This window comes from Dasypus novemcinctus, chromosome 18, assembly GCF_030445035.2.
Source record: "Dasypus novemcinctus isolate mDasNov1 chromosome 18, mDasNov1.1.hap2, whole genome shotgun sequence".
Taxonomy (NCBI): domain Eukaryota; kingdom Metazoa; phylum Chordata; class Mammalia; order Cingulata; family Dasypodidae; genus Dasypus; species Dasypus novemcinctus.
In genome coordinates, this window is record NC_080690.1 from 3,517,849 (window position 1) to 3,585,996 (window position 68,148).

General features: G+C 58.4%; 3 protein-coding genes across 4 annotated transcripts; 1 reads left to right on the top strand and 2 right to left on the bottom strand.

The window, feature by feature from the left end:
- Positions 1-6,594: 6,594 nt before the first annotated feature.
- Positions 6,595-8,627, bottom strand: FOXC2 (forkhead box C2). The gene has a single exon (XM_004450230.3). It carries the CDS (start codon positions 8,603-8,605, stop codon positions 7,103-7,105), a length of 1,503 nt encoding a protein of 500 aa, XP_004450287.3. The 5' UTR covers positions 8,606-8,627; the 3' UTR covers positions 6,595-7,102.
- A 9,837-nt stretch (positions 8,628-18,464) lies between these two features.
- Positions 18,465-42,523, top strand: MTHFSD (methenyltetrahydrofolate synthetase domain containing). 2 transcript variants are annotated; one of them, XM_004471093.4, is made up of 8 exons: positions 18,465-18,520; positions 23,228-23,331; positions 24,618-24,731; positions 26,837-26,950; positions 30,325-30,415; positions 33,269-33,381; positions 33,670-33,795; positions 40,663-42,523. In XM_004471093.4, the coding sequence occupies exons 1-8, from the start codon at positions 18,505-18,507 to the stop codon at positions 40,993-40,995; spliced, it is 1,011 nt and encodes a 336-aa protein (XP_004471150.4). In that variant the 5' UTR covers positions 18,465-18,504; the 3' UTR covers positions 40,996-42,523. The 2 variants fall into 2 exon arrangements, with proteins under 2 accessions (XP_004471150.4, XP_071065140.1); XM_071209039.1 differs by having other exon boundaries at positions 33,269-33,425; positions 40,663-40,825.
- Positions 42,524-55,872: 13,349 nt separating this feature from the next.
- Positions 55,873-59,859, bottom strand: FOXF1 (forkhead box F1). Its single transcript, XM_058279611.2, has 2 exons — positions 58,681-59,859; positions 55,873-57,286 (listed from the first exon to the last, which is right to left on the bottom strand). The coding sequence occupies exons 1-2, from the start codon at positions 59,801-59,803 to the stop codon at positions 57,126-57,128; spliced, it is 1,284 nt and encodes a 427-aa protein (XP_058135594.1). The 5' UTR covers positions 59,804-59,859; the 3' UTR covers positions 55,873-57,125.
- Between the last annotated feature and the right edge of the window lie 8,289 nt (positions 59,860-68,148).

A 68,148-nucleotide genomic window follows, 5' to 3' on the forward strand; every position in this document is an offset into this window, starting at 1 on the left:
GCCCAGCGCGCACAGCCGTGCCTCTCCCCGCACGCGCGCCGCCCGGGCGCGTCTTCCAAACTCGCAAGCAAATCCGAGCTTGAATTCGTACAATAATAAACACCGCCCAAGTTGGGCATGGGCCGGGACGCGGGCGGGGACGAGGGCCGCCGAAGACGGGGTGGGCGGGGCGCGGGTAGGAAAGGGGAAAACAGCTCCGAGTTGGATATGGAGAGGCACACCCAGCACCGCGCGCTGGCCGATTCTCAACGTCTCCGTAGAGGTCCCGCGTTGCGCCCCAGCCGGGCTTCTGGCGCGGGACTTATCCTGGGCTCCTGCGGGAGTACTGTAACTTGATCCCAGGAAGGGGCCTCGGTGGGAAGGACCCGCGCGCTGGGGCTCATGTTCCGGGGAGCGCGTGGCCCAAGCCCCCACCGTGGGAGCACGGTTGCGCCCTCGTGCGGAAGCTCTGCTGGGAGAAGACAGACCCCAGGCCCGGCGGGGAGCCTGGGAGGCAACGGGGGTCCCCGACGGCCAGCGGGGCACATTCTGAAGGTGCCCTGCGGACGCACAAGCCATCGGGTCCCAGAAATGCGTCCACCCTAGGATCCATTGGCGGGAACGCCTCTCCCGGCCTGCCGGAAAGCGCGGGGGCCTTGGGCCTGCTCCGAGGCTCCGTGAACCACCGCGGCGGCTCCAGAGCCAGGGCCCCAGCGGAAATCGCGTCCAACGTGAGAGTAGGACGCGCTGCGCCATTCCGAGCCAGGATGCCGTGCCCCCCCCCCGGATGTCGTGCTCCCCGGGGCGGTGGGAGGGACTCCAGGGGCCGGGGGGGTCGAAGGGAGCCCTCGAGGCAACACCTGCGGAGAGGAGAGGACCCTGCCCCCAGTCCCCGCTCCCCTATCCCTGAGCCACCTGTCGAAATGTCGGCATCACTTTTCCAAGTAGGAAAAACAGTGAACAGACACCTATATGTAAACTTCCATAGAACAGAGAGAATTCTAACATTCTCCCCCAGGGCCACTGCGTGGGAGAAACAGGGGGTGGGAAGAAGGGGACCGCCCGCTGGGAGGCTCCTGTAGCCATTGTGCTGCTATTACCCCTGGGCACTGGGCTGGCACCCGCCGCCAGCGAGGTGCTTTGCTCCATTAAGCCACTCCAGGTCATGGCCACCTACCAAGCAGAAACTGTTTGCAGGCCAGGAAACTGAGGACCGGCAGGTGAGTTCGAGCGAGGCCGCCCCGGGGGACCGAGCCCTGGAGACAGGAAGGCGACAGTCTTGTCACAGCTGCCACATAGCACGAGCACGCTGGGGCAACCAAGGGAGGTGGGGGCGGTGAGTCTCCCCATTTTACAGATGAACACCCCAAGACCCCAGGGGCAGAGGAGCCTTGGAGGCCACCCTGCCTCCCGGGGAGGGAGCTCCTGAGGCTGCGTGCTCGGGTGTCCCCAGGGGCTCGGGGAGAGCGGCCAGAGGGAAAGTGGTTTGTGCCCAGGGTGGCAGGAGCACCGGAGAGGAGAAGCCCCCAGCGGCCCCAGAACGCCAAAATCTGGGACAGGTATAAGCAGGAAACCGCAGAGACGTCACCTAGGGTCCCACCAAACCCGGAAGCCCCGTCCTGTCCAGGGAGGTTTGCGCAGGGAGCAGGGCTGCTCACGGGGAGGCGCCTGGGGTCCCGACCCTAACACAGAATCCAGCAGGAGTCTTCAAACTGCTGAGTTGTTACAGGTCGCCTTATTCCCAGAAATGAGTTAAAGGGTCTGAACTGGGGGGGCGGGGTGTCTTAACCAGGGGTCCACGGGCCCAAAGACTTCAGGGGTCTGTGAGCTTGAGTTGAAAAAAAAATAACTTACTGTATTTTCTCTGACCTCTACCCGAAATCCCAGCGTTTCCTTCACTTCTGAATGGATGCGATAAATAAACGAGTGTGCTCTTTTCACCTGGCTGGCGAAGGTCCGTGGAACAGAAAAGGCCAAGAAGCCCCGGGCCTAAACGGGTGCTGGGGGCGCCCACCCTGCCCTCTGCCCCCAGGCGCCTTAGGCTGGTTTCTGCAGCCGAGCCCCTCCCTCGTGGAGGTGACCCCCGCAGCTAGCCTGTAAGCCCTGCTGAGGGCCGGCTCCCCGACCCTCACCACCACCCCGCGGGTGACCCCACCACTCCTCAGGGAGAAAGGCGCCCAGATTGCTCTGAGGTGCCCGGGCTCCCGCGCCCCCCGCTGGCTCGCTGGCGGGGGCCGGAGTCGGGGTGTGTGCGCAGATTCCGCCTTAGAGGAGAGGCGCCTGGGGGCGCGCTGTGAAAACAAGCCGGGTGAGGAAGGGCCAGGGGGCTGCTGGGAGAGGCGCAGCCCCAGGGCCCGGGCCCACCCAGACGCTGGGTCAGGGCAGCCCCGGGCAGTCCCCCCAGAAAGCCGCACCCCAGGAGATGGGAGGGCTAGCAGCCTGCTCAAGGGTCCTCGACCCCAGAAACCAGCGCCCTTGTCACCCTGCCACATCACCCACCTAAAGCCCCCCCACACTCACGGCCCAGGATAAGACCCCGCGAGCCTGACCCTGTAAAAACCACGGCACCGGGGAGGAGAGGCCCAGTAATCAACCTCCAGCGTGCTGGCAAAGCAAGGCAGGGGCTTGCGAAGGTGAAGGAGGCGGCGTCTCCCCAGCACGGCGGCTGTCCCCACGGCGGCTGCCCAGCCTAGCCAACGCCCCCGAAATGTGCCCCCTCCTTACATGCCTGTGTCAAAAAGCAAACATTTCAAATGCCTTGGCAAGCTGGGGCCCTGCGACAGAGAGGGGGAGAGAGAAAGAGAGCCAGAGAGGGAGAGAGCGAGGGAAAGGGAGAGGGGGCAGAGAGGGAGAGAGAGGGAGGAAAAGGAGGGAGAGGGGGGGAGAGAGAGAGAGAGAGGAAGGGGGAGGCGGGCAGGGAATGCTTCTCAAAGTTTGGGAAAGCATTTCAAGTATGCGGGGCAGGAAGAAGGCGCTGGCTGGGAGGTGGGGGTAGGGGGTCTCAGGGTGGCTCCCACCCAGTGGGTCCTTACCTGGAGCTGAGGCACCAACCCCCGCTCCCCAGCCCTCCCTCCCCAGGCCGCCTGGAAGGACGGAGGCCTCAGGCGCTCCTTGCCTGTCGCCATCACACCCGAGGGACCGACGGGAGCCAACCGAGCCCCCCGAATCAATGGGGCGCACGGCCCTTTCCCAAGGAGCTCATTTGGGCTCCTTAATCAGTGGGGGCTTTTCTTGCCGGCTCTTCCCTCACCCGTGTCAAGCTCACGATTAACAGTAGGTTCCCATCAGCCAGTCTTGCCCAACACCTCCGACCCCTTCTTTCGAATCGGGAGCTGGAGAAGGATGAGAAGTCAAGCGCAGCCACCCCTCCGTTTCAAGGGGGCAGCCGCGGACTGTGCTCTCTGTGCTTTCAGCGCAGCTCACGCACCCCTCCCAGCCCGTGGCGAGACCCCAAGCAGGCCCGGGGCGAAGGGGAGGAGATGGACCCCAAGAGATTTCCGAGCCCTGAGGTTCCCAGGACCCTGCATCGACTTCTCCCTTTTGGGCTTCTGTTTTTTTTTTTTGCCGAAGCGGAGAGGACAGTGGGAGAAAAGAGGGAGCATTTCAGAAGCCCTGGGTGGGGGGGCAGGTGCCCAGCAGCCCTGCAGCGCCTGCGCTGACCTGGTCATTTCACAGATGAGAAGACCAAGGCCAGGGCGGGGCAGTGGCGTGTCCCCTGTCCACGCGGCTGGAGGAGGCCCTCTAATTCCTTGTCTTACACTCACACAACGCGGGTGCAAATCACGCCCGAATCTGGCACCTACAGGGACAGGCGTTTGCGCAGGGGCAGTGAGGGCCCCAGACACAGGCGCCAGGACTGGGCCCAGCTCCACGGCTTTTCCCGGAAAGGGGTGAGCCTGGAGCGTTGCCTTCGAATCTTGCAAGAGGGCGCGGAAGCTCGTCCAGCCTCCCGGGGGCTGGGAACGGGATGCTGAGGCCCCGGCGGCCACCCACTGTGGTCCCTATCTGCGGACCCGGTTAGAGTCCGCGTCCACCGGCCAAAGGCCAGCCGGCGGCTGCAGGTTGAGCTCTACGGTGAGCGGAGGGCCCCTGCCGAGGATGTGAATGGCTTTCATTTTATTTGCGATCTATTTGCAACTTGCCACGTCCTTGCTTCTTTCTGGGTCCAAGAAGAGCACATCAGGCGGCGCGGATCACCCAAACGGCGTTTTCGGGGACGGCGGAGCCTCCCCGCAGTCCGGCAGCCTGCGGCCGGCACCCTGGCCCTTCCATTCCCGCGCCTGAGAGGGCCTCCGAGGACGGGGCCGCCCGGGCAAGGAGCCGCGAGCAGGCTTCTAGCACGGAGAGCCCGCAGGGCCCGCGCGGGGCAGCCGGTGGGCTCGGTGGCTCCCGCTGCCGGCCCGTCCCAGCCCGCTGGGGGTCACCAGATACCGTGGCCGCTAGGCCCTGGGTCCGAGGTTGGCGCGCCCAGGAGGACACCTCCTGCCGCCGAGCTCTGGGCGCAGCGCTGGGACCGGCCTCCTGGCACCGGCCCGCACCTCCCCTAGCTCCACAACCTCCGAACGAGGACGTTTTGGGGGGAGGATGTCGGGGCGCGGCGGGAAGGCCTGGCTGAATGAAGCCCCAAATGCAAGGCCCTAGTTGCCCGCGTTCCCTGGGGAGAGGGGGAGTTTCTCCATCTGCGCCCTCCGGGTGACGGGCCTGAGCGCAGGAGGAGTTCAGACTTCTTTAAGAGTCTCCCCAAAGGCACAAAGGCCCAGCGGGGTTTCCAGAGCCGTGGGAGTCTCTCGGCCCACCCCGAAACCACTTCTCTCACCCCTTCGCTTCCAGGCGTCTCCAGGCCTCAGCACAGAAACGCACCCCAAGGCCCGCATTTTAAGCGGACGTCAAGCTTTCAGGAAGGCATCTTTGGAACAACGGGGGAAGGAGAAAGCCTGGAAGAGGCGCCCGCGCCACCGGCTTAAAGAGAGCGGGAACAAAATGAAAGCGAGCGGCCGCGGCAGCCAGGCGCTGGGAGGGCACCTCGCCCCCGTGCGTCCCTCCAGCTTCCTCCACCGGCTCCCGAAACCCAGCGCCCGGCCTGGGCGCTGCTCACAGCCGGGCTCCGGGCTCCCACGTCCCGGGACCCAGAAGGAAGCACAGCCGGGCCTGCACAGCCTGACCACTCACCTCCTTTGGTCCCACGGAGGGAATCAGTGATTGCCCACAGGGGCTGGCGGGGAAGCAGGAAGCCTGGACATTTTCCCCAATTCTGCTCCAGTGTAGCACACCGATAACCAGCCGTGCTTCCAGCACCGTCCATGCCCAGCTGACGGCCAGCCCACGCCACTGCGCCATGCAAATTCAGCTGTCGCAAAGCCATCGACTCCCGAGGAACCTGACCGAGGGCGAACGTGGCCCACCTGCTGGGTCAGGACGGGGAAGCTCTGTCCCCAAAATTCACACGCATGGGCCAGCAGGACAGTGGTGGGTTTCGGCCAGTAAACAGAGTCAAGCCACTTCCCCCCAGCTACAAGTCACAAAGATGAGGTTGCTATTTTTAAAAAGTCATCAAAAGTGAAAAAAAAGTCTCCTGATTGTTTAAAGTCTAAATCGAGGAATTCAGAATTCAAAAGGCACTGTTAATTACTTCTGAAGGGCAATGAGGCTTTTTAAAATTTTGCCTGAGAGGCAGGGAAATATTCACAAATCAAATTCAGAAGCGCCTCCGGTCTGTACCTCTGACCCGGGCACAGGCAGAACGGGACTGAAACTCTACGGAATCCTCTTGGAAGCCTCCCTGGCCCAGCTCAAGCTCTTTTCTGGAAGACTACTAAGTGGGCATTTCGGGAAAGCAAGGGGAAGCAGATGCCGCTCGGCTGTGTGAGCAAATGGGGAATGTTTGTGTGACGCGCTTCTTTGCCCCTGAGTTGGAGATGGCTGGGAATGGAGATGAAGTGGCATCGTTTGTTTCAAGAACTTGTGTGTTTATCTGCCTTTAAAAAAAATCCATTCATTCCAGCAAATGACCTGCCCTCAGTCCTTTGCTCTGCCCCCATCCACCTGGGACAGTGCCTCTGATTTTCCTAGCCAGAGCCAGATTTGTAAAATTAATCAAATGCCTTTTCCGTCGGTATTAAAAGCACAGAGGAGTGCCCCCTCTTTTGTGGCCATCTGCATATGGCTGCACGTATACCCACCTGTATAATAAAAATAATCAAAACAGGTGGGTTTGCAAACACACCTTGTTTTTTTTAAAAATGCGAGAACACAAACACACTGTTGGGAGCTTTGGGCAGAAAAACAACACGGGTTTATTTTAAGGTTAAGTACATCAATTAAGACAAACACAGGTGAAGTTAAGTTTTAAATTTTTTTTTCTTTTAGGAATGCTGAGGCTGGAATCTACTATACAATACCTGATATCACACTTTGTAAATAAAAAGTATCAGATACTTGACTTCTTTATCCACCAACAAAAAAAATAATAAATTATTTTCTTGTTTGGAAAAGACCTACAACTGGGGGGGGGGAAATGATATTGCATAATTGTACAAGGAGAAAAACACATAGGTTTCTTGAATTCAATGTGGCAGTTAGAAATGGTTGGGCAAGATGAAAAATTATCCAGTGAACTCAACTTTAAATATTATATTAATGGCTCTGAACAACAACAACAAAAATAGCCTGATTACAAATCCACACATTTGTACAGCAAGGTTAGCGAAATTAAAAATTTACGCACAGCACATTGTTATGCATCAGAGCCCACACACCCTAGGTGGGTCTCCACCAGAGTCGCTACTGGGTGGCTATGGGATTTGGTCCATAACTTAACTGGAGAAACCCCGAGTCAAGCAGCGCACAGCCATCCTGCTCCCGCCTAGGAGAGGGGCATTTAAAAATCAATATTCATTGCGGTGGGCAGCGTCCCTTCAGAGGGCCCTTCTGGGACCTCAGACACGGGGCGGCGAAGGGAGTTACCTGCTCGCTTCTCAGCGGGCTGAGGGCTCTGGCGCGCTCGCTCTCCGCTCCGGGTCTGAGAAAACGTTGGTGGGCAGGTTTTGTTTCTTTCTGCGTCTCTGCAGCCTTAGCTCTGCAGCTGTAACTGAGCAGGCCGGGGACTGGGCTGCGCCGGGGGGCGTCAGAATTTGGAACAGTCGTAGGAATAGGGGGCTGCGTGGCGGTAGAGCGACGGCGATGACCTGTAGGGCAGCTGACAGCTCGCGTTGCCGCCCCCCTGGTGCTCCCCGAGGGCCGAGTTCTCGATCCCCAGCCGGTGGGAGGTGAACATCTCGCGCACGTTCGGGAAAGTCTGCTGCTGGGCCGCGAACGTGTGGCCGGGGACGGGGTTCAGGTCCCCGCTGTGGCTGAGATACCAGGAGGCCGCCTGGGCCGCGGCGGCCCCGGGCTGCGGCGCCGGCTGCGGCGGGGGAGCCGGCGGGGGCGGCGGCGCCTGCGCGTGGTGGTGGCCGTGGTGCTGCGGGTGGTGGCCCGCGGCCGCCAGCGCGCCCTCCTGGCCGCCGGCGAGGTGGAGGGCGCTCAGGGGCGACGCGGGGCCGTTCGGGTGGTCCGAGAGGGCCTCGTCCAGGGCGGGCGGGCCGCACACGTGCGCGGGCCGCTCGGCGCCCGTGTACAGGCTCATGGCGCGCATGCTGCACTGGTAGCCGCCGCCGCCCGCGGCCTCCAGGCCCTGCGCGCACGGCTGCCCGTAGGCGGCGGGCGGCGCGGCGGCGTAGGGCAGCGCCAGCGGCGGCACCACCAGGCCCGCGCGCCCGGCCGCGGGGCCCAGCTCGGCGGGCGGCGACGTTCGCAGCGTCATGATGCTCTCCACGCTGAAGCCGGGCAGCCCGTTGGGCGCGCCGGCGTGGGGCTCGGGCAGCGAGGCGGCGGGGGAGCCGGCGGGCGTGGAGGCGGCGCTGCGCGGGCTGCCCCGCAGCGCGCCCTCGGGGCTCAGCGTCTCCACCTTGGTGATCACCGGCAGCGCGGGCGACGCGGCCTCGCTCTTGATCACCACCTTCCTGTCGGCCTCCTTGGGGGCATCGGCGAGGGCGGGCCCGGCCGGGGCGCCCTTGGACGCGGCCGGGGGCGGCTCCTTGAGGTGGGCGCGCTCCTCCTTCTCCTTGGGCACGTCTTTCTTCTTGAAGCGCCGCCGGCGCCGCAGGAAGCTGCCGTTCTCGAACATGTTGTAGGAGTCGGGGTCGAGCGTCCAGTAGCTGCCCTTGCCGGGCTTCTTGTCGTCGCGCGGCACCTTGACGAAGCACTCGTTGAGCGACAGGTTGTGGCGGATGCTGTTCTGCCAGCCCTGCTTGTTGTCGCGGTAGAAGGGGAAGCGCTCCATGATGAACTGGTAGATGCCGTTGAGCGTGATCTTCTTCTCGGGCGCGTTCTGGATGGCCATGGTGATGAGCGCGATGTAGCTGTAGGGCGGCTTCACCAGGTCCTTGGGCGCCGCGGGCTGGTGCTGGTGGTAGGGCGCGTAGGGGCGGCCCGTGCCCGCGCCGTACTGCTCGGGGTGCCCGGGGTAGACGCCCACGGGGCTGCCCATGCCGCCGTAGCCGCCCGCCGCGCGGTAGTAGTTCTGCTCGCTCAAGTAGGGCACCACTCCCAGGGCGTTGGGGTCGGGCACGGAGTAGCGCGCCTGCATGCTGCTGGCCGGGCCGGGGGCCGCCGCCTGCGCGCACGCACCGCGGCCGGGGCCGGCGGGCAGGGCCCGCGAGCGCGGGGCGGAGGCGACGAGGGCGGCCGGCGGCGCGGGCCCGGGCGCGGGGGGCGCCGCGGGGCGGAGCGGGGCGCCGGCGTCAGCGGCCCGGGCGCAGCGGCATCCCGAGGGCGCGCCCCGGGGCGCGGCGCCGGCCACTGCTCGCCCGCTCGGCCGCGGCGGGGGCGGCGGGGCGCCGCGCAGGCGGGCGGCCGGAGGCTCCCGGGGCGCCCCGGCCGGCCGCGGCCCCGAGGGTCGGCGAGCCGCTGTCGGAGCGGGGCCCCGCCGAGCCCGGCGCAGGCCGCGTCCCTCCCCGGGGCTGGACGGCTTTCCGCAGGCTCCGGGCCGCCGGCGAGTTTTTACCGTCCTCGGGCCACGCCTCCGCCCGGCACTCTGGGCCAATCCCGGGGCGGCGGCGGGGAGCCGGCGCCAATCGGCGCGAGGGGCGCCGCAATCCTTCGGCTCTAAGACCCGGCCGCGCCGAGCCAGGCTTCCCTGCGGCTCCGGCTGGAGTTACCGCTTATTAAAACTTATTTTAGTATCACGTTTTGTTTAATGGGCCCACGTTGCCCAGATCAAAGACAAAAGCACCGGTCCTGGGCAAAAAGTTTGAAATGTGAAATCGAATCGATTCGTGCAGTCAAATATCTTGCAAGGAGCGTTCCAGGGACTCTCTTGCCCGTGAGTGAGCGATGAGGCGAATAATCACATTTCCTAGTTACCAGGACCCGGGATCCGTGGGTTCAGAGCAGACCTGCTGGAATCGAGGGGAGAGCGTCCCCGCGGTGTAGCCAAGTGGCGGTGGCTAAACGCACGGGCGGGCTCCAGCCGGGCTCAGGGCCGTCGAGAGCGCCCCGCGAAGACCCGAGAGGCCCGTTCCAGGGCCTGGGTCCCCTTCTCCCCACCCCGAGGGTCGGGCCGCGGCGCCTACACGGGAAGGTGGGGCCGGGAGCCGGCAGGACCTGACCCCGCAAGCCTCGCGGGAGGCGGCGGAGGCGCTGACCCACCCGCGTCCTCGGCAGCAGTTTTCGCGGGGCGCGGGGAACACGGGGGTCCACCCCTCTCATCCGCGCGGTTCCCTCCACCGCGTCGACGCCAGCGGCCCGCCGCCTCCAGCCTCGCGGCGCCCTCTCCGCAGCCCCCAGGCCCCGCCGGCGAGCGGGCTCCCCGCGCTCGGCGCCGCACCCCGCGGGCCCCGGCCGCGCCCCCCGCGGGAAGGAGCCCGAGCCGGCTTCGCGCCCCGGCTGCGCCCGAGGACCCCGCGCTGCGCGCAGCGGGCGAGGCGCTCCGCGGGCCCCGCGCGTGGAAGCCGCTGCGGGCCGAGGAGGCCGGCTCCGGCCGCGACACCCGCCCCAGGGCCGAGACCCTACCTCCCACTCCCGGCCAGCCGGCTTTCTGTCTTTTATTCTGTTGGTGGTGGGTTCGTTGGGTTTTGCTAAGGTGAGTCGGGGAGCGGGCTCCGGGGGGGCACCGGGCCAGCGATTCCAACCCACCGGCTCAAGAACCCTCGGCCACCGAAACACTCGGGCGCCGGCTCGGAGGTCCTCGCCCGTCCCATATTCGGCTTTCTCCTTCCCTGCTGGAAGCCCGGGCCGTTTGTTTATTTGTGAACTGATTTATTTATTCCTTCAACACCTCGGCTAATCGGATCCCCTTCGCTCGCTTCCCGTGGAGGAGGGTGGACACTCCTCGAGAAGGGCCAGTGCCGGCCCGAATCCTCCTGGGAGTTGTTTGTCCGGTTGGGTGGGTGGGTGGGTGGGTAGGATTTCAGATAAAATATTTGTATTTCAGGTTTTCTTCTCCCCTCCCAACCCTTCCATCAATTGCTTACTAGAGTCCCCAGCAAAAGGTGTGCGGGGCTCCTGGATGTAGGGAGGTTAGTGGAAGACCAGAAGGGCGCCTTGGCATTCAAGAAAAGAACAAAGGAAGCAATGTGTGCTCATTATCTGTGAATGGTAGCTCCTGATAACTTCACATTAAAAGAGAAAGTACAAACCTGGTATCTCCTTGAACATTCTACTTCTAAAAGGCTCCGCTCTTTTTTTACGGGTGCTGTGAGGTCCTTCTCTAACTCGGTGCCATTTTTAAAAAATTGTCTCTCATTCATTCGATGAGAATGAACGTTCGAGGAGAAACGTTTGCGCTTTCTTTCCCCAAAGTCCCACCACCACCTATTTTTTAAAAAAATAGCTTTAATATTTTCACATCAATCTTTTAAAATGGGGGGGGGGGAGGCTCTGGAAAAAAATAAGTGCTTTTCTCCTGGAATGTAGGATAGGCACCCTGAATTCTTCTCACCTTTTTACTGAAAATGCAAACTATTGATTTAAAAACTCTCCTCCGTCTGTCTTCCTGGAGATATATTATTTACTCTGCTTTTACAAGGTGTTTTTTAAAAAAATAACTATCACAGCACAGGGCAAAAACCAAAATAGCTAGGGACCATGAAAAATAAATTCCAAAATGGCAGTTTCTGCCCAGGTTTGTATTTACCAAACTGTCCAGGTATAAAACTACTGTCATCGGAAAACAAGTAGGTCGAGTTGCCACAAATGTGTATTATTTGCCCCCCACCCCAAGCGGCGGTGGTGGGGAGACATCCTTGTAATCAAGACCTAAAAGGTGACGGAGACATTCTCCTTTGCCTCTGGAATTAGGTTTCTTCTCCACGCAGTAGGACTCCAGGAGAGATGTTTGTTCAGGTTATTAAAACAACGCCTTCCACACCTGGAGTTTGCAAAAACCGTATTTCCTATCTTTTCTTTAACCTCCCAGGGTATTTTGGATTGGGGGCTGCGATTTCCTTGCCCACGCCCCCACCCCCTTCCTGACTTGTTGCCAGTGAGCCGAGAGGGGTCTCGGCTCCCAGAGGGCCCTTGTGTTACTAAAATAATAAGCGATGACAAAGGCAGAAGATGTTCTCGTTTCCGCGCTCGCCACTGTGCATTTCCCGCCTGGGCGCCGCCGCCCCTCCGCCTGGAGGCGGCCCCGGGCGGGCTCGGTGGGTGTTGGCGCCCTCTTGAGGGCATAAGGGGAGCTGCTCTAACGACACCGAGCAGGACCGCGGCCCGTTCTGGTTAAAATGCAGGCACTGACACCTTACGGAGGAACCTTGCCATTGCACAGCAGGAACGGAGCCTTCAAAAAGCTCCTGCCACTGAGTGAGAGGGGAGGTGGGTAAACTGTGCGCAGCACGCCCCTTCATTTAAAAACAAAACAGCCATTTTCCATAGTTTTGCTTCACGTCAAGAACAAGATCTGCTGGGAAACAGAAAAGTTCTTGAAACTGCCTGGGGAGCAAGACATCCCCAAGTCTGCTGAGGTTTTAAGCAAATCGAGTCTGGATTTTTTTCCCCCAGGGCTGTTGAACAAATCGCCTCCTCCATGCCTTCCCGCAGGAGCTCTTTCTGCTGGACACGTGCAGAGGGAATTTCAGGGAATTCCTCAAAGTTGTTGGCCCTGGATGTGTTTGCCAGTTGCCTTTAACAAGAGGAATCCTTAAAAGGGCTTCACAGCCGCTCCTGCTTTGGAGGCACAACAGAGAACTCAAAGAGAGGACAAGTGCAAGGGGTTTGTTTCTCCTCTCGCCGTCGTCAATTCATTCAACCCCAAATCCTTCCAGCATTTCTCTTCCAACTTCACAAGGTGCCTCAGGTTTTAGGAACAGGGACCAGGTGCATGAGCAGTCCAGGGTTTCCAAACGCTCCTTGGGACCCAAGGAGCTCTTGGGTTAAGCCGAGTCCCTGCTAATTCTTACAAGTCCATTGTGATCGGGCTTCTAGAAATGGTCTTTCCCAGGACCAAATGGCTCAAGTCCATTTTATCAAGCATGATCCTTCCAGGAAATGAAGGTGATATGGCACCTTTTACAGATGGCAGTAATGTGAATGACAAAAAGAGGCAGTGAGGCCCATTCTCAGTTAAAAGAGATTAAAGAAGCTCAACAAATAGATATAATGCCTGATCCAAGGTGAAGGAATCCTATAAAAGGTAGGTTTGGGGAAACTTGAATCAGGAATGCCTATTAGATACTGTCTTTCTCCAAGTGAAAATTCTTGAGTATGATACTTATATGTGATCAATTAAGAGCATATCCTTGTTTTTAGATGCGTGTCAAAATATTTAGGGCCAATATTCATCATCTCTGCGACTTTTGAAAGATTCAGCCAAGGAGGGCAGGGGAGGGAAAGATGAAGCAAGTGTCAGACAAGAACACCTGCTGAACCTGTGACATACGGGTTCACTGAACTGCTGCGGCTGTTTTGTAGATTTGAAATTTTTCAAAATTACAAAAAAAATTGGAGGAAAAGCAGCTTTGTTACTCTGAAAAGAAAAAAAGGACGTGACACCAGTAAACTTCTTCCCAGGGAAGGAATTCCAAGCCCTAATGTGGACTTTTAATGACCCACACTGGTCCCCATTTCCCCTTTCCTCCTCCTCTGGGAGTTTCTGAAAAACGACCCTCAACAGCTGTGGTGCTTACCACACTATCCTGTGGCTGGTAAAGGACAGAGTAAAAAGATGAGTCTGTAAGGAGCATATCTATCTCACAATTCAGCCACTGCCACAATTAATACAACCAAAGATGGAAGAAAAATTCAATATAATAATGTAGGTATTTCCAAAATGTAATACTAAGGATATAGATTTTTAGCGAGTTAATTACATGCTTCTCCATGCTGCCCCTGTTTCATACATATATATAGTTGCCCTTGTCCAAACTGTTATGCAGTTGATTTGCTTACATACATCAGTCAGTTTAGTTTAGCTTATGCTGCAGTAACATACATCCCAAATCTTGGTGGCTTCATCCTGAGCCAACCCCCAGCTTGGCAGGGGCCTCTTCTCATCAAAGTTACCCAAGAATCTGGACTTTTGCCAGACCTAAAAGGACAAATATTGTGTGGTTGCATTGCTATGAACCAAATATGTTATATAATGTTGTATGATACAAAAAAAGTTTTTATGTGTTCAGTACATTTAATTGAGAAATGTATGTTTTTATTCAACTGCGTTTTCTTATTTTTAATTATTGGTTATATTTTCAATTACTAAATATAAAAAATAAAGTTTAAAAATAAAAAAAAAAGACTCTGGGCTTTTGGAGGCTTCTTTCCATCACGTTTCCAGATTGTCTTGGAAGGGGGAAGAGCCGGGGCTCCTGCCCGGGGAACTAAGGGTGCTGGCCTACACGTGGCACGGCACTGCCATTCACAGCTCATTTGCCATGTGGCCCGACACACCAGGGGGCAAGAAACCCAGGAGGCCCTGTGCCTAGGCGGTGGGGCGAGCGGCGTAGGGAGGCGGCTGTGCGCCAAGGAGGTGGGCACCGGGGCTGACTCCCCTGGAAGCCAGTGTTCGGCTCCGAGTCAGTGCACAGGAGGCTTTTACTGAACAAATATGTCTGTTTCCAAGATTTTCCTCCCTGGTGTGGAAGGGAAAATATAAGGTGTGCACACTACATGTCAAGCACGGTGCCAGCTGTTTTGCATGTGACATCTACTTTATCCTCTTTGGGGGTCAGTTCTATTACTATAATTTTATGGGTGAAGAGACTGAGGCTTAGGGAGTCTTTCAGCTTTCAACTAGTGGGATGGGGTCTCTAAAGCTGCCTTTTTGAGGTTAGGGCTAGGATCTTGGAAAGCAAAGGACACCTAAAATACTGAAGTAGAAACTTCTAAATAAATATAGCATATTTAGAAACGTGTATATATATATATATACACACACAGATGTGTATATAACAATTTCATAAATATATACACACAGTCATTAGCGGATGCACAAAGGCATGACTTTGTACGCACGTGACTCAAAGTCTATGAAATTTGAGTTTCTCCTATCATCAGCTGAAAGCCTGTAATTACCCTAAGGTGTAAATGGACTCCTGATATGGGCCCACAGAGGTAGCTGTCCCAGGCGGCACCTACAGAACCTCGATTGTTCTGGCAAAGGGCAGCCCAGAAGGAGAGAAGAGGCTGAGGCAAAGGGAGTGTCACGCCCGCATCTTTTTCCTTGATACCTTGTGTTGCCAGATCTAGCAAATAAAAATACTGGATGCCCTTATATTGCCTGGGACATACTCACACTTCAAAAGCATTCATTTATTCGAAGTCCGCGTATGACTGAGAATCCTGTATTTAACCTGGCAATCCTGAATTTTGAGGGGGAAAACCGGTTCTTTGAACACCGAGTTATTAGCTTATTAAAGTAGCTTACGTTTCTCAAGAGGTAGAGAGAGCTGCAAATAACGGGATTACTAAAGTTCACAGCAAAAGGGAGCATAAAAGGAGAATTGCATTTATCCTTCTTTGTAATTGTGTGGGCCCAGCTAAGAGAAACATCAAGAGATGGCTCACAGCTGAAAATACGGAAGAAAACATACTGATTTAGAAAGCCGCTGGCATCACACAGGTACGTGACTGAAGGCTCCAGGAGCACAGAGACCTTCAAATGAAAAGAACGTTTTCTTCACATTCACAGACGAGATGGTCTACCAGTTTAACTGTGTCTTCTGGCCGTTACCAATGTGTCTCGAACAAAGATGCTTTGGCTGCTGCTTCTGGAACTACAACTAGAAACGTGAGCCCTGCTTCCTGCCACGTGTTTGGAAGTGATAAGAACTTGACTCAGGAGCCACCGCTGGTTCCCGTGTGGAAAGGGGGCATTTTAGAATCTGACCCAAATCATTCCGGTTATCCATGTTGCATAAGGCGCCGCCGGAGTGCGTGTTTTGCATTAGCATTTGAGTTCCCCTGAGGCCACCAGGGTGTCCCCTCCCCTCCACCAGCTGTCCAAGAGATGTCTTCCTAGCGTTCACAGCTCCCTTTGGGCCTCCAGTCCTTCCTCTCCGTTCCTGGTTCTCCTCCCATCAGAACAACTCACCATCCCCACTTGGTCCGAGAAGGCTTTTTCTTCCACTCGTCACCACCCAAAATTGGGGCAGCATTTTAAGCCTGAGCAAATGGGGGCAGGGAAGCACTTCTGGGATGGGAGAAACACGAGCCCGAGCAGGAAGGAGCAGCGCACAGCTGGGTGCAGGGCTGGTTGGGGCGCGGCTGGGCTGGGGAGCGGAGGGTGTGGAGGCCCGCCAGGCCCTGCTCCCCGGGAAGAGGGCAGGGCTGGGCCGCTGGGGGCAGCGGGAAGCCGGGGCTCTCAGCTGGAGAGAGCCTGGAGAGCTGCAGGTGGCCGGAGGCCCCGAGGCAGGCCCCGCCGGGAGCAGGCCGGGAGGACCGAGCTGGGGGCGCAGGGGCGGCAGTCTGGGCCTGGGCGCAAACCAGGCCTCACACAGGCGTCCTCCGAGGCTTGCCAAAGCACAGTCTCCCACGATGCGTGGGTGCTGATGGGTGGGCCTCCCTGACCTACGGCCAAGCCAAAAGCCCGGGCGCAGGAAGCCTGAAGGCCGCCGACCACCGGCAGCTCAGCCCTCGTGCTGTCGGGTCGTTGGTGGAGGGTTTTTCCCTCCCAGTACTTCAGGTGTTGCGCGGATGGGTGAACGTGGGGCAGGGGGACGTCAGGGCGCAGATGGCCGCGTCTGGCGCTTGTTTGAAGTCCCCAACTAGCTGGAAGTGGCTGGGAGCCTGGAGAGTGGAGAGCACGGTGGGAGGAGCTGCACTCGCCTGCGGCACCACCGCAGGGAACGGGCCGGCCGCTCCCAACGACCCCTTCTCTTCCCAGCCAGGTAGGATGGTTCTGGCACCAAAAGCAAAGCCTGCAGCGTGCTCAGCGTGGGCTGTGCACTGCCCCACTCCATCCCTCGCGCTGATGCAGGGATCACCTGTCCACGTTTTACAGAGCCCGGAACTGAAGCTCAGAGAGGGGATGTTATTTGCCCAAGGTCACAGTCTGGGGGTGCATGCTTTATACCTGGCCAAGCTCATACCTTTTCCACTAGCTAGGTTCTAAAGGAATTGAGAGAATTGATCGGCAAATGCCTGTGACCTGCTTAAAGCCTCCAGTGGCCCATAAGCAAATTCCCACGTGTGAGTGAGTCCGAGCCCGGCAACAGGACTGGCTGTGAGCGACTTGGGGTGAAATTCTAGGGCATCTTCTTTTCACCGGAGAGCCAGCCGATTTCCTCTAGGGGTCTCTTGCATCACTACTTCATTATTTTAAATGCCCAAGTTTTCTGAGGTGCCTCTACTCGAAAATGTGAAGAGAAGGAATGAAAGGGACTGTCCTGTCTTTGTAGAGCCACCTGCTTTCTAGAACTGCCACTGGCAAATGGCCCCTGATAGCGTTCAACCCATGAGGGACTCTGGCTCTTGGCAAGTGCTCTGGTCTCTGAACCGTGCAGCCAATACACATTTCCACTGCTGGGACCAGGTCTTCTCACAGAAAACATTCTCCACGGACCTATTTTTGTTTTCTTGAACGGGGAAAAGAACAACCGCCTCTCTGGGAGGTTTTATTTTATAAACTTCTATTTCCAAAGTGAAGTCTGGACTCCTTTTGCCAGCCTGGTAGAAGCGATGGCCTTTGGGTGTATTTTTTACCCATTTAAACCCTTGTCACTACATTCTGTGCACGATCAGATTGGCCACAATGTGGAAATGGTGAGAAACTCAGACTACCTCCACTGTCATTTAGGAGTAAGGCGAGGCCATCTCCATGTATTAACGCTGTGGGTGCCACGGGGGAAGGAAGCCTGTGCAACCAGGCAGATTCACATCACGAGCTATGCCTTCCCAGCTAAGGAACTCTGGGGAACTCAGAGCGAGGAGGAAACTTGTTTCTTGTTTTGTCCTCTGTAGAATGGTGTCGCCATAGTCTCTGGGAGTTGGGTGGTACATTGTATCAGATGTGACTTTTTCAGTCAAATAGCTGGCATACTGCAGCATAATTTATTACTAGTATTAACCGTTTATTGCTATCATTAATTATTTACTCTCTGATAAAGGCAAAAATGCATAGAACCAGTTACTGTGAGAATTTGAATATACCCTGAACCTCATTTTCCTTATCTGTAAAATGGGTAACAGAATACGGGCCCATTTCACAAGTTTGTCCTGAGGACCTTGTGAAATTCCTGTACGTATCACTTCCAGAGTGCTTCTTATGTGGGAAGTGGTTACTGTGTTTGGGTTTTGTCCCCTCCTTGGGAGGGAGGCCTCCGTCTCACTGCGCGGCCGCAGTGAGCCTCTTTCTCTCTCCCTGCTGGAGGACACGGCCTCGCCTGCTGGCCCCCTCCTCCTGCCTCTTGCTGACACTTCCTTGACGGGTGCTTGGTACATGCTTGTTTGTTGAATGAAAGACCGAATGGAACAAAAGATGTAGACCAGCAAAGGCAGGCGGCCACGTGGTAGGATTTGCCAGTGAGGACAGCGTTTCCAGGCGACCCAGAGGCCAAGGCCCGACCCCGCCCACACGGGAAAATGGCCGCACACTCGGGTGGGCGCCGCTGCGCAGCCTGCAGGCCTCAGGGGCGAGCCCTCACCCTGGGGAGCACAGGAGGCGGCTTCCCGGAGGAGGCGGCTTCCCGGAGGCGGCGGCCTCTCCGGGCTGGAAGAGCTAGGGTGGGTTTGAGTCGGCGGTGGGCTCCAAGAGGGCGGGAGCGCGTCCCTTTCTGAAGCCCCCAGCGTCTGGAAGGACACCTGTCCGAGGAGGTGCTCAACAAACGTTTTGCTAAACGAACAAGGACCAACAGCCTCCCAGGACCGGTCCCGCCACGCGGTCCCCGGAGCCGCAAGCGCATGCGCGCTCCCGGCCAGTCCCCGCCGGTCGTTCGTAGGACACCGCCCCCACCTGCCGGCTAGTGCGCAGGCGCGGAGAGGGCGCCGGCGGATGACGTCACTGCGCGCCCAGACTCCGCCCCGAATACGTCACTCCGCAGGGCCGGCGTCGCCATGGAGCAGAGGGCGGGTGAGGCGCGCGGCGGCGGGGCGCGCGAGGGGCTCGTCCGGGCTGGCCAGGGGCGCGAGGGGCCGCCCGGCGCGGCCGAGGACGGGGCCCAGGGTGGGAGTCGGGCCTGAGCGAGCGGCGGCCTCGGGCCCGTGAGCGCTTGGGACCGGGCAGCGGAGGCGGAACAGCCGCCTGCCGGCCACGGGGTGCCGGGGGCCCTGCGCCGGTCGGCACGGCCGCGCGCACCCGCCCCCCTCTTCAGCAGGGGAAACTGAGGCCCACAGCTGGTGGCAGGGGCAGGATGCGAGACCAGGCTTTCACCTAACAAAGCCCAAGTGTTCTCCAGGCGCCGTTGTAGGTGCTGGGGACCCAGAGCCGCTGCCTTTCGGGAGCGCGCTCTGGTGAGGAGCAACCCTGACGGCTGAAGGCGGGATTGCCAGGCAAAGATAATCCGTGTTAATGCCCGTGGCATGCCGGCGTCTGCCAAATCCAGGCAGGGCAGCTGTGGACAAATCCACTCCTGCCCTCCCTACCTGTGCAGCCTGTTGAGTAGAAGGTAAACAGCACAGACGACAGATGATGACAGGACCTTTGAGGAGGCCTGCCTTGTGCTAGCTAGGTCCTGCTGAAGACAGACGGATGCGTGAGACCCAGGCTGACCCGACAGGGCTCCAGCCTGTTGGGACAAAGTCAACGGGCAATTACAGAACAGGGTGCAGTCATTTCACACCTTAATACATGTCGCCTTTTATTATTCTAATCATTTTCCACGTTTGTGTAAGTTTCCAAGGGCGAGAACCTGCCTTTTTTTTCTCCCATTCCCCTTCCCCTCCCCCATTACCCAGCTTTATAAATGAGTCACTTCAGCGTTTGTGATTAATGGACTCTCCAGAGCAGAGGCCACAAGTTCCACGCTCGCGTCCCGCACGGCGCCGGGGATGTTGCAGGTCCACAGGGTTGTTAGTGAAGGGGAACATGGACTGAGCTGAGGATAGCTGTGCCAAGAGAATGGAGAATGAGCAGCAAAACCAGTGACGTGCTCTGGGTCCCCAAAGGAGGGGCGCTTCCTGCGGCAGGCGGCATTGGAGCTGGACCTGCAAGAACAGGAGAGGCTGACCAGGGAGGTGGAGGAGGCGCAGGACCTGAAGGGGAGCGGGAGCAGGCACTTGGGGCCAGGGAACAAAAGTGGTTGTGTCTAGAATTGGGCGTGAGGGATACTAGGAGAGGAGGCTGCACTGGTGGGCAGGAGCTTTGCATGCGCAGGGCCATTTAACGTAGCCTGTGACAGATCCGCAGGGGGTGGGGCCGCATGCAGGGGAGCAGGTGGCTCATTCTTAGCCAACCACCTGGAGGTGAAGCTGGAGTGGGGCTTTGAAGAATAAGTAAAAGTTTGTTGGGAAGGACTGGGAGAGGCGCAGACATTTCAGCTGAGATGGACATCTACAGAGAGTCCCCCCCCCCCCATCAAGAAAGAGCAGACCAGATCAAGAAACCACCTGGGTATCTGGGTGTGGTCTCAGGTGGGGCCCCACCCAGGCTGACAGCTATGTAATCTCAGCCTCCATCTTTAGAGATAGCTGTTCACTCAGCACACCTGAATCAGCATTTTCAGAAAGTTTTGAGTAATTTGGATGCACCTCGAGGGTCAAGAAGCAACAGAGGTGTCTGGAGTGGGCACAGGGAGAAACTGGGCCCCACCTGAGGTGTAGCAAGGTGAACTTCAGCTGTGGCATTCATGTCCTAGAGCTCTAAAAGTAGATATAAGGGTGGGGGGAGCACACTGATAGCAAAGGAGCAGAAGCCACCATGTGCGCAGCAGCGGGGGACTGCTTCTGTGGGCACAGGCAGAGTAGTACGCATCTGTAAAAAAGGGCGAGGGTGCCTTTATTTACCGACAGGAGCCAACCTCTGCGATATTTTGTGAAATAAGCTTAAAAAATGCAGAGCAGTGTGTGTAGTGGACTGCTGTTTATGGAGAAAAATAAAGAAGGGTGGAGAACAAAAGTATTTTCTTGTACGAGGCCCAAAATACCTGGGAAAGAATTCACAGGAAACAGGCATTCGCTGCCTCCGGGCAAAGAGAACTGATGATCGCTGGCAGACAGTGGTGAGAGAAGCTTTTCATTGTATTTCCGTTCGTACTTTTAAAAAAATACGTTTTTTAAAAACTTAAGTTTTTAGAGGGTCATTTATTCACCTCATTCAAAACTACAGACTTTGAAATGATTATGGTGAGGAACCCAGCCCCATCCCAGCACAGCCCTCAGCCACCCACCCCAGCACAGAGGTGGCAGCTGCGCTCTTTGGCTATGGGGCTGCTTCCCCAGGTGATCTGAGCTGTCTCCCTTATTTAAGAGAGAGCGCAGGAACTGAGGGTTAAGTCAGCCCCTCCTTACTGCCGCGGTAGTGACGGGCCCAGCACGTGCCCTGTGTCCGAGACCTCTGGGGGACATTCGTCATTATGAATGCGCTCCAGGTTCTCTGAACCAGAAGAGGTCTGCCCTCAGCACCCATCCCAGAGACGTGTGCTCCTAAGCCGTGTGTGTGTGCACACGCGCGTGCGTGTCAAAACTGTGGGACAGGATAGGTTGACTAGCACTCCTCTTCTTGGGGAGTTACATTTGGGCACTGAATCCACTTGGAGGTTGGTAGTGATTGCACGCTATCAAATAAGATCACCAGCTATGAAACCCTTTGCTCAGCAACTCACTGGCTTTTAATAAGTTAGGAAAACAAACTGGGTAGTAGATACAGTGATTTGCAACAACCTACAGGTACCAGGATACCCTTTAGGACCAACAGAAACAAAAATTAAGTAAATCAATTTAAAATGCATTCATATGAATATGGTGGTTTTATTTTTTTGTTTTTCTACTTTCCTGGGAACTGATTTTTCTATTTCTCTTCCCTTCAAGAGGGGTACACAGTTTTTGCAAATTATATTAGTTCTGTGCAAATCAGATTATTAAAGTATTTGTTGCTTAAAAATGCATCTCCCAAGTTGAATTTGGAGTAAAAGATTCACACACTAATAAAGTGAATTGTCATTGGTAAACCAATATATTAGCTACCTTACAATCACAAAATAAGGCAAGCTTACCTCGTTTACAGCAAGAGTGAACTAATCAGAGCTCTGGCAAGATGGAAGAGACTGTTAAAATACAGTTCCTTACCTCCCAACAGAACTTGTGTGCCCAAGCGACAATAAGTTCTTGGTTATATGCATCTAACGTATTTTTAATCTCATCCATTGTCCCTTTCATTCTTTCATTCCCATAAGCTCTGTTACTTTTTTTTTTTGGCAGTCTTTCAAACTGTTCTTTATGTTCATCCAGTGTTCTTTTTTTTTTTCAAGATTTATTTTTTTATTTATTTCTTTCCCCTTACCATCCCCCCCCCCAGTTGTCTGCTCTCTGTGTCCATTTGCTGTGTGTTTTGTGTCTGCTTGTATTCTTGTTAGTGGCACCCGGAATCTGTGTCTCTCTTTGTTGCGTCATCTTGTTGTGTCAGCTCTCCGTGTGTGTGGCGCCATTCTTGGGCAGGCTGAACTTTTTTCACACTGGGCAGCTCTCCTTACGGGGCGCACTCCTTGTGCATGGGACTCCCCTACGTGGGGGACACCCCTGCGTGGCACGGCACTCCTTGCGCGCATCAGCACTGCGCATGGGCCAGCTCCACATGGGTCAGGAGGCCCTGGGTTTGAACCCTGGACCTCCCATGTGGTAGGCGGACGCTCTATCAGTTTGAGCCGAATCCACTTCCCCATCCAGTGTCATCTTAATATCCTTTATCTCTTTAGTTTTAAATCTTGATTTAGGGTATTTATGTGTTTATCATTGATTAGTTGTCTTAAATCCTGTGTCTCATCAGGAGTTTTGGTTTGTTCCTTTGGCTGGGCCATGTATTCCTGGTTCTTAGTATGGCTTATAATTTTGCTGATGTCTAAGCATCTGAGTATATTGGTGAATTTACTCTGACCGTCAGTTTCTCTCCATTTGTTTTGCTTGTCATTGTTGTTGTTTTTTAGGAGGCACCGGGAACCAAACCTCCCATGGGGAAGGCAGTTGCTCAACCACTTGAGCCACATCCACCCCCTGTCCTGACTTTATTTTTTAAGATTTATCTTATTTATTAATTTCTCCCCACCCCCTTTGTTGTTTGTACTTGCTGTGTCTGTTCATCTTCCTTGTTTCTTTAGGAGGCAGCTGGAGCTGAATCCAGGGCCTCTGATGTGGGAGGGAGGTGCCTAATCACTTGAGCCATGTCTGCTCCCAACTTTGTTGTGTCTCTCATCATGTGTTTTCCTCACCATGTTTCTGTTGCGTCACTTTGTTGTGTCAGCTCGCCGTCTTCTTTAGGAGGCACCAGGAACCCCCACTCCCTGCTATGTTGTATGTCTCATTATGTTTTTTCTTATTGCATCATTGTGTCAGCTCACTGCGCCTGCCCAGCATGCCAGGTTGCTGTCTTCTTCAGGAGGCATCAGGATCCGAACTAGGGACCTCCCATGTGGCAGGTGGGGAGCCAGTCACTGAGCCACATCCTCTTCCCTGCCTTGGCTTTTTGATAGGCACATCGGGAGCCCTCGTTCTGCTCCGGCTTGGTCATTCACTCCAGTGCAACTAGCTGAGGGCGGAACCGTGGAACAGGCGTGCTGAGGGGCCCGGGGCTGCGTGCAGCGGAGAGTTCCTCCCGGCTTCCTTCCTATGCTACACTCTGTTCCCGTAGGTGTCTCGAAGCAGGACATCCGGGAGAAAATCTGGGACTACCTGGAGTCACAGAATCTGGCTGACTTTCCCCGGCCGGTTCATCACAGGATTCCGAACTTCAAGGTACGAAAGCCTGCCTGGAGTGTCTCCAAGGAAAACAAGATGTCCCTAAAGGAATAGCAGTAGTAAGACAGCGACCCCCTGCCTCACGGCGGCGGCGCCTCTGGTGAGCAGCGAGCAGTGGTGTGGCCTCGGAGCCTTCTGGCCGTGGTGGTTTTTGTCTTGAGAGACATCCTCATCGTGTTAGGTAGCCGTCACCTTCACCCTCGTGGCGCGCAGGCCTGGCCCCTCTGCAGGGGGAGGTGGTGCTAAGGCTCCTGTTCACGACTCATAGGAAGTAAAGGGTGATTCATCCTGGCTAGAAGCTGTTGTTGGGATGCCCGTTCACGGCGCTGGCCTCCCCCGGAGCCCCACGGGGGAAGGAGCTGGTCGAGCTGCTATGGAAAGGGCTCGACCCTGACAGCCCTGGGCCTCAGTTTCCCAGCAGTTCACAATCGGAGGCCATCAGGGACACTAATGATAGTATTAATAGAGAAAAGTGTGCTTGACAGAGGCGGCGTAGCAGCTCCTGCTCTTCAGCACGCGTTTATTCCAAGGGAAAAAAGCAGTGCTCCGCAGAAGTGCGCTGATGGCCCTGCCGGCTCGCTTCTGGCCTGGGGGCTTCTGCCCACAGCTGGCTTCCCTGACGCGAGCTCAGGCCCTCTCTGGCCCTCCCTGAGCCAGCTTGGAGACAAGCATACACATCCTGCCCCTTTGGAAACCTGCTTTTAGGGCTCTCTTCCTACATGGTTTTGTTTTAGAGCTTGTTACCTCAGGGAGAGAAATGTACATGAATTACAGGGTAAAAGATGAAGGGTGTGTGGGGTCATTTTAAACACCTTTGAAGAATGGGCTGGTTGGGAGGGGGCGGCGTTCCGCGTTAGCGCTAAGGCGTTCTCTCTTGATTGACGTAGCAGTCACATGGGCGTGCTCATTTTGTACAAGTTCCTCAAACTGTGCACTCAGGGTTTGTATACTTTGGGGAAATGTATGTTTTATTTCAGTAAAAAATAAGTTGGACTAGACTTCTTTCAAATCTCAGTCTGGCCTAACTGCTTTCTTAGGTGTTTAGCAAGCGTCTCAAGTTCTTATCTCCAGAGTTGGTAGCGGCTGGCCTAATATCCGACTGTCCTCTCAGTAACGTGCAATTGCATTTAAAAACAGGGTGCTTCTCGGGCGGCTGAGCGTTTCCCACGTTTGCAGGAATTCAAAATGGCCAGGACCGTTAAAGTCAATCCTGATGCTCCCCAGAAAAATGCTCGCTTCTTCGTCCTTTAAGTAAGTGCACTTCTGTCTGTCTGCCTGACCAGGGGTCTTATCTGGCTTGCCAAAACATCCGGGAGCTAGACGCCTTTGCCAGAACGCAGGAACTTAAAGTGGACCCTGACAAGCCACTGGAAGGTGCCCGGCTACTGGCCCTGCAGGTAATCCCACAGCCCCGAGCCCGGCGGTTGGCGGCCCACCTGGACATGCCCTCCAGGAGGCCGATGCCGCGCGCCTAGAAAGAGCATGCCTCCAACCCCAGCACAGAGCGTGCCCTTGGAGTTGTCTTTTCCAAGAACAGTCCCGAAGTCTTTCAGTCGCTCAGCATTCACTCCATCAAGAAGTCCCGAGTGTCCCTAAATTCAGAGACAAAGAATGGGTAGAACAATGACTTTGAGGCATTCTCAGTTCCGATGTGCCTCATTAGAAGAGAAAGACTACTGTATGTTTATTTGGTTTTGTTAACATTTATAATTTTAAATTCTTTGAAACTTGATGACCCTTGAATGATAAATATGATAAGTGTGCCCCGCAAATATAGAGTAAATTAGAGCAGTGTTTCTTATCTTAAATATAAGGGGCCCCTTCCAAGAATAAAAAGGAATTCTCTCTGGATTATTTTAAATGACTATAATTTGATTTACTCTATAAAACATAAAACTAGGTAGAAACTTTTTATAAAACCAAAATAAACTTACATATTAAGTACAAGCAAAGCTGTAAAAGCAATAAAATTCAGATAACTGAATGTAATGTAATGGATCAAGCTGCTGCTTGTGTGCATTTGTCACTGCATGTCACAGTGCGGCCCTCAGCATTCAGCACACCTCCTGCTGCCACACGCTGTGCGACGACAGGGTCCTAACACCACGTTGTCCAGGCAGACTGCTGAGCAGCCTAGGTCTGTGCAGGCACCCTTCACTCTTGAAGGCAAAGTGAGTAACAGGAAGTGTTTCACGGGAGTGAGTGAGAGGAAACCTGGTGCCCTGCTCAGAGGTGTTCGGGGCTCCCCGCGGGCCCCTCGGCTGACTTCCGTTCACCCCCAAGAGGGCCAGTCTCCCTGGCGGGCGGGCAGGCTCCCTGTGCAGGCTCCTCTAATGATCCAGAAGGAGCGGCAGCAGCGAGGCAATGAAGGCCAGGCTGGGCGCGGTTGTCAGCCCTTTTCCTGTAGTGTCTCATTTAATTCTACCAACAACCCTGTAGGAATCATTCCCGTATTTATTCTCATATTACAGTAACTCGGCCAAGTCCACAGTCAGTCAGTGATGGAGCAGCTCTGCATGTGCGAAGTTCAAGCACCTCAGTCCACCCCCTCAAATGTTAGCCAAGGCCCCTGCGAGAGTGCGACCACGTGGGGTGACGGGGCATCAGGGCTCCTGGCTGTCACTACGTGCACACGCGGATTCAGGGAAATGAACAGCGCGGCCCCTGAGACTCTCCTGTCTAGCTTGCGCTGCGCAGGGCATGGCATGAAAGGATGCCCGTGGTCCTCCCCCTCGAGCTCTTTAGCACTTATGAGCTCCTCGGGGGTCCTGCCAGCTTTCGGGGGCCTGAGGCTCTCCTGGGAAGCAGGTGAAGACGCAGCTTCTGTGTGATGGTGGTGCCTGGGCAGAGGCCACGCCCAGAGCCCCCGGCGCCTGTGTGCCTGCTGAGGACTTGCCGGTGCTTGGGGCGCCGCCGCAGGTGGAGTGCTCCCTGGCAGTGTGTGCTGTGGTGAGCGCTCCTCGGCCGTGTTCACTAGTGAGTACTCGATTGAGGCTGACATTTACAGAGCAGCAAACTAGGCAGCAAGGCTTGATGGAGTAACGGTTCTAATGTAGTTTTTTTGGTAGACCATCTTCAGAGAAAACATTGTTACTCTGTGGTGCTTACTGCTGAGAACAGAAGAGGCACTGGAAAGTTCTGGCTGGGGTTTTTGTGAGAACTGATTCCAGTTGGGATTGGCGAGAACCGATTCCAGTTGGGATTGGCGTTGGCATTTTTCACCTGTAATGATGCTGAAGGGCAGTAGAGTGGGGTTAGTGAGTTTAATAAATGCCCTGCCTCTCCAGAGCACGTAGTGGGGCAGCAACCTAAGGGCTCAAAGTAAATAGACCCCGCCACACATTATTTAATTGGTTTTGCAAACAAATAATTTCCATGGCACACACCAAAAAATGCAGATACAGTAACTTTCTTCCCTTCCTGAAATGTTGAAAGCACACACATACACGAGAAAGTCCCTATGTTTCATTTTGTAATTTATCAATCCTCTTTCCTTTAAAAGAGCAAAAAAACGTTGTTAGTTCCAACACCGCGACTGAGAACGGGCCTGTTTAATAAGATCGTCCCACCCCCCGGAGCAACTAAAGACGTCTTGAGAAAATGTGCCACCTCTCAGGTAAGCTCACGAAGGCAACATCACCCTTTAGAAGAGAGCCGCCCTGAGCCCTCTGATGGGTTAGAGTGGGGAAAGCAGTACCGTGGGTTTGACGTTTATTGTTCGCTAAGCCAAGGGAACAGGGTGTTAAGATACTTAGCAACTGTCAGATAAGGAGCCAAGTAGAAACAATATGAATCAGTGTATTCCATTTGGATAACTCATTTTCTATTTTGCGCCAAGTTGGCAAATTATAAATTCCCTGTTAAAAAAAGGAAAAACAACTTATCTGGTACTCTGACGCCCTCTAGTGTTAGCCTGTGGTGTTCAGTCTTGTATCTTGTTTTTCCTCTTCCCTCCAAGCCTCTTCAAATGCTGCCAGAGCAGCTGGGGAGAGGAGGCGGAATTTCCAAAATATGTTCAGTTGCACATTACCTCACTGGGTCTAAGGTAGTAATTTTTGACAATTATATATAAGGTTTTCTTGATTATTTCACAATTAAAACTGAAGTGTGTAACAGTTACATTAGGGTACATCATAAGGGAATTTGACTTGTTTTACAGATAAAGAAATGGAATTTGGTGACTTTTTTACAGAGTCCTAGAGTACAAATCTACTAGGAACAAAAACCATATGGCAATTCAAGTGATTGCTGTTTTGTAGGGATTTGCCACTTAGGACATATATAAAAATGAATTCTTTATTGATGCCCTATTTCATTCCAAAAATAGAGTTTGATTTGGTTTACAAAAACACACACAATAAAGAAATAAGTGTAGATACAGGAGCAAAGGGAAAATAAATGAAATAGTGAGAGAAGCCCTGACTATGGTCAGTAAGCAGCAGACACCTGACCCTCCGCAGGTGGTGGAACGGGCCACAGACTCGGGCTGCGGGTCCTCGAGCCGGGAGGCAGTGGGGTCCTGAAGAGAGCTGGCATCCCGGACGATGAGAGTAGGCCTTTTCCTGGTTGAGGTCCAAGTCACAGAGCCCTGGGGCTTGGCTCCCCACGTCACCCCCGGCGGGGACGGCGTGTCTGTGTGAGCCCCACAGCTTCCCCCCTTCCCCCTGATGAGGCAGGACAGGCGAGCCTCCGTGTGGGTGGGTGGTGGAGCCCAGGGCGCCCGGCCGAGCTCTGCTGCGAGAGCCTGCACTGGCCCGTCCTCAGACCCACTCCTCGGGGTGTGGCCAGAGCCGAGACCAAAATGCCAGGGGGCAGAGAGTGTATTTGGGCAGTCGTCAATGAATGCACTCACAGCTGAACTTTTTTTTTTTTAAGATTTATTTCTTTATTTCAGCCCCCTTCCGTCCGTTGTCTGCTCTCTGTGTCCATTAGCTGTGTGTTATTCTGTGTCTGCTTGTATACTCATTAGGTGGCTCCGGGTACTGAACCTGGGACCTTCCGGAGTGGGGGAGAGGTGATCATTCTCTTGCACAGCCTCAGCTCCCTGGTCTGCTGCATCTCTTATTGTCTCTCCTCTGTGTCTCTTTTTGTTGTGTCATCTTGCCTCATCAGCTCTCTGCGTGGGCCAGCGCTCCTGCATGGGGCAGCACTCCTTGTGTGGGGCAGCACTCCGCATGGACCAGGTCAGCACATGGGCCAGCTTGCCTTCACCAGGAGACCCTAGGTATTGAACCCTGGTAGATGGGAGCCCAAGTGCTTGAACCACATCCGCTTCCCACAGCTAAACTTTAAAAATGATTGTATGTCAAGGTGTGGGCTTTTTTCTAACGTAACAGACAGGATCGAAATCAGAAGTCCAGGGTCATGAACCGCGAGGAGATGCTCGTTTTTGTTCCCACAGAAGTTCTGTGGGGAAAATGGCAAAGTGGAGCCAGAGTCCCTTGGCCACCTCTACATGCAGATTTAAATTTTAGTACAATAATGTTTAGATCACCAAGGCTTCACAGCTGAACTCCTGCCACCTTGCATAATGCTGACTGTGTGAGGTCAGATGTCGCCGTGCTTCTCAGCAGATACATCTCCTGGGCTGTCCGTGTCCCCTGCCACCTCAATACCAGGCCTCCTGTGCCTGTCACCACTGTTTGCGTGTCACCACTGTTTTTGATTGGGAGCTTTCTGGGAGCCATCCCCTGGCCTAGATGGAAAGGTCTGTCAACCACATCCTAAACCCTCCTGCCCATTCACAGATCTCTGTGGGATCCAGCAGGGGCAGGTCCTGGCTGCCCACTGTCTGGCCAGACCAGGCAAGTGAGGGGCTGAGTGGTGGGTGCTGGAGACAGAACTAGAAACAAGGAGCAATCCACTAGATGGCTGCTTGCAAGGGTGGGCCCTGCAGAGGGGCTGGGAATGGAGTGGTGTGCATGAGGTGCTTGCCTTGGCGGCCACTCCTGGCTGCAGAAAGCACGCGCCCGGACGGGGCTCGCTGTGGCCTGAAGACCGGCTCGACTGGGAGGCCCACGTTAATCGCCCGTGCTGGTCCCACTAAGGACCTTTGTCCTGTCGCTCATTTGCTGGACAAGAGTACCTAGATCTAGTGATCTCCTAGTGCCGATACTTTTCTGTATAAGAACTGAAAGCTCTTTTTCCTAGATCTACTCATAAACCTTGTCACCTGAGACTCCTGAACAGGTCAGCCTCCCTATTCTTAAAATGTAGGCCTCCATTAATTAGGTGAATAAATGGGTGTACTCTTGGTACGTTTTATTTGGCTAAGTTTTATATGTATATAATTTTTTTTCCTCTTCGGAGCTTCCAGGGATTGAACCCAGGACCTCGTACTCGTACACAGGAAGCAGGTGCTCAACCACTGAGCTACACCTGCTCCCCTAAGTAAGATTTTTAAAGTGGGTATGCTATATATAGAAACATAATGGTTTCCAGTATTTTGTATTGAATAAATATGTCTATGCAACGTTTATTGGCCTTTTTTTTGGCACTAAATGTAAAATGATCTCATTTGAATCCAATAACAGTCCACTGAGGCCAGTGGTGGTGTCCTGTTTGGCAGATAAAGACCCTGAGGCACAAAGTTCAAAACATGCTGAGGTCACACGGCTAATAGTGGATTTGAACCAGTTCCATTGGACTCCAGAGCAGTGTTCTAACCATTATGCTCTTCTGCCTCATGAGAAAGAATGCTTTGTTAAACAGTATGAAATTAATGTCCTACTATTTTGATCTCTCAATTCTTCCTGGCCACTTTCCTGGGAAAGAAATTATAGGAAACGTTCCCTAAAATGATTCCTGACACTCATGTTTTTTCCCGAAAAGCCACTTCCTTGACGTTACGCCTTTATCGTAGGATAGTGCGTTTATTTGTTTTGTGTGGGAGATGGACTCAAACCCTGAGTGCTCCTCGATCATTGACTACAAGTGAGAAAGGAGTTGCAGTTTGAAGTTTAAAACCCACGCTTCTGCTTCTTCTTCTAGGGTGTGCGGGACTACAGTGAGCCAATAGGCTTGGATTCCCACGTCCACGTGGACTTGGTTGTTGTGGGATCCGTGGCTGTATCTGAGAAAGGTAAGATCAAAGGACAGGAGCCCTCCACTCCGCCCCTAGTGCCGCCGCGCTCTGTGTCTTTGGAAAGCCGGTGGGGAGGTCCACTCACTGCCCGTACCCCAGGGCTGCCAAGACCCCTGCCTTTAGCGTCATTTGGAGGAATCACCTCAGCACCTCCTCCCGGCAGCTCTGGGCACCTGGGCAGTGTTTTCACTGGGCTTTGCCGGGAAAAGAAAAGTGGGGTAACTCTCTGCAGGTGGTGAAAGACTTCTCTCTGTCCTTAAGCGCGCGGCAGCTGGAGCTGGGTTTATTTGCAGGATGCCGGTAAATAGTTGGCTTTGGAGGAACTCCAGTCAACGGGAAAACATTCGGCTCTAAGCCTTGTTTGTGTTCAGGGGCAGCAGCCTCCTGCACACCACGGCGTGGCCCTGGCACTTCCTGCCAGCCCCAGTGCTTGGCGAGAGGCGGGGTCGCTGCCCCGCCCTGAGGTGACCGTGGGCCCTGCCCCTCTGCTCCGTGCTGCCAGGTCCCCCCGGGGGCTCTTTCAACACAGACCCTTATGCTGCAACTGGACGAGGGGGGCCCCCGGGAGGCACAGGGAGATGTGGGCTGCCCACTTCTAAGAGAAGAAGGGAGACTGTCCCCAGGCCCCCCCTTGAAAAGTGGGCCAGCCAACGCCACGTCTGCTTCCATGGAGAGAACTTGTCCGTGACGTGCTGGCAGGAGAGGCTCTCGGCCTTTTTTTCCAAACCCTGAGCATCACGTTTTAAGTATTGGCCTTAAATAGCTTCACTTTAAAGTCACCCCCTCTTCTCAGCCCCTGCTCTGAGCTAACGGGTGAGGTGGTGTCGTTTGTATCGCGTCCCGCGGGGTCCCAGGCAAGGGACGAGGTCACTGTTACTAGGCTGGCGGGCATCAGCACATGGCACGCCTGCTGCGTGTGGGCCTGGGGGTGGACTCCACAGGCGCGCTCGGTGCCGTGGACAGCACTTGGGCCAGGCCTCAGCGGGGACCAGACTCGGTGCTGGTCCCACCTGCTGGGCTTTTCAGGGCAGCTGGGGTGGGGGCTCTCCGGGCGGCAGGGCTGCGTCCCCACAGCACTGGCACTTGTAATGGGGCCAGGCTTGAGGGGGCTTGACGTCAGGCCATGGGACTGGGGCCATGGGAGACTTGTAAAGGTTTCCTTTATTAAAAAAACCATCAGGACTTTTCCTTTTTCAGTTCAGCGATATGAAAAGAAGAAAACAATTGTCTTACAAATCTCATCACTTGGGGAACCCCCACTGATGTTCGAAAAATAGTAGTAAAGATAACTGTACATGTAGTTAGAAAGTTCCCATGGCACAGGAAGCTGCACCCATGCCTTTTCTCTCTTCCTTTCCCCAAAGGCCCACTGGTAACCCTCCCTGCGTCTGCATGTAGGCGTGCCGGCCGTGTGTGATAGAGAGCTTGCAGACATTCACGCGCAGCTGTCCCTGCGGGGCTCTGTCCTCGGCCTGAGCGCAGCTCCCTGGGTTTGAGGCTTTCCCGCCCTGGACCACATCACGTGCACTTCCTGGTCACGTGGCCTGGGTGTGCTTTTGAGACCACCTGTTGCCAGCCAGAATGGCTCTTGATGGATGGCCCACTGGAAAATCTGCCACCTGACAGCCACCAGCTCATGTGGCTTGCCTGCATTAGCCACCTTTTCATTTTTACTATTCTGTTCAGGAGCAGTGGAGCCTCGTTTGCCTTTTTTTTTTTTAAGGAAGTACCAGGGATTGAACCCAGGACCTTGTACCTGGGAAGCAGGTGCCCAACCACTGAGCTACATCCACTCCCCAATGAGAGCTGGTTTTTTCGTTTGTTTGTTTTTTAGGGGGTACCAGGGATTGAACCTGGAACCTCATACATGGTTGCAGGTGCTCAGCCACTTGAGCTACATCCAGTCCCCTCATTTGCCTTTTAGCTAGCATTTAATTATGAGTGAAATTGAGCGTTTTTCATCTGTCCACTCTTTATCTGCTTATCTGTTTCTAAGAACCATTCATATCCTTTGCTCTTTTTCTGTCAACTTCTTTTTCTTGTTTGTGTGGCTGCATGACCGCATCGTGAGCAGATCTGACTCTTACAGCCCCGTGGGCAGGGGTGCTGCCCTCTGGGTGACGATGCCGAGATGTCACATAGAAGCCAAACCTCCCAAACTGTCTCGGGCTTCCTAACGAGGATACAAGGGTTCGTTTGGGGACGAGGAGGCACTTGTGTGGTCACTGCTGTGCCACGTTCCTGTCTGGTGGGTCGTTGATTGACTCGAGAGGCCTTTGGCCGCTTAGCTGCGATCTCAGCTCGTCCTTTAGCTTCTGGGGCCCTTCTGTCATGCTATCTTTTACATATTTGAAAAAGAGCACCAGTACTGTTCAAACTCTCCCTCCTTTGGTAACTGTGGGGTTGAATTGGGTATTTAGTGCTTTTTAGAAGACTAGGCGCTCTCATCTGAAATCATGAATTCCTGATTTCAGAGTTTTGATTTTCCCACTGAGGTAGGTAGGTTAAAAATAGTTTGCTTTTTCTAGAAACTTGTTCTTAGTGTTCTTAAAAGCTGCTCTTTCGTTACTTTTCAGAGTGGATCTTGCTCACATAAGCCCACAGGCGTCTGCGCTCAGTGCTCTGCCCTGGGTTTTATTTTCTTTCTCTTTTGTTTGTGTGTCTCACACCCTGGGTTTTATTTTCGTTCTCCTTCATTTTGTTTTGTTCTGTTTCACGCCCTGCGTTTTAATCACGACCCCCTCAGCCCCCGCAGTGGGCTGCCAGGCTGTCGGCTCCGTCTCTTCTTCTGCTGTGACTTGCCTGAAGGGTGCCAGCCGCGCCACGCTGACGCTCTGCCTCACCTCTTAGGCTGGCGGATTGGGAAGGGGGAAGGCTATGCCGATCTGGAGTATGCCATGATGGTGTCGATGGGCGCGGTCTGCGAGGGGACGCCGGTGGTCACCATCGTCCACGACTGCCAGGTGCTGCTGTCCCTGGGCCACACTCCTCTGGGAGAAAGCAGGAGGTGGGGGAGGGTGAGCGAGGCGGGGAGAGAAACCGTGGGGGGGAGGGGGACCCTGCCTCTGCCTTCATGCTGGGCGTGGGCCATGAGGGTGTGGACGTGCCCGTGCTGGATCTGTGTGGTGGTGGGCAGCCGAGCCCACCCACCGTGGGCCGGGCGCTTCTCACGGGCACCTCCCGCGAGGGCTGCAGGGCCACAGCGGGATCGGCCCTCCCCGTCAGCGCCTTCTCCCCCTCCTGTTGAGCAGGTGGTGGACTTTCCAGAAGCGCTCCTTGGGGACCATGACCTCACAGTCGACTACATCCTCACCCCCACGAGAGTCATCGCCACAGGGTGCAAGCGCCCAAAACCAAAGGGAATCATGTGGTCCCAGGTAGGTCCTTGCCGTGACCTCTGCCCCGGGCTGGGTCTGCCCCTAGACCTGGCGTGGCTGTGCTTTAGAATCACCTGGGCCCCTGGGGTAAATTCACTACAGAACCAGAACTTCTGGGGGCAGAGTTGAGGTTGCGCTGGAAAGAAGACCCAGGCTTGAGCGCTGCTGCCATCTGCAGAGAGTGGCAGAGCTGACCTGCCTGGCTCGGGGGCTTAGGCCGTTGCTCGCTTTTGGGGGCAGTTTCCTTCTCCACCAGGTATAGTGTGGCCTGCCCGGCCCTGTCTCGCTAGATTTCCCTTCTAGAAACCCAGGTTTTTTGCCATATATCTCGAGCTCCAAGCAAAACTAAGCTGCATAGAACGCAGTGCCCCAAGCTTTAAGAAGTTCTATGCTTTTTTAATTTTTCCCTCCAAGATAGGTAATGGCATGCAATGCCAAGTAGTCTGTAGTAGAAATTAGACCCTCAGAAACCGGCACAGGTTGTAATTCTGTTTCTGCTTGCAGTCACAATTACTGACAAGACAAGTTGTGCTTAGTTTGGAATGATGCTCCAGGTCAGAAATGCATTTTTGTCCATATTTCCCAATCTTTAAGCCTGAATCAAGCAGAGTTTGAAAGGGGTCTTCCTTTGGTCATGGGAAATAAACAGCACTCCCCTCAAAGTGTGGGCATGGAAGTGCAGCTCCCTGCTGTCCCTGTGGCCCCGTGGCCTCCAAGCTGCAGCCCCTGTCAGCTGTGGCCAGAACCCCACTCCTGGGTCAGCCCTAACAAAGGCAGAGGGGGAGGCACCTGTGCCCTGGAGGTGGATACACAGGGCCCTCCGCGGGCTCCGGGAACACCAGCCACTCGGCTACATGAGGGACCGTGGCAGCTGTACTTGCTTGCTGAAATGCTGGCTTTCCCAGCCAGCCTTCCTCCAGGAAAATGATAATTATTTATGAGGCTGTCAGAAATCTCAAACTCCTAAAAAGCCTTTTCCCATTGTGGGGCCCTATGTCCTCAGTTGTACCATCAACTGGTTTTCTCTGTGCACTGATGATAAGGAAGCAGCAACGATCACCAGCTCCCTGAGGTTTCTTTTTGGGCCTCGCTATCTGTGCAGCCAAAGAGAATTTTTGTTTGCTGCTTGGGGAAAAAAATCCCTGCATTCCAGTAAAGATACAGGTTAGGGCTGGGGGACCGTGCATTGCTGGGGTATACAATTGTTCAAATTGTTTTGGGCACACTTTGGTATAACTTTCCACGATCTTCTAGCCTTAGACTCATCATCACATGAATTAGAACCCAAGGACTTTCCTCTTGTCTCTTTTGTTGGAATAGCTGCACTATCATTTTCTTCTAAACACTGTAGATCTTAAACACAAAGGATGTGAAATAAGTACAAAATGCCCTGCATTTTCTTTACTCGTTCGTAATAAGCAAAGATTTGTAGCATTTGATTCTCTGGCCTTTGTCCCGACTTTTCAAGACAGCCAAGTCATGCCCAAGCCCACAGACCAGTCCAGCCCAGCCCCTGGCCGTGCGGTAGCAGGTGCTCTGAGCATGTCTCCCTGACCGCCTTCAAAGCCCCCAGCCTTACCCTCAGCCTGTGCCTTAGGCCTGAGAAGCAAGAGACCCCGTGGCCTGGTGGCTGAGCAGGTGCTTGGACCGCAGTCTCACCCCGTGCTGCCGCCCGACTGCGGGCACACCCTCCCCATGCCCCAGCCTGCTCCCCCGTCAGCGGGGGAACATGGCAGTGCTCCCCTTGGACAGCACCGGCGGAGTGCCAAGCCCAGTGCTGGGCGAGCGTCGCCACCAGCGTCGTCGCCGCGTGGCCGAGGCAGCGTGTGCAGCCTGCCCACACCGTCACCCTGGCCTTCCTCCCCTTTGCTGTCGGCGAGGCCTCCACTGGCCCTTCCAGGGTTGACTGAGCCCCGTGTCATTAGAGGATGTGCCTGGGGCCAGGCTGCTGGCCGCGGGCGAGGGGAGGGCCACCCTTGGTGGTTACTTTCTGGTGAGCTAGAGGGGGCACATTGAGGGCAAGAGACTTATCTTAAGACCCCCCTAGATTCCACCCACAGGCACTCTCTAGACGAGGAAATTCCTAGAGACAGCAGGTAGACTGAGGCACAGGGCTGGGGGCATCACTGCTTCCTGGGCAGGCCTCCTGTTTGGGGTGCAGTGAAATCTCCTCCCCACCCGGACAGCGCGAAGAGCAGCAGGGCTGCCACAAGCAAGCCTGGGCCTCCCGACGTCCTTGAGGCAGCGCCTCTCCTCAAAGAGGCTGGCTCTGCCAGGGTCGTCTTCGCGTGTAGACCCACGGGAACAAGCCGTGTTGTCGTTTTCAGAGCTGGGCCTCTTCAGAGGCTGCTTCTCAGATGTTTCCTTCTGAAGAAGGGACTTGGTAGAAGGATCTCTTCTGTCAGCAGGACTTCTGGGACAATTAGATACTTTAGGAAATATTATTCTCTGGAAATAACATATAGCTGAATGTGAGCTGACACCATTCTACAAACAGACTGGTAACTGAAGAGAACTGGTGGATACTTTTATTTTAAAAAGATGGTTATATTTAACCTAATAATTCACCCTCTAGGAATCTGTCCTAGGGAAATATTTATAAATTCAGGTAATGATGTATGTGTATTCATATTTAATGCAGTGCCTTTAAAATGGGGCTAAAATAGGGGATGCTGATTCTACAATATAAGTGCACACAGCCTTTTTAAAGAATATCTAATGACATGAGGAAAAATGGTATAATAGTAAGTGGAAGAAACAAAGTATAAAATTATGTATTTCCCATAAATTGTTCATTCTGCACATATTTTTTCTATGCATAGAAAAAAATTTGGAAGGAAATATATCAGAATTTTAACTATAGTTGTTTCTGAGAGATGGGGTTTTAGATTTCTTCTTGGCTTTTCCTCCCCAGATTTCCCACAGCAAGCCTGTAGTGCTTTCATAGCAGTACTCAGTGGAGAAATACTAACTTTTCCAAACATTTTCCAGGACAGACTTTCTGCTTGGGTACTTTTAAATACAGTCACACAGAATTAAGGTATTTTGTCTCTGTTCCCAGAGAGCTCTCTGGTGGCAAAAATGAGAATTTAAGAACCCAAACAGTTACATAAGCACCAGTCCAAGTTCATGGGTGCCTAGGGGACCCCTAAGGTGCTTGTGAAAAGTTTATGCGTGCACACGTGCAGTGAATGCCAGCTCTGTGCACTTCTGTCCTGGGCAGCGGGAGGGGCCCTTGTGCTGGGTGCCGTCTGTTACTGCCCCCTGCGGCCCCCGCCTCCCCACCGAGGAGCCATAATATCCAGCAGAAGCTGGCCCTTCTTAGCGTGGGTTCTCAGGTGAAATTAAAATGTTGTTTACTACAGGGCTGCTCGTGACTTCCACAGCAGCCCCCAAGCAGCACCATACGTTCTGGGGCGCAGTCGGAGGGGGTGGAGGTGTGCAGTCACGCCCCCTGTGGTCACTGCACCTGCCTCCTTTTCATGCCCATGTCAGGAGCCTGATTACAATGGGGTCAGCCCACGGCCCACCTTCGATCAGCTGTGTGCAAGAAGGCACGAATGGCCTTTGTGGAAAAGAATGCATCCCCTTGACTTTCTACTCCAAGCCTGCTTCTTCATTGGTCATTTGGAAGCATTTCATCTGAAAGCATTTCAGCAATGAATGATAATCTTTCGGCACATGCCTAAAGATTGAGTACACATTTTGTGGCGGTTGTATTTAACATTAGAAATGCTTTTGGTGTTAAAATAATCTTTTTTGTTAAAAGATCTTTGCCAGCATCTGCTCAAATACAGCATAGTAGTTTTAAATGAAAGGGATCTTAAAAACCATCTCTTCCCGTCTCCTCATTTTCTTGTCCAATAAAGTGAGACTCAGATGGTAAAGCAGCCTATCCACAGATGTAACGCCAGTTTGTAATTCAGTTGAGATTACTAGCTAAGACACCTCTTTTTGGTTGGCAGACAGATGTCTTGAGAGTCAGATTTTTTACCTGTATTTGACTTAGTATATATTTCTAGGGGTAAGATTTTTAAATTTGATCTTTAAAGAGAAAATATCTTAAATGACTGGCATCTGTATCCTTTAGTGGAGAGTGATTATAGCATATAAAAGAAAATCAAATTTGCTTTATGTTCTTTTTGAAAAAGAATGATAGTTACAGAAGGACAAAAAATTTATTTCATGTTTGATCAATAAGCAAATCTCTCATTTCACATGGAAAATTGATAAAACATCACAAATATTTCTAACTGCCAGCCGGGAAAAGCAGAGTAAGACAGGTGTGGACTCGTCAGGAATGTGGAAGTCCCGATGTCCCAAAGTCCCAACAGGCTGGCAGAGGTGGTTCTTCAAGGACAAAAATGGCAAACGCTGGGAAAATGCCAAAAGCCACTTCTTAGGAAGACTTTTTTCCATTTGGAACTTGAGGAGAGTGGACGCGTGAGCTGCTGTGAAGCTCTGTCCTTCCTTACCAAAGAATACATGCTCTTGAAATGAGCCATTTTACTTAAAGGAAAGTTTTTTCATTTAGGTCCCGATGTGTGGTTAAACAGATTTTAACATCCTTCAGCTGATTATCATTTGCACAGGTGCCAGCTCAGGTGGAGTCGTTCCCTGCTGGGTGAGCACGGAGGTTGTATTTTTGCTTTACATATCAAGTTGTAGGTGGATGTCTGCTGCACAGGCTCAGTACAAACACTTGCCCCAGGAATGGGCTTCCTGAGAAGACTTCCTTCTGCCTTGGGGCGTCTTGTAGCCTCACCGGACAGAACCCTTTGGGAGCTGCAGTCATTCAAGGGGCGGTGAACCAGGCCCAGGCGGCTCCAGGGACGTGGGGTCTGGGCTGCAGCGTTTGCTGGGAGGGTGTGGCCACCTCCCACTGCCCCGTGGAGCTCCTGGTCCCCGGCTCCCCGCTTGGTCTCCGACCACACAACTACCTAGTTCTGCAAATGCAGAGTCTTGTGCTGATTGTCATTACAGTTTTCAGTTTGATCATCCTTTCTAAGTAGAAACTTAAGAGGTCTTGGAAAGTCTATTGATGATCACCTTAAATCCATTTCTAAATATTCTGAAAGAAAACAATATCCAAACTCTAGCAAAGGTAGAATGGGGTGTAGAAAGGAATTGGATTGGTTGGGCTCAGGTCCTCTTCGGGGTTCCGTGGGGCCCATGCTGCTAGGAACCTGGTCCCGCCATGGTGAGTCAGTTCAAGAGAGCTGCCAAGGACCCAGCGGAGGGAAAGTTCCTTTTGGGAACAAAAGAGAAGCCACATCGTTTGAATAGCTGCAGGCGCAGACCGGCTTTTCATCTGTTTTCTTCTTTGCATCTCAGCAATGGGAGCCAATAGAAGGAACAGGATTTTCTGGGCTCAGTGTTTCTGGGAGCTTTGCTGTCTCGAAGCCCAGAGGGGGTGAGAGCTGCCTGCAGACGTGCGCCCCTGCCGGGGGAGCAGTGCCAGTGGAGGGGCTTCCAGCCCAGGGAAGGTCCAGGGGGCGAGGGTGGGCTCTAGTTGGGGCGGAGGGAACCACGTGTGGGTTAGTGGGTGAGAGCCTGGAGGCTGGCGAGAAGGGCTTGCCCCTTGCCCGGAGTTCACGTTCCTGTACGTCTCCCTCTAGCTGGCTGGTTCTCAGCCTGGGCCCGTGGCTCTCGTAGTTTGCACGTTCGTGGTGGACGCTGGCCGCATGGTCCCTGAGAAGTTGAACACAAAATTGTGGCTGAGTTGTTCTTGGGCAGGAACGCCAGCTGCGCTCAGGAGCCCCGACACCTGCCCGGGGCAAGCACTGTTACCCCAGTTGTATGTTCTGAATATAATTAGAGCTTTGAGACTAATTTCTGTAGAAGAAAATGCGCTTGTCCGCCTCTGATGGAGCATGGCCTGAGCGCAGCCCCCGGCGGGGCCACTGCTTGCCTCTCAATGACTGCTCATGCACAAGCCACAGGCTTGGCGGCCAAACAAAAACAAAAAGCCTCTCTGGAGAATGAGAGTGGCAGAAAGGACTAACTCTGTGCCCCCTCTGTGCCAAGGGACTCCTCAGATGGCTTTAGACCGACAGTGCCCGGGTCACAGTTGAGGGTCATTGGCCATTTGGATGGCCACCCCTGCAGGCCTGTCCTGTGAGAATGGAGCTGTGCGACCCCCCGCAATCAAGCTGCCCTTGGCAGCTGCTGCCTGGTCCGGTCCAGTTGGGGCTGAGAGCCTCTCCTGAAGGCAGGGCCGGCGACTCCCCCGCCACCCCGGACAGCACGTGCTCGGGAACAATGGTCGACCAGTCAGTTCACTCGGGATAAAGTTTCATGCAACTGAGACTGGAAATTTTGTGCAGTAGTTGTTATTTTGTAGTTTGAGGGCCCATTGCTGGAAAGTGCTTCCAGAGGGGCCTTCTCTTTCGATTCGCCTCGTTTCTGCGTTCAGCTGCGCCGGGAGGGCGAGGCCCCCGGGAAAACATCCCCTGGGTGGAGCGAAGGACAGGAGGGGAGGAGGGGCTTCTCCACCAAAAGGCACGGGGCGGGGCTGCAGAGGAGGAAGTGCCGGAGGGGTCAGGTCGGGGAGGTGCTCTTTGCATCCCTGAACCCTAATCCTGGCGGCCTTCGGGGTGGTCTTGGGCAGGGGTCTCCGCAGGGCCTGGCTCCCCGGGGTTCCACGACCGTGGAGGAGCCCGCCCCGGTTGCCGGCCGCCAGCAGCTCCTCCGGAGCACCCAGCCCGGCTCCCTCCTGCTGCGGGCTCGAGGGGGTTGAGGGCTGTGGGACGACCCTCACGGCCGTCCCTGTGTGGCAGGGAGAGACTCCTCCTGCGAGGTGGCCCTGCTCTCCCCCTGTGCCCGCCGGCCGGCCTGAGAACAGCTGCCACCGCTTTGCCTTTTCAGATCAGCTGTGCCATGATGTCAAGAATCCCGGTGCTGAGGAGCCTTCACCACCGCGAGCAGCAGGCCGGGAAGGATGTCGCCCTCCAGGACAAGCCCGGGCGCCTTCCAGAAGCGGCCCGCAGGCCCGCGGCTCCCGGGGCCGCCCTCCCTGAGCCCGTGGGCTGCCTCCCCCAGGACGCCCGCGGGGGCGAGCTGAAGCGTGGCCTCGGGGCGCAGCGCCCCCACGGCTCAGCTGGCAGGCCCCGCAGCGCCGGGCCGTCCTCGCCCCCCGGGGCCTGGCTGCGGCCCGGGCCGTCTCCTGCCTGTGGGGCCTGGCAGCCAGGGAGCAAGTGACCCGGGGGGCGGAGACGGCAGCCGGGCCCCGGCACTGCCCACGGCCGCCCACGGCGCACACCTGCCCCCAGGGGCTGCTGCGGGCACCTGCCAGTCGTGCTGCTTCCTAGAAGGGCACAAGCCTTGTCTCCTGATGAGCGGGGACGGCAATGAATAACATGTATTTCATAACACCAGGAGGCTGAACACCCTGATTTACTCAGGTAGCGTTTGTCTTGGCCCTTGAAAGATTCTCAGGGGGCAGAGAGCGCCTTGGAGGGACTCAGGAGCTGGGTGAGCATGAGTCAGGGTGACCTGCTGGGGGGGGGGCAGGTCCCCTGGGGCTCAGCCTGGGTGGGGCCCTGCAGGCACCCAACCCGCAGGGCGCTCTGGCCGGGATCCCTGGCCTGGCGTTGGCGGGGAGCAGGGTGGGGTTTGTGCTCAAGACGCCAGAGCCCCAACAGCCCAGCTCCAGGGAAACGCCCCCCATTAGTCACAGCCCCTCCGTCACCCTGAAGAGCGGGTCAGGCACGGCCGCTCCCCGCAGTGGTCCCCAGCCTCCCACTTCCCCGCGGCGTGAGCGTCTGGTCAGCAGCTGCCCTGGGGCCCCCCTGCAGGCTTTGTCTTGCCTTGCGGGGAGACGCTGGTCTTGAAAGCCAAGTGCGGTCCCCTCCCCAGCCCACACCATGTGCCAGCAAGCCATCCCGCGCCCGCCGCAGCCTGCGCTCCGTGCCCCGCTCCGGCACGCTGCGTTTTGGCTGAACTGTGCTCTCTAAACAGAAGCGCCTTTGCACTTGATCCTGGGCAGAAAGTCAAAACAAGCATTTAAGTGGAGACTCTACTTTCTTCCAATGTATGTGGGTTGGAAATGATCATTTTTCAGCCAGAGGGTCTTGCTAAGTGTATTTTAAGCACATTATTACGCCTCAAGGGGGCAAGCCCTGCACGCGCTGTAAAGAACATGTTCTTAGGACTCGCGCTCCACAGCAGCCTCTCCTCCCGGGTATGCAGGGGGCACTGGGGAGGCCTTGGAGAGCAACTGCCTGTGGGTGGCGGCTTTGCTCATTCCATACAGGCTTCTCCAAGTTGTCACGATTGAAACGAGGCGGGTAGAAATGTCTGGAGACGTGCTGGGCTCGCTCCTTCCCCTGCCCCGGGGCTGGCTGGTTTCGTTTTGCCGTTGGGGCTTCGGCTGGGAGGCCAGGCCTCCCACCACCCTCCCATCTAGCCGCCCGCCCCAGCTTCTCGGCCTGCTTGCTTTATTCAGCACGTCCTGTGTTTACAATGTTCTCGTTGTTGACTCTTTATTTGCCACCATTCGACTAGCGGCTCCAAGAAAACTGGCGCACACCTGTCTCACTTGCCAGAAGAGAACTGGCACAGCGAGCGACTCAGTGAGAATGTGTTGAGTGGGTGGGTTTGCTGGAGCCCAGAGAGGCACTGGGGGCTGAGGACGTCGCTTGGACGCCCGTGTCCTGCTGTGCCCCAAGCCAGCCCGGGCCTTGTGCTGTTGAGGTCCTCAAGTCAATAAACAGTCACTCTTGGTTAAGCCAGACTTGCTTGGGTTTTCTGTCACAGCCAAAATAATCCAGATAAATTGTGTAATCTGTAACTTACCACTTTTATATTTGTTGAAAATTGTTATAAGTACTACTGAAGACCGAGGCCCCAGACCTCAGGGCCCCGAGTGTGTCACTTCATAGCCTCTGGCACCTCTGGCCTCCCACCTGCCTCTGGAGGCCTGGGAGGAGAGGAAGCGCACGGAGCTGACTTCAGCTACGCAGTTTCCAAAAAACGACGAGTGGTTCTTTGAGCACAAGCATGTGGCATGGGAGCCAGTACCCGGGCTTCACCGTGGTGCCTGCTTACTGTCCTGTGCCGTGGGCAGGCCCCATGGCCTGTTGGGGTTTCAGCTTTGTCTTTAAACAAAAGACTGAACTTGTTGATTTTGACAGTCTGTACCCATTCTGATATTCTGTGTTTCTTTTGAGGTCTACAGGTCACCATCTCTTAGGTTTATTTTTTCAGTTGATAAAAGTAAGCATAACCACCCTGGAAACTTTAGAATATCAAAAATGTAAAGAAGGAGTGTCACCTGTAACCCCCTGCTGCAGCCTTGCCATGACCTTATCTAGTTCCAGTCTGCTTTCTGTGCCGCTTTTCAGACAGCTGGGGTGACCCGCGTGGGCCTCGGCATCCGACGGGTCTGGCTTTGAGCATTAGTTCTGCCGCTGAGCAGGTTGATGCGGCAGTTATTGATCAGCTCCCGTGAGCCCAGGGATGCACGGGGGTGGCAAAGGAGAAATAGCGCCCGCATGGTGAGGCAGTGCCCCGCTCAAGTGAGTCATGCAGCAAGATGATGACGCATCAGAAGAGAGACAAGGGGAGAGTCAAGGTGAAGCGCAGTGGCACCCGGGTCCTGAAGGTATTAGTTCCCTCTTGAGCAGTCAAAATCCTAACTCAATAAGGAACTCAGTAAGGTGAAGAATAAATGCTCGCGAAGAGCCAAGGACCAAGAAAAGAGCCCCGCCCTTCTGGACGTCAAAACGTTCTCTGGAGCTTCGTCCTCAGCGCAGCGTGGTGGCCGGCTCGGCAGGCCAAGAGCAGACTGGACAGCAGGAGCAGCTGTGACTCGCACGCAGAAGACACAGGCCGAGCTGCTGCGTGTCGTTTGGAAGGGTGAATTCTAAATTGAATTCTAAATCATACCACGCAACAGTCAATTTCAGGTTAATTAAATATCTAGACTTGAAGACATAAACGGACTCAGATGATGTAAGAGACTGTTTTCACAATCTTGGGGAGGGAAAGCACTTCACGAGCACACCTCTGGCTGGAGGGAGGAAGCTGTCCTCGTCTCCGTTAGAATGTCAGGTTTTGGTTGGTACAGAATCCAAGTGAGCCCCCCCAAGATAAATTACTTCTCTAAGTAGCAAAATGAACTAGGCTCTTTTATGCAGTTACTGAGTATCATTCTTTTCTTTCTTTTTTAGTACCAGGGACCTCGTATGTGGGAAGCCGGTGCTCAACCACTGAGCCATGTCGGCCTCCCTGAGTTCTTTTCATTTGTTTGCTTGTGTGTGTGTGTGTTTTGTTTTGTTTTGTTTTTAGGAGGCACCAGGGACCAAACCTGGGACCTCCCACATGAGGTGCTCAACCGTTTGGGCCACATCCGTGGTATCATTTCTTTTTAATGCAGCCACGTACAACCAACAGTTATTCTTAGCTGGATAAAAATACGGCCGGCAGACCCAGCTGCTCCTGAGGCTGGAGCCGACGCCACCCGCAGGACGTGCTCCTGGGCCCGTGTGCGCGCGCTCGTCTAGGGAGCGGGGCGTCCCCAGGACTGCAGGCCCGGCTGCAGGGTGACACCCTCGCTCTGGTGCTCGGTCTCTTCCCGCCTTCCTCCACGTCCACAGACCGATGCGTGGAGCACGAGCCTGCCCGGCCGCCCGGACCCCTGCCCGCGTCGCTGCCGTTGCTGCGCTGGAGCAGTCAGCTGTGATGCGGGTCCCACAGCTTCCTTCACGGATGGCTCCAGTCCGAGGGGTACAGACAGTCCCCGCCCGGCCGCAGGTGCCGCAGTTAGCACCCAGCTCCGGCAGGCGTGACCTTCCCGCCTCCGCCATCTCTCCTCCTCCCCGGCGGCTTTGCCTGTCTGGCTTCGTTGGTGTCTTGGATGTGGAGAGCCGTTTCTCTTCGCTCACTTCGGGAAGTTTGCGGCCCTTATTTCCTGGAATACTCTCTGTGTCCCCTCCTCTCTTCTCCTCTGGGACCCCCACAGTGTGCATACAGTTAGGCTTGGTGGGGTCCTCCAGGCCCCTCAGGCTCTGCCCGCTTCTCTTTCTTCCTTCTGCTCCCCACACTCCATGACTCCAGTGGGCTTGTCTTCGAGTTCACCGATTCTCTCTCCTGCCAGCAACTTCCACTTTGGGCCCCTCTGGGTGATTTTTAATTCCTGTTACTGAGGTCTTGGGCCCTGTGTGGCTCCTTTTCGTCGTTTCCGTCTCTCTGTTGATGCCCTCCCTGTCCACCTGTGGTTCCTGACCTCCTCCAGCTGCCCAGGTTTTCCTTTAGCTCTGAGCATATTTAGAATCATTTTGTAAAGTCTCTGTCTGGAGCGCTGCAGGTCCGAGCCTCCTCCAGGATGGGTCCTCGTACTTTAATCTCCCTCCTTTGCCTGGCCGCTGGTTCCTGTTTCTTTGTATGTTTTGTTGAAACCTGGACATTTTGATATTTTAATGTGTTACCACTGGAATTTATACTCCAAGGCATCTGTTCCTTGACCTTGTATCCAGCTACTGTTGTAACAGAGTTTTCCTTGAATGCCAGGAGTTAACAGGAGAAAAAAAAAAAAAGGAAAAGAGCAAACCCCTTTCCCAGTCTTGGCAAATCGGCCTGTGCAAGTGCTGACCTTCCGAGCTCGTCCATGCAGTGAGGCCAGAGCACAGCTCCAGGCCTGAGGGCAGGGCCTCCAGACCTTTCTGGGCATGGGTCTCGGGCATGTGCATGTGACCCAGGAATCCTCCGTTCACAGGGACACGAACGCCTGTCCCCTCTTCCCCAGGAAGCACTGGCCTCGTGGTCTGGGCGCTGCCCTGAGTGTCCCTCGGCCGCCCTTGCCCCAGGCGGGCCCCTGGCTGCGTCCCACGGCGCTCTGCAGGAGAGCTCAGCGAGCCGCCGTCTGCGCCTGGGGCACGTTCTGGGAGCGAGGCCTCAGGCCGCCTCGAGCCTGGGCCGGACACCCCTGCCCCAGCTGGAGCTCAAGGGCCACTCTGCCCCCTCCGGAGCCAGGGCCAGGGGCCTGCAGGGGGGTGCAGGCGGCTCCCAGCCGAGCTGGTGGGGGGTGGGGGAGCCCGCCCCGCGCCATGAGGCCCTCCTGCTGCTCAGCGGCCTTCCTCTTGATTCGGCACTCACCCTCTTACTGGGCTCCTTGAACTGTTTTCTGGAGCTGTGAGAAAGATGTCTCTCAGTGGCAGCTACTGAAACATCAGCTCCTGTTTCTTGGGGGCTTAGGAAGTACCCAGACCTCTTACGCTTTCTTCGGCTGTCGCTTCGTTCTCGTGGCAGCGAGTCCTGTGAGGTGGCCTTCGTATTTCCACGTGCTTGATGAAGATATGGAGGTTCAGGGAGTAAAGGGGCTCGCCCTGGCAGGTGGAAGTGGACTCGGGGTCTCCAGAGCCGAGCCGTCCGCAGGTCCTGCTGGGTCTGGTCACTGAGCGCTGTCCACGGCGTCCCCACGAGTGGCGGGTTGTGGCGCGCAGACCCGAAGCAGCTGCCGTTCCCGAGTTTGTGCCTCATCCTGTCTAAGGAGCATAAGCTGAAAGCGCCATGGCACGCGGGGCCCAGCCCTGGGGGTCTGACTGGCTCAGCCACGTTTTTGGTTTTTTTTTTTAAGATTTATTTTTATTTATTTAATTCCCCTCCCCTCCCCAGTTGTCTGTTTTCTGTGTCTTTTTGCTGCGTCTTGTTTCTTTGTCCGCTTCTGTTGTCGTCAGCGGCACGGGAAGTGTGGGCGGCGCCATTCCTGGGCAGGCTGCTCCCTTCTTCGCGCTGGGCTGCTCTCCTTACGGGGCGCACTCCTTGCGCGTGGGGCTCCCCTACGCGGGGGACACCCCTGTGTGGCAGGGCACTCCCTGCGCGCGTCAGCACTGCGCATGGGCCAGCTCCACACGGGTCAAGGAGGCCCGGGGCTTGAACTGCGGACCTCCCGTGTGGTAGACGGATGCGCTAACCGCTGGGCCAAAGTCCGTTTCCAGGCTCAGCCACGTTTTACTCAAGGCGTGGCACCCGTCGCCTTGTGGCCGTCTTCCTTCCCTTCCACGGTGCCAGTTCTCAGACGTTCCTGCCGCTGCCGCCGTCCCTCAGCCAGGCCCCGGCGGCTTGGGGCGCGGGCGCTTCCGGACCATCCAGGCAGATGCCGCCGGCCCTGCACGCCCCATGAGGGATGCGCCCTGTCCACGGCGGGCGGCCGGTGCGGGGTACGCGGCGTCCTGTGTCTCCTGCGGGCCCAGCGCGCACGGCCGCAGTCCTCCAGCCACCGCGAGGGGGAAAACGGGAGGTGCAGAGGCTGAGAGGCAGCGGTGGCCTTCCCGGACCAGCCCTGCTGCGGGCAGAGCCTCTCCCGTGGCCCCGGCCCCCTCTGCCCGTCCCCGTCTGCCGCTTGCCCTCACAGGCCCCGCTCCCGGCAGCCCTGAGGGCAGAGCAGCCGCGGCCTGCAGGGTGTGGACGTCCCAGGGGAAAGCAGCCGGACGAGGCAGCGGCCCAGGCCCCTCAGCCTCCGAGGCCGGCGGGTGCTGACCCCGTCCCCACCCAGCCGGCGCCCACCGCCTGGGCAGCAGCCCCGTAGCCCGCACGGTGGGGCTCTGTGCGCCCGTGTCTTTGGGGCCCGGCACGGCCTCCCTCCTCCTCAGGCACCCACCATGGAAAGGCCCAGCAGCAGCGTCAGCAAGAGCCCCAGGAGGAGAGGGCCAGCGCCGCGGCCACCAGCGCCGCCTGCCTTGGAGCAGAGAGGCGCTGGGGAAGGAGCGCATGCCCGACGAGAGGACGAGAGGGGGGCGAGAGGCGAGGAAGCAGCCAGCAGGCCCAGGCGTCGGCAGGGCGTCCCCGCGCCCCAAGGCCGGGCCCAGGAACCCTCAGGTTGGGAGGACGCGGGGCAGCTGCCCCTGCTGGTGTGGGAGCTGACGCTTCCCGCTTGTGCCAAAGGCGCAAAGCCCGGCGCTCCTCCCTCCCCCTTCTAGCCCTCCAGGCTCGCTGCCCGGCTGCCCCCCCCTCACGGCCCCCAGGGAGCCCCCGGCCTGCCCAGGACTCAGGTTCCAAAGTTGCCGCCCTCCCTCCGCCCACCCTGGAAGTAGCCAGGCGAGGACCGCCCAGCCCACCTCCCCTTCACACGCTCAGTCTGTTTTCAACCCAGCCAGGGTCTAAGTAGAACAGACACCCCAAAACTTAAGGACCCCAGTCCGAGTCACCTCCGGGCCAGAAGGCTCTGTGGGGTCTGCAGGTCTCTCTTCCATAAAAACAAATCTTGGAAGCTCACGTAGAAGAGCTGGAGGGCAAGGTGGGTGCAGGTGGACGCGCCCTCCTCCGTCCCCCCCAGCTGCAGCCTGCCTGCCTGACGGCCACCACAGCGGGCGGGAGGGACGCCTCGGCTGGCTTGTCCACTCTGCCTGCCAGCGATGCGCCAGTGGAGGGCGACACAGTCAGCCCTAGTTTACAGAGTCATTGTCAATGCGGTGGAAATGTTGAAAGGTGGCCCCAGAGCTCTTGGAGCGGGTCGCGACCCCCGGGCCCCTTGACTAATGGGTCACGGGAGGAGAGGCTGCCCGTTGGCAGGCACCGGCCTTGAGAAGCCGCTGTGCCTGGCTCCCACCGACTGGGGGCGCTCGCCCGCGGAACCCAGCGGCCCTGCGCCTGGACGCCATGCCGCCCGTGGACGGGGACCAACAGCCGGGGCCGGCGCGCCTGTCGCGTGGGTGCGGCCTCTTGGGAGGGACCCTCCAGCCCCCCCATCGAGCCACTCCAGCGGCTGCCCTGTGGCACGGAGACGGGCTGCTCCTGCCGAGCCCGGCGCGCATCTCAGAGAAATGAGTGAAACAAATGGTTTTTGTCGAGATAAGCCAATAAATTTTGGGATGGTTTGTTCCTCAATATGAATCAATGGCATAATTTCATTTATATTCATAGATTATTACAGTAATATGCAAATTACACAATGTATTTATATTATTAAAGGTATAATAATATATAAATATGTGTATAGATAAACAAATGCCTAACTTCATTTAATCCTCAGTGACTTTTTTTTTGAGGTGCCGCTGCTTGAACCCAGGACCTCATATGTGGGAAGCTGGCGCTCAACCGCTGAGCCATCTCGTCTCTCCTGATGTTGGTTTTCTTCTGTTTGTTTTGCCTAATGTTTTTTTCAGGAGGCACCAGGAACCGAACCCAGGACTTCCCATGTGGGGGCGGACGCTCCCCCCCAGTGACTTTGGAGAGGTGTCCCTCCCACAGAAGAGCTGACTGAGGTACAGACTGAGGGACTGGTTTGTCCCTGGCCCCCTGGGGGCGGGTGGAGCCCTGGCTCAGAGGGCCGCAGTCACGGCCGGAGCTGGATCACCCAGCGCCTTCCTTCTTGGGGGTTTTCTCAGCTTGCATCTGCAGCAGAAAGAGTCAGGCAGGGGAAGCAGATGTGGCTCAACTGATAGGGCGCCCGCCTACCACATGGGGGGTCCGCGGTTCAAACCCCGGGCCTCCTGACCCGTGTGGAGCTGGCCCATGTGCAGTGCTGATGCGCGCAAGGAGTGCCGTGCCACGCAGGGGTGTCCCCCGCGTAGGGGAGCCCCACGCACAAGGAGTGTGCCCTGTAAGGAGAGCCGCCCAGCGTGAGAGAAAGAGCAGCCTGCCCAGGAATGGCGCCACACACACGGAGAGATGACATAACAAGATGACGCAACAAAAAGAAACAGATTCCTGGTGCTGCTGATAAGGATAGAAGTGGTCACAGAAGAACACACAGCAAATGGACACAGAGAGCAGACAACTGGGGGATGGGGGAGAGAAAAAGAAATGAAAAATAAATCTTTAAAAACAAAAAAAGAGACGAGGGCAGGGGCACCTCGTAGAGAGAAGCCGGTGGGGTCACACCGCGTGCCCGAGGCAAGCTGGATTTGAGACTCAGACGGGCTCGGCCCCTGCCCAAGAAGCTCCTCGAGTCTGCCCTAGGTCACAGCTGCCCTACACCCCTGACTTCTGAGCCGTGCCCGCTAGCTGCCCCTGCTGCAAGCCCGCTATGTGTCCAGCACTGCAGCAGCCTTTCCTGTTGCTCAGAACAGCCCCTTGGCTACTTGCATTTTGCAGATGAGGAAACTGAGGCACGGAGTTTGGTGGCTTCTTCCCTGGCGCATGGCGGAGCTGCAGACCAGAGGACATGAGAGCTGCTCTCCCCGGGGTCCCCTGTGCTCTGCCATGTCGTCATCCTGGGTCGGCGCCGGAGGCAGCCCGGGCCGCCCCTGAAGCGAGCCGAGAGCTCTCGGTAGAGGAACGCCTGCTTCTGTCCCTCTCTCAGGCTGCGCCTCTCCCTGTGAATGGACCTGTTCTTTCCACGTCCATTAATCACCAGGGTCAAAGTGGGAGTTGACATGTGCCATGCGATGTGGACACTTCGCACCTTGGATGGTTTGGAAGTCATAAAGCTCAGCCCTACGCACTGAGCCGTGGGCAGGAGGGGCCTCCCCGCCGCCTCGGAGGGCGCAGCGGCGCCTTCCGCTCCCCAGGAAGCCGGGGGCAGGTGCGTGGCCACCCCGTTCTCCAGCTAAGAGAGGCGGGGCTCGGCCTGCTTGGGCGACCTGCGCGATCGGGGCAGAGCTGGCCTCCGGCCCCGGAGCTGTCCCCAGAGAGGAGAAGAGGCCTCTCCTCTGGAGAAACCCTCGTCTCTCATCTCCTGGCCACAAACAGGGTTTTACGGCACCTTTAGAAGCCGCAGCAACTTCCTGGAACCCTAGGGAGACTGTCTAGCGGCTGCAGAACACGGCACCAAAGCCGTGCACACCACAGTTTGGGACGAATCCAGCTCCGTGTGTCCTGGCTGTGTGGTGTTGGGTAAAGTGCTTACCCTCTCTGAGCCTGTTTCTTCACCTGTAACTCTTCGTTTAAGCCCCACAACAATGCTTTGAGAGGAGTGCTCTGACCATTATCCAATCTTACAAAGTTGGGGTGAGGTGGAGTCAGGGTGTGAACGTGGGGTGTCTGCTCCAGCGCTCTTGGCCGCTCCGTGACCTGCTCGGAGCCCACTTGCGTACACGGAGAGGTCGGCTGGGCCAACGTTGCTGTCACTTGGGGCGGGAGCGGGGTGGGGCTTGAAGTGATTTTTACCTGTTTCTTTTCACTTTCAGAAATTTATCTTTTTTTAAATAGGCCCTATCATTTCTATAATTAGGACTGGCATAAAAAGACGAAATGAACTTAGTTTATCTCCCCCAAGTCAACTACCCCTTTAAAAAGGTCAAAGTGGGAAGCAGACTTGGCCCAGTGGTTAGGGCGTCCGTCTATCACATGGGAGGTCCGCGGTTCAAACCCCGGGCCTCCTTGGCCCGTGTGCAGCTGGCCCATGCGCAGTGCTGATGCGCGCAAGGAGTGCCCTGCCACGCAGGGGTGTCCCCCACTTAGGGGAGCCCCATGCGCAAGGAGTGCGCCCCGTAAGGAGAGCCGCCCAGCGCGAAAGAAAGGGCAGCCTGCCCAAGAATGGCACCGCACACACAGAGAGCTGACACAGCAAGATGACGCAGCAAAAAGAGACACAGATTCTGGGTGCTGCTGATAAGAATACAAGCGGACACAGAACACACAGCGAATGAACACAGAGAGCAGACAATGGGGGGAGGGGGGAGAAATAAATAAAAAATAAATCTTAAAAAAAAAGGTCCAAGTGTCTGGAGTAGGACATTGGGTCGTCCGGCACAGCTCTGTCCACCCTCTGGTGAAGTCCCTTCTCCGTGATGGGATTTATTTGTGGTCCCCACCCGCACTGGCGGGGCACGAGCCGCAGGTGGCGCTGTCTCCTCGTGGAGGGCCGGCGCGGGCGCTGCTGGCCCGGCCTCTGCCCGCTGGCTGCACCCGGGGCTGGCCGGACCCGGCGCTCCCCGGCCCAGACCTCTCGGCGGGCGCCCCGCTTCCGGGGATCACGCCAGGCTCCTGCACGCCCGCCGGGACCGGCTCGGAGCCGCCTCCTGCTACCTGCCCTTTGCCCCTGCCCGCTTCCCGGCAGCGCCGCGTCCATTAGCACGCACAGCCCCTGCGCGCCGCGAGCCCGTGCCAGGCCCGGGTGCCGCAGCAGCGCAGCGAAACCCCGGGTCCATGGGCCGCCAGCCCCACCGCCCGGGAGCGCCCGCCTCATCCGGGGCCTGCGCAGGGGGGGCATTGCTTTGCCCGCCCCAGGGCCACGGAGACCCCAGCGCACTGCCCGGGGCTAGAGGGCCTGGGCCGGCGCGGGGCGCCGCGGCAGGAGGGACGCTCCGCGGCGGGGGCGTTCCTTCGAGGGCGCTGGCAGCCGCCCGTGTGCAGCGCTCCTCCCGCACTCACGGGGCGCGCAGGGTCGGCGCCCACTGGCCGCAGCCACTTGTCCTTTCTGCAGCCCCAGCCAGCGTCCTCCACTGGAGACAGGGCTGCGGGCGCCCGGGGAGCCGCCGACACCCGGCTGTCCCTCCAGGGGGTCGAGACGCCCCGGGTGACCCGTGGGGGCCCCCGCCCCGCTGGCCGCTGGCGCCTTGAAGGGCCACTTTGGTCTGAGGTCTCTCTTCTGGACCAAGGGCGCCCAAGGAAGCAGAGGGCGCTTTCGTAGGGGGTCGTGGCGCGAACCGGGGCTCGAAATCACTCACGGTGGGAGGCCAGGGGCCTGGGCCGGGGCTGCTGGCCCCGTGTCCCCACCGCCTCCACTCGAAGGAAGGGGAGAGAGCCGCTGCGTTTGGGCCAGGCCCCTCTGCTGCCCCTGCCCAGGGGAGGCAGGAAGCCACACTCCAGCTTTCCTCTTTGCACGGCGGCAGGAGCTGTGCAGCCCCGGGCCACGTTTCTTAACCTCTCTGAGCTCAGTTTCTGCATCTGTAAAGCGGGACGAGGGTCGGGACCTCCCCAGCGACCTGGCCCCTAAGGCTGGACTGGGTGAGGCATGTGCTGGGTCTCGCCACGGCGCCCGGCACGCGGTGCCATCCTTTCCGCGCCACGGGCTCCGTGGTCCGCATGCCTGGCCCCGGCGGCCGGCTGGGGGCAGCAGAGCCCGCTCCGGAGCTCAGCCCGCGCCCCGCGTCCTCAGGGCCCCGAGGGCTGGAGCAGAGGTCCCACCTCGGCGCTCACCGAGACCGCCGCCGCTCGAAGGTGTGGATCCCGGACCTCACTCCCAGGGGGTCCGATCCAGTACGCAGGGGGCCCCATAACCTGCGGCTCGGGCAGCGGCCCCCCCCCCCACACTCCAGCAATCGGGGACCTTCCGGGACAGTGAGAACCAGCAGGCACGAAGCCCGCGGGGCCGCGGCGCGGGGCGACGGGGGCTTCGGCGCTCCCTCTTCCGCACCTGAGGCCAGCAGGGCTCCCCGCGGCTTAGAGGGGAACGGGGGTGAGGGTGGGCAACTCGGGGGACCGTCTGTGTCAAAGCCCCCACATCAGCCCCACTGTTCAGATTCTGCCTGGAGCCACACGGATTTCTTCCGTCTCGAAAGCCCAGGGAGAGTTCAGTGGTTACCGAACGGGGCGCTCATCATTTCAAAACAGGAATTACGCCCCCCGACGCGCGCACCCCACCAAGCAGCTGGGGGAGGAGGGCTGGGACGTGCCCGCGGCAGTCTGCCTGGTACCACCGGGCAAGGGCGTCCCCTCGCACGTGCCGGATCCTCACCAGCGTCCTCTGATTAACCACTGCCCCCCCGAAGGCGGCAACGGCAGCGTGGGCAGAGGCGAGAGAACAGGGTCGGAGGGGCCCCAGCTTGCCCGGTCGGTACGTGGCGGCCTGGGGCTCCGGCTCCATCTGGCCCTGACCCGGCTCTCGGAGGCCGGCGGCCTGCTGCTTGAGCTCCCAGGCGGGCGGCCAGGCCTTTGCCCCCGCCCCCGCCCTCCAGCCCTGAACAAAAAGAGAACAGTGGGACCGGGCGCCCCCGCGGGCCGGCGCCTTGGCATCAGAGGCCCACACCCCGGGCGCCTTCCGGCCGCCGGGCGCTCTGGGCCCAGCCCGGGGCCTCAGGGGTGAGCTCCGGGCGGCGAGACCCGGCCCTGGCCGCCAGTTTCCACCTGCCCCGGGCCGGGGGGGTCCTGGAGGCCCCGCCGAGGCTGACGTGAAGGTCCCGGCGTCTCACCGCGCTCCTGCTGCCCCAGGGGGACGCAAGGGCGAGCGGGGGAGCCTGCAGCCACGGCGCGGGCCCAGCGCGGAGCACGGCGACGCTGCGGGCTGTGGTCCACAGCAGACACCCCGCTGCAGGGTCCTGGCCCGACCCCGCTGCCAGGCCTGCTAGTATCGGGGCGACTGCATAAAATCAGAGCAGCTTGGCCTTGCAGTGCCAGGACACATCCCCTAACGTGTGCGCAGAGAGTTCGGATCCTTTCTAGCGCGGCTGCCCCGGGGCTAGATTACACGGGTCCACACTCGCTGACCCCGCAGAGCCGCTGCATTTCCATTTCGAGCTCGTGCACTGCACGCGCCAAGCGCGCTCCTGTGGCGGTGCCCGCTTCGCCCCGCAGCCCCCGTGCCAGCCCGGGCCGAAGCGCACCCTGGGGTGCTCGCACACCAGCCCGCGCCGCCGGCGCGCAGCAGCCCCAGGGCGCGGGTGCGAGGCTGTTTGGCCCGCGGAGTCTCGGCCTCCCGGGTTGACCTGGAGCCGGCGCGGCCCGCGGGGAACGCGGGCTCCCCTCGCGTCCTCAGGCCCGCGCAGGCCCCGGCGCAGATGCCAGGCCGCTGCCCGGCTGCCCGGGCCGGCGCGGGCCCCTCTGCCTCCCGGGCCGTGGGCGCGCGGGGAGACCCCGCGGGGGAGCCGCCCAAGAAGCCGGGCCCCGCCGCGCCAAGAGCCACACACAAGCGGGGCGCGCGGGGCCTGCGACGCACCGGGCGAGGGGGCGCGGGGGCTGGCGACGGCCCGCAGGGGAGACGGGGAGGGCGCCTCCGGGGCCGGCCTGGGCTTCTCCCCCGCAGCCCCGCTTCCCCGGGCCGCCCACCATTTGGGGAGCAGTCGCCGACGGCAGCGGGGAGCAGGGGCGCAGCTCTCGCCCGCAGAGGCCGCGGTGTCGCAAGCGCCGCGACCCCACCGGGGAGGACGGCGTCCCCGTCCCGGTTTCCCGCGCGCTGCTGGGAGGTGGCCTGCGACCCCCGAGCCTTCCCCGCTGCCGGGGCCGCCCGAGACCCGCGGCGGGAGTCGCCGCCACTTTCCTGTCCCCTTTATCTCGGTTTTAGAGACAGCGGTTAGTATGGAACATTAATTGCCCAGTCGAGGTTTTTGATAATTTTGAGGTAACAGAGCTCCGGAGAAATTACCCCCACGTCCAAAATGTCAACTTTGAGAAGGACCAGGCCAGAGGCGCGCAGCGCAGCGCGGGCCGCGGGGGGTCTGCAGCGCACGCGGCGCGACTCCATCGTGTTTGCTTTCCTTGGTGGCCCGGGCTTGGCATCCAGAAGGGCGGGCAGCACACGCCTCGGAGTCAGTTTTTTTTTCGCGACGGGGAGGAAAATACGATTTAGGGGGGAATGTTACCCTATCACTCTGCTCCCCGCCAACAGCCTTTCTCTTGCTCAAAATTCAAATTTCACTCGCTTCTTAGTTGGGGAAAACCAACTTGGGGCACAAAAACAAAACAAAACAACAACCAAAAAAAAAAACCCACCAAAAAAACAACTTAAAATTTGATTTATAACAGCTAGTTTTGGGAACAGTAGAGTCTGAAATGCAAAATAGAACTTTTATTGATCCATTGGTCATGGGTAGCTAAAAAGTGTTTTTAAAAATTACATACCCATATATACATTTTCATATACATACACATCTATGTTTTCTATTTGATTTTCCCTGGGGAGAGGAGGGCTACCGTTTTTCTTTAAACATTTGATGATTTCTTTAAAAGGAGAAATGACATTTAGAGGGGAGCAGAGAGCTCTTAAAAAAAAATACCCAGCCAAGGAAAATAAGTTATTCTTGTCCAGATTTCACTTCAAGGTGCAATGACGAGTGAAAAGGGAAGAATTAGCCAAAAAAAAATTTTTTTAAGAAAATATTATTTGTAGTCACCTTGATTTTTAATTTTTAAAAATCTTGCGATCTGAAGCCCTTTTCCCCACTAGCATTTTGGGATTTGGAAAATATTCTGCAACCCCAACCCCGATAAAATGCTCATGCGGTTTTATTTCTAGTTGATACAATTTCAAAGACTAAGTACAAATGTTATACATTTTTATTTTTGTTCTTTTTTTTAGGAAAAAATACACAAAAGGCCAAACATCTTCAAATTATTTTATACAGTGCAGAAGGAAATTTAAAATACGTGTCACAAACGCTGCACCCCCGCAGCCAAAATACTAAAAAAAAAAAAAGAAGGTAGTCCTTCATTATATATATATTTATATAAAACATATGGAAATTTGTTTTTACACAGATTGGACTTTGTTTCAAATTTACAATGGATATCTAAAAAAAAAACTCTACATGGCAAATATTGCCAACGAAGTTACCCCATTAATACTGATAAACGGAGGAGCCTGTGTGGTGTTTTGGTTACTAGGGAAAGAAAGTAGAATAAATAACAGGATGGGCCTTGCTAGAGTTTCTCAAAGTGCCTTAGCCTTTTCCGCGTCCCCGCAATCCTGACACCCCCGGCTACCGTTCGCCTCCTCCTCGCGCGGCCAAGTTTACAGTAGAGGTCAGGAGACAGCGGGTCTCGTGAGGGAGGAAAGAAAACTACCCACGGAAAAAATCCAAATAAAATTGAAAATAAAACCAGACAGGCTGGGAAGAAGGGAGGGAGGCGGAGGGGCGACAGAGGCACGGACAGCCGCTGCTCCTTGGCTCCTTCTGTTTTCTTTTTTTTTTTAAGACGAGCAGTGGCTTCAGAAATGCAAGTTGTTGGCAAAAAGATCCACCTGTGGTTGATCAGAGGCGACATCGAGGTGGGGGGGGGGCGGGGAGAAGGCCGTCTCTTGCCCCCCGCGAAAAAAAAAAGGCGAGACTTGCGCATTCCAAAAAATTAAAAATAAGAAGATAAATACTCAACCAAAAAATAAAAGTATTTGGTAACGATTGGTCTCACATGTCTGCGCTTCTTCTAAAACCCCTCCTTCATTTCTGCCAATGGAGGGGCAGGGGGGCCCGCAGCAGAATTCTAGTTTAAGTGGCGAGGACCCCCCCCCCACAGCACCTTCTCAGCCGGCTTCAATCGGATGGAGACAGCTCGGCATGGCCGGCGGCTGCGGTCAGATCAAGGCCACCACCAGCGCTGGCTTCTCTTCATTTTGGGGGGCGTGGGGGAGGGGCGCTGACCCCAGCGCCGGGCCCTCGCGCCGAGGATTCCTTCCCAAATAATCCGCGTGGGTTCCGGTCGAACCCTGCACTTCTGCCGACGGTTATACCTCGAGAATAGAGCAGGTCCCTGCGACGTGGGCCGAGGTCCCTGGGCCCGGCGGCCCCGCGGGCTCACATCACGCACGGCTTGATGTCTTGGTAGGTGACCTGCTGGTGGTAGTAGGAGCCGCCGCCGGCCGAGTGCATGGACGAGGACGCCATGGCGTTGAAGGAGAAGACGAACTCCTTGCGGTCACACATGCTGGGCGACTGCGAGTGATACCGCGGGATGCCTGCGAGGAGGCGACAGGGGACGGGGCAGTTAGCGCCGGGGGCGCAGGGCTCCGGGCGCGCCGCGCCGAGTCAACCAGGCCAGGAGGCGCTCGGGGCAGGCCTGCCCGGCTCGGGCGCACGGGGCCGCCGCGGCTGCGCTCCCGGCTCCGGGCCGCCGCGGCTCCCCGCCACTCCGCCACCAGCGGCCCCGGCCCGCCTGCTCCAGGGGCAGCCCCCGGGCCCTGCGGTCTCTCCCACCTGGGACGCAGGCGCTTCCCCAAGCCAAGGGCAAGGGGCGAGGGAGGCCACGCTGGCTCCACGGCTGGCACCCTCCGCTCCAGGGCCGCCCGGGGCCTGCGCCCGCGCCCGGCAGCCGCCTTGGAGCCCCAGAGGCGGGGGAGGCCGGGCCCGGAGCGGGAAGTGCGCGCAACCCGCGGCGGTGGGGGACGCCTTCGGCACAGTAAAGGCCCCTTGGGGGACAGGGTCCCCTGGTCCGAAGGCACCAAGCCGGGCCACCCCTCCGAGGCGGGCCTGCGGCCTCCAGGCCTGGCTCCTGCCTGGCTCCGGCGCTGCCAGCTGACCCCTGACGGGCCTCTGCTAATCTCACTCTAGACCGCTCCCAGAACTAGGCCAAGGGGGTCGCCGCTCCCGTGGGGAGGGGGGTGGGTGTTTCCCCCCTGCACTTTCACTCCTAGATGGCTGAGAGGGGCTGAGGGGAGTCTGGGGGCAACACCAGGACTCAGAGAAACAAAGAACTGGGGTCCTGCCCGCTGGCCGTGCTCGGGGCCTGGCACTGGCACCGGCACCACCCTGCCTCTGTCCCCACAAAACGCCCCCAGGCCCAGGGGTCCCCAGCCAGGCTCAGGTCCCTGACGGTTGGGGCGCAGAGCCTGGCAGCAGGCGGCTTCGGGCCTAGCTCCTCTTCTCTGCGCAGGGCCGGCTCGGCAGGGGCAGCTGGCCCGGAGCTTCCGAGGGCCCGCCGTGGCTAGCGGAGGGGAGCGCGGCCAGCTGGCCGGCGCCGGGACCCCTGACCCACATCCAGGCCCCTCCTGGGTCGTGAGGGCGCCTAAGGCACCCACAGGGACTTAGAATGGTGGGGCTAGGACCCTCCTGGTGAGAACGGGGCCTACCGGGCCAGGCCGGCCGGCAGCAGGGATTTGGGAGTCGGGGCAGGGAAAGTGAAACAGGGCTCTGGCCCCGGGTGGGAGCCCACCGGCGGCACCGAGGCCTCGGACGCGGTGAGGTGGGGAGAAGGTCGGCACCGCTGCCCGGGGGTGGGCGCTGCACAGAAGAGCCCGTCTCAGGCCGAGTCGGGGGCCGGGGTTGGGGACGGATCCCACAGGCCCAGGGGCCGGTGTCCCACCCCCGGGGAGGGGGGTGGTGGCAGAGGGTGACCGCCGCCTCCCCCACTCACCTTGCAGCTCGGCCGGGCCGTTGTGGCTGTTCTGGTGCAGGTACGGCTGCTCCAGGGAGTGCGTGGAGAGGCTGCCGGACAGGGGGTTGGCGGCGGGGTTGCAGGGGGACAGGGGCTGCTGCTTGATGTAGGAGGCGCCGCTGCCCAGCGCCGCCGAGGCCGCGGGCGGCCAGGCCGCCGCCGAGCCCGAGTAGACGGCGTGCGGCTCCATCACCCCGCCCGCCGCGGCGGCCGGCAGCAGCGGGGAGGCGGGCACCGAGCCGTCGTGGTGCGGGTACTCAGCGGCCGCCGCGCCGCCGCAGCCGCCCATGTACGAGTGGCCGCCGTTGGCGGGCAGGTGGGGCACCGAGTGGCCGGGCAGGGCCATGCCGTCCACGTTGGCCGGCAGGTGGCCGTTCATGACGCCCAGGCCGCCCTCGAGCGCCAGGCTGTTGGGCGCGCACGGGAGGCCGCCGGCCGAGCCCTGGAAGCCGTAGGCGTCGGGGAGGTGGTTGAAGCCGAGCCCGTTCATCATGCTGTACATGGGCTTCAGCGCCTGGCACTTCCTTCGGAAGCCGCGGGGTCGCCGCCGGAACGAGCCCTCCTCGAACATGAACTCGCTGGCCGGGTCGATGGTCCAGTAGTGGCCCTTGCCGGGCCGCCCGAGGCCCTTGGGCAGCTTGATGAAGCACTCGTTGAGCGAGAGGTTGTGGCGCACCGAGTTCTTCCAGCCCTGGTAGGCGCCGCGAAAGAAGGGGAAGCGCGCCTGCAGGAACTGGTAGATCTCGCTGAGCGTCAGGCGCTTGCTGGGCGAGCTCTGGATGGCCATGACGATGAGCGCGATGTACGAGTAGGGCGGCTTCTCGGGGCGCCGGATGCCCGCGTTGCTCTTCTTGGCCTTGGCGGGCCCGGCCGCCGCGGGGTCCATGGCCGCGCCGCCGCCCCCGCCGCCGCCAACGCCGCCGCCGTGCGGTGGCTGCTGCTTGTCGGGCGCCGAAGACATCGGGTGGCTGCTGCCGCCGCCGCCGCTGCCGCCGCTGCTCTGCGCCGCCGACCGGCCGGGAGGAGGAGGAGGAAGAGGAGGAGGAGGAGGGCGAGGGGGAGGGGGCTGCGCGCGCGGGGCCGGCTGCGCCTCTGCCGTCATCGGCGGCCACGGCTCCCGAGCGCGCCGCGGCGCCCTCCCCCGCGCGCCCGCCCCGAGGAGCCGCTGGGTCCGCCGGCGGTTGGCGCGGGGCCCCCCCGCTCTCCAACGCCCGCCCCCCCGCCCCCTCCTCCCTCCTCCCCCCGCCCACCGGGGAAGGGGCCGAACGGAGGCCGAGGCCGGCCTCTTCCCAGCGCGGGCGGAGGCCGCGAGGAAACACCCCCCCCCCGCCCCGCCTCCTCGGGGGGAGCGGAGCCCCAGGGGCCCCCGCCGTGCGCCCCGCCGAGAGCAGCGCCCGCTCCCCGCCGCCCGCCGCGCCGGCCCCACGGCCCGGCCCCGGGCCGCCCTCGCTCGGGCTCCGCTCGGCGGCGTCCCGCGGCCGGGAGAAAGCCCACCCTCCCGCAGTCCCCTCCCCTCGCGGCCCCCCCACCTAGGGCTCCGCGCTGGGGGGCGCTTAAAGAGCCCCCCCACCCCGGGGCGCCCGCGCAAGCCGCCCCTCCTCCACCAACCTGGCGAGCCGGTGGGAACGCGCCCTGGGCCGCCGCCCCCGCCTCGCCGCGCGCAGGCCCCCGGCCCCCCGGCCCGCGCGGCGCCGCGGGGAGCGCGCCCGGGACCCCCGGCCTCCTCCGGGCCGCTCGCTAGCGCCGGGTGGCGGCCGGAGGGCGGGCACTGCCCGCTCGGCTCCGGGCCCCCGCGCCGGCCGGCGGAGGTGGCCGCGAGGTCCCGCCTCCCGGCTCTCCCCGCCCCGGGAAGGACTGCGCCGCGCTCGGGACTTTTCCGAGTCGCCCAGCGGCGCGCGAGCGGGCGGGCAGCGGCGGGGCCGGCGGAAAACGAAAGCGCAGGGCGGGTCGCGGCCGCTTTGTCTCGGGCGCTACTGGCCGGCGGGGCGCGCGAGAGGACCGCGGGCCGGGCGAGGCCAAAACCGCCCGGCCTCGGCCAGCGAGCCGCCTCCTTCGCTCGCTCACCCAGGCCCGCGCGCGCGCGCACGCGGGCCCTCGGGCACACACTTAGCACACACATGCATACCGATGCACAAGTGAACCGAGTAGGTTAGAGAGGCTCGGGCGTGCAAACCCACACCGTGCTGCGCGCTCCCGCACACACGAGCCCCAGGCCCGCGGGCTCCCACTAACACGCGCGCTCCCGCATACACAATAGGCCCACACGAGCTTAAAGTAGCACTCCCACTCACGTGTGCACACGCCACGCTTCTATCTGAACCTACACGTAGGCCAGTGGCCCCCCACCCCTACTCCCCCCCACCCCAAAACCCGCCTTGTGAGCCACGAGGGCCTGGCGGCCCCACGTCCCCAGCGCAGGTTCCCGTTTCCCCGTGCGATGGCAACGGCGCTGGCAGGATGTTTACACGGCTCAACGTAAACACGTTCTGGGGGATTCTTTAATAATCACAAGAGAACTGCGCGCGCGGGGGGAGTTGGCCCCGTGCCGCTGTGGGCTCGGCCTGCCGCCGCCGCCGCGGGGGCCCCTGACACCGCGCGCCAGGCCGGGTTCCGGACGGCAGTCGGCGCGGGCGGGGAGCGGGGTCAGGGCGGCCCCGGCGCGCCTGGCCGCCCGCCCGCCGAGAGCTTGCACGCACGCCTCTCCCCGCCAGCCTCCCGGCGCGGGGTGCGGGCTGACAGAAGGCGGAGCGGCGGCGGCGCCCAGCGCAGCGCGCAGGACGGCGCGGGAGCCAGGTCGCGACGCCGCGCCCCGGCCCGGGTGAGTGCCGCTTCCTCGCGCGCGGCAGGCCTCGGACCTGGCCTCTCCCGCCGGGGTCCGGGGGCGGGAAGAGCGGAACGAGGACAATCACTTCGCGTGGCCTCGCGAGGAGCCGGGCAGACGGGCCCCGGCGCGCGCTGGGGCGAGAGGCGTGTTTCGAACCCCGAGCGCCGGCGAGTCGGCGCGCGGCCCGCGGCGCTCTTCAAAGTCCGCCGGCCTCGGGTTTCTCCGCCTCCTCGTCCCCCGCCGGGCCCCGTCCCGGCTCAGACGCCCTGAGGATCAGCGGGAGACCCCGCGTCGCCTTTGGGGCGCCTGGCACGTCGGTGCGAGGAGCTGCGGGGAGGCTGGCCGGCTTGCAGTCTCCTTCCCGCGCTGCGCCGCCGCCGGCCTCTCGCGGCCTCGGCTCCGCGCGCCGACACCCGGGTCGGCCTGGCTCTCAGAAAGGGTGAGTGAGAGACGCGACAGCGTTGCGTGTGGGCGTGTATCCGCGCGGGTAGCCACGGACGGGCAGATCCACCCTACTTCACCTCGTGCTCCCGGCACCCACCCCCCCAGGCCGCGCCAGGACCCGGCCTAGCTCTCGCCTTCTCCGCGAACACAGCCCACGCAGCTCCGGCACACACCCCCCAGCCCTCCCGCGGTCGCGCAGGCCTGCCCACGCCGAGGACACCTGCGGTGGAGCGCGCCCAGCCGCCTGCACGCCCACACGTTCACACTGCGCGTCACGCACGCACAGCCAGCCACGCAGGCACACGCAACCGCACGCGCGGCCGCCCCGACACGCGCTCACACGCGCAATCTAACATTCGACCCCCACCCCACCCGCTCTTTTTTTTTTTTTCCCGCCAAACAGCAGCTGCGGAGGAGGAGGCCCCGGCGGCGGCGCCAGGGGGCAGGTTCCCGGCCGGGGTCGCTACCGCCAGCTGCCGGGAGCACATCTGGCCTTCAGAAAAGAAAAGCCAGGGCGGCTGCTGGGCTCCCGAGCCGGCATGGGGTGCAGAGCACACCCCGCTGCTCCCAGAGTGATAGTAGCGCCTCCCTTGTCTCCCTCCCCGCTCCGCTGCCCGGCCACCTCCGAATTGGAGGCTCCACGGCTCCTGGAGTCTGGGCCCCGCGCCTCCTCAGACCCTCTCCAGGTGCGGGCGCGTGGGGTCCACCTTCCCCTGATCCCATATCCCGTCGCTTCTCCCCTCCTGCACGTCCTTGTCTCTCACTGGCTTCCTTTGGCAGCTCCTGTGTTTTGGGGAGGGGTCTTCTGACTTTTGGGGGCCCCACCTGGCCTCCACTTACCTCTTGGGTTCTGGCAGCAAACCAGCCTTTGCCGGGCAAGGGCAGCAGTCACCGTGCCCGGGGAGAGGGGCCACGCGGGACCCTCAGGAATGCCAGGCAGAGGCTCTCCCCAACCCGTAATCTCCAGCAAGGCGGGAGGTAAAGGTGGGGTCGTGAGAGGGAGGGGAGGGGGAAGAGCTCCCAGCCCTGTAATTTGTAGGGGACCCCTCCGTCAATTCCAGGAAGGACCACAACTGTAGCAAGGCAGGCTTTGATACGTGCCTGGAGAGGAAGCGCAGGACTTTTAGATGTCCCTAAAAGGTCTTGCCTGATTCTATACGTTTTTTGGTGGGGAAACTGAGGCCCACTGGTCCAGGTCAGCTAGCACTGCTGAACCAGCAGCTCTCCATCTCCCTCCTCTGCCCACAAGGACAGAATATAATTTAATTTTCCCCTCCCAGATGCCTCTTTACAGGCCGGGAGCGGAGAGAGTGCTTCTGTCTCGTCACTGCCCCTGGCTTCCCAGGCTCCAGGGGACAGAGACCCTTTGGAGAGTTTGGGATGATGACATAAGCACAGCCCACCCCAGCCATCAGAGCGGCTCGATGACCGATGACCGACCACTGGACGTGCGTCGGGCTCAGCCCCTCGCTGTCAAACACCCGAGGCCCCTCTTAAACCCTCCAAGCCCCCCGTCGCTCTGTTGAAACGCCCAGGCCCTCGCCCCAGAAAGCGCGTGCATGAGGCATTTGTAGAACGGGCGTCCAGGTTTAGGCATAAGCCCAGGACCCCCATGCCTGGACCCAAGACCCTCGTGGAGAGGCTCCCGGCCGGCCAGCCCCCCTGAGGATGGGGCGCTGAGGACCGGGGGGGGGGGGGCGCAGAGCCAGGGCAGGGTGTGTAACAGCCCCCAGCTCCCCCCCTTGGGAGCCGAGGGTCTGCAGGGACTCCCCGACAGACGCGCTGCCCGCAGGCTGCCTCTTGGAGCGATTCGCACCCTGCTCCCCACTTAGGGTGCTCCCCAAGCTCTTGGCGCCCCAGTTTCTACATCTAGAAAGCGGGACTCAGACTATTTCCAAAGACTGTTGGGAGCAATGAACAAGACTGTGCACGTGAAGGATTAGCACAGGGCTGTGCAGACAGACAGACGACCCCCACCCCAGGGGCCCCGCGGGAGGGGGCCCTGGGAAAAGGCAAGCTGGGGGTGGGCAGATCCCTGCTCTTGCCTTCAAGACGGGGAAGGACACCAGCCCCATCCCAAGTCAAATCTGTGCCCCAGCCCCAGGAATCCCAAAATGGGGAGGGGGGGCGGGTGTAAAAGCAGGCACGCCAGCGACCCTCGCCCCCCAGGCCCCAGGTATTTTCACTGGCTAATTGCTTAAGTGAGGCCGCCCGGCCGCGAGCGGGCGGTAACCCGAGCAGGGAACCAGATCCAGCTCGGCTTTTTCCCGCGCCGCTGCCGCCGCCGGGGCGGGGGGCGCTGCCGACCACCCACGGCGAGGGCAGCCGCCCCGCCAGCCGCCGCCCGCCCTGCTTTGCATTACCGCCCGCCTGCGCCTCACCCCCCCCTCGAGCCCCCTGCGAAGCGAGGTCCCACCGGTGGCATGAGGTGGGGGGGCTGGCCCTGGACTCGAGGGGGCGCGGGGCAGGATGGATGCCCTGGGCGTGGGGGTGGGGGCTGGCCCTGGGCCGGGGGGTGGGGTGGGGGCTGGCTGGAGGGTTGGGGCGGGCTATTTGTGGGTGCAGATGCAGCCCTGGGGACCGGCGGTTGTGGTGAGAAACCTCAGGGCTCATAGGGTGGGCGGGTTATAAAATAACCAGTGCACAAAATGCTCGGGATTTCCTGGTGGGCTGTCGTGGGCCCCATCTCGTGTGCACTAACGTGTGGGGTACGGTCCACAGAGGTGGCTGCCCCGTCCCCCGTGGCCTGGCCTGTAGTGGGAGCCGGAATCCCGCGCGCGGCTGTGCAGAAAGCTGTTCTGCTCGGGGTTAGTGTCAGCTGTGCCAGCCCCCGGCATCTGTGTGCTGATCTTGCAGGATGTGGACAGCACAGGGGGTTCATGGAAAATGAGTATGTGGAGGCGTGATCGACCTAACGGGGTATGGCAGAGACCGTCTGAGTACAAGGTGAGGTGTTCTGTCCACAGACCTATAAACTGCGCCAGCCAGGCAGTCCCACAGGATGTGCACATGGCAGTCTGGGGCGCGTACGACATAGGTGTCCTGGACACAGAAATCGTAGACCCCGGGATGCATCACGTAGGACGCACAGAGACCATTGCAGAGCCGACACCCGAGTGACGGCATCGAGTGCACAGCCCCCTCCGAAAGGTGGGCAGCACCGTGCCCATGGGAGGCGAGCTGGGTGCCGCAGGCGCCCTGCCTGAGTGTGGCCAGGAGAAGGGTCCACATTGCAGCCGACACTGTGTCCACAGAAGCTCGGGGCAGGCGCTCCCAGTAGAGCGTGACCTGGGGGCCGGGTCCTGCCAGGGGGCTGGTGCAAGCTGGCACGCAGGGCTCCCGCGGCTGGCGGCCGAGACCTGCTCCCGTGCACTCCCTGAGCGCGTTCAGGAGCACCCCAAGCTCACGGCATCCCAGGGTAACCCCGGAAGGCAGGTTCGGTTTTGATGTCCGGCCAGGGAAGGCAAGTGACCGTCCCGCTTTACTTGTTGCGGCGACGGGCGGCGCTTAGTGCGCTTTGTTGTGCTGAGAAGGGCGTGCGGCGCCCCGGGGGTGGCCGTTCCTGGCGTGGCGTGGGGCCGGGGTCCCAATCTGCGTCTGTGAGGGTCAGTGAGAGGCTCGGAACTGGGCCCGGGAAGAGAGGGGCGTGGAATGGGGCCCGAGTCCTGGTGGTCCCTGACCCTGGGTGCGACCGGGTGCGGGGGTGCCCCCGAGTGCGCAGGGGCATGCCCACGTGGCAGGCCGCTGTGCCCACTGCTGCCCCCGGCCTCCAGGACAACGCTGTCCCACTGCCCCTCCTGCCGGCTGCGAGCTGGAGTGCCGGGAGCGCGCGGCCAGGAGTGGAGGAAGCGGCGGTCCCTGGCCTGCTGCTCCCCCGTGGGTGCAGGACCGGCCGCTCCGGCCTCCGTGGGTCACCCGAGCCACGCTGGGGGAGCAGCTGTGGTCAGGGTTACCCCGGCACCCAGCCCCTTGCAGCTCGTCTTCCCTGTCAGCTATGTGTCAGGGTCAGGGGGAAGAGAGAAAACAAAACAAAAATGTCTTGAGCGGCCATAGCCCTGAGCTTGCCCCTCCGCTTGGCCCTTTTACTCGAAAGCACACATTTTCCATGACGCTCTTCAGTGAAATATTGGACATCGCAGCCCAAGAATTTACAGTCCTCTTCCCTGTGAGAATTTTGGGAGTTTTCTGGCATCAGCAGCACGATCTGCTCTAAGAAACGGAAAGCGGCTTGCGGCCTCGAGCCTCCGAGGGCCCACGGGTGACGCCCGGGCCCCGGCAGCGCCCTGTCTTCCCACAGAGGTAGCCTCCCAGGCGCCCCGACGTGTTTTCACGCTGGCCGCCTGGACAGTGATCTCAGAAAGGCGACAAGACGATTTTCCATCCAGCGTGGTCATAGGGACGTGGTGGGGGACAGGGTTCCCAGAATTTATTTCTGAGCAAAGGGTCCACCACTGGGGACAAAGAGCGATGACACAAAGATGCTGGGGAGAGGGAAAGGGGCGAAGAGAGAGTACCGATGTGATGGCAAAGGGTGGGGCCGGGGGGATAAATCCTGAGATGGGGAGGTAGGTGAGTGAAGGGAGAGATGAAAACGAGTGGGTTTCCAAAACAACAAACACCCAAAAGAAACTATAAATTCAATCCCAAAGGCCCAGCGTTTTATTTTTCCCAGATTTGAGAGAAGCAATAAGACACACACACCCCCCCAGTGTAAGAGGGAGTCAGAAAAGAGCGCGAGAAGCAGCGGTGAAGGGGGAGCATGCCCCAGCGTGTTTCTTAATCAAAAGCAGCAATTTGTCCCCAGAAACCTGCCAGTGCCGTCACTCGCAGTGTGCCCATCGGTCTCCATCTAGAGCTTGTAAATGCTCTCCCTCTTTCTGTTCAGAGGTGTTGAAAATGCTGAGAGCAAGTGAGTGTTTTCAGGGAGATCAAAGGCCCCTCACCCCTGGCCTGCCTCCGGGGCAGGGAGGGAGGGGCTGTGCCTGGCGCTGCACGGCCCTCAGCCCCACCTGGGCGGCGGGAGGTGGCTTTCCCCGGGGTCTGCAAGGGTCCCTTTGTCCCAGCCGGGTTGTAGCTCGCTGCCCGGAGACCCCTGGAGGGATTTGCACGTGGGTGGCCGGTGGCCGTGGACTTGCACGGCCCAGGCCCGGCTTCCCGTGGGGTGGTGGAGAGCCGGCTCCTGTGTGCGAGATGCGGGCGAAGGGACCCAGCCCTGCGAGTGAGGAAAGCTCCTCCCGGGCGGCGGGGAGCCGCTGGGGCTCCGAGAGGACGGGGAGAGCTCCCCACCCCACATGTGCGGACTCTGAGTCGTCAGCACTAGAGTCGGAGGGCCCCAGGGCCGGACCCCAAGGGCTGCACAGCGTGGGAGGGGCAGGGGCTCTTCCAGCCCACCGGGGAGAGAATGGCGCCGAGGGCCGGCTCGGCCGCTGGAGGGTCGCTCTCCGAGGCTAGTGGCAGTCGCTGGGGCGAGGCAGGGAGCCCCAGGGCGAAGTGGGGTGTGTGTAAGAGGTGGGGTGGGGGAAAGAGCATCTCTGGGGACATCGTCCAGCTGGACCCCTTCCCCCAACGTCAGTTGCTCCGTAGCCAGTTTTCCCATTTAGCCCTGAGGCTGGGCTCCCCACGAGTGTTTGGAGAAGGGTCTTAGGGGGCCCTCTTCAGTGTCCCAGCGGCCCCTGGAGCAGGCCCCCGGTCGTGGCAGAGCCCAAAGGGGGGAAGGGGCGCGAGGCCCAGCTGGAGGTGCCTGGCCCTCAACCCTCAGTCGAGCCCCCGCCACGCCCACTCAGGAGGAGTTCCCTGGGGGGGGGGGGGAGAAGGGCTGCCCCTCCCCTGGCACTTACTGGCTCTGAGCTGTGGGCAAATAAATAATTTTACCTCTCAGTACCTCAGTTTCCTCATCTTAAAATGGGGATAATGCCCCCCGAGCTGTCCTGGAGACCAAACCCCGGAAGTGCTCTTTGCCAGGTGTGGGGTGGGGAGGGGTGGAGGCACAACAATTGCAAATCGCGAATGTGCAGTTGTTGAACGGACAACACAACTGTGGGTGCATCGGAGCCTCCTGCCTGGTGGAAACTTGGCTCCACTGCTGTGTGGCCCTGGGCCGATGGCCTCACCTCTCTGCCTATTTCTACCTGCATAAAACAAGAGGAATAACAGTGCTCCCTTTTGAATATTCGAGAGGA

What these genes read in the sequence shown, in the direction of transcription:
- FOXC2 (XM_004450230.3), bottom strand. Translation starts at nt 8,605, where the DNA reads ATGCAGGCGCGCTACTCCGTGCCCGACCCCAACGCCCTGGGAGTGGTG.
- MTHFSD (XM_004471093.4), top strand. An exon ending in CCATCGTCCACGACTGCCAG is followed by an intron (nt 33,382 to 33,669) that starts GTGCTGCTGTCC and finishes CCTGTTGAGCAG; the next exon opens with GTGGTGGACTTTCCAGAAGC. An exon ending in AGGGAATCATGTGGTCCCAG is followed by an intron (nt 33,796 to 40,662) that starts GTAGGTCCTTGC and finishes TTGCCTTTTCAG; the next exon opens with ATCAGCTGTGCCATGATGTC.
- FOXF1 (XM_058279611.2), bottom strand. Translation starts at nt 59,803, where the DNA reads ATGACGGCAGAGGCGCAGCCGGCCCCGCGCGCGCAGCCCCCTCCCCCT. An exon ending in CGGCCCGGCCGAGCTGCAAG is followed by an intron (nt 57,287 to 58,680) that starts GTGAGTGGGGGA and finishes GCCTCCTCGCAG; the next exon opens with GCATCCCGCGGTATCACTCG.